At 45.8% G+C, this 60,261-nt stretch overlaps 17 non-coding genes and 3 pseudogenes across 17 annotated transcripts; all 20 read right to left on the reverse strand.

Moving 5' to 3' along the window:
- Positions 1–825: 825 nt before the first annotated feature.
- LOC130316806 (U2 spliceosomal RNA) lies at positions 826–1,016 on the reverse strand. Its single transcript, XR_008864031.1, has one exon. It is a non-coding gene; the product is annotated as a U2 spliceosomal RNA (small nuclear RNA).
- Positions 1,017–3,103: 2,087 nt separating this feature from the next.
- Positions 3,104–3,294, reverse strand: LOC130316793 (U2 spliceosomal RNA). Its single transcript, XR_008864019.1, has one exon. It is a non-coding gene; the product is annotated as a U2 spliceosomal RNA (small nuclear RNA).
- Positions 3,295–5,392: 2,098 nt separating this feature from the next.
- Positions 5,393–5,583, reverse strand: LOC130316805 (U2 spliceosomal RNA). The gene has a single exon (XR_008864030.1). It is a non-coding gene; the product is annotated as a U2 spliceosomal RNA (small nuclear RNA).
- A 2,095-nt stretch (positions 5,584–7,678) lies between these two features.
- On the reverse strand, positions 7,679–7,869 carry LOC130316812 (U2 spliceosomal RNA). The gene has a single exon (XR_008864033.1). It is a non-coding gene; the product is annotated as a U2 spliceosomal RNA (small nuclear RNA).
- A 2,095-nt stretch (positions 7,870–9,964) lies between these two features.
- Positions 9,965–10,155, reverse strand: LOC130316813 (U2 spliceosomal RNA). Its single transcript, XR_008864034.1, has one exon. It is a non-coding gene; the product is annotated as a U2 spliceosomal RNA (small nuclear RNA).
- A 2,103-nt stretch (positions 10,156–12,258) lies between these two features.
- LOC130316814 (U2 spliceosomal RNA) lies at positions 12,259–12,449 on the reverse strand. The gene has a single exon (XR_008864035.1). It is a non-coding gene; the product is annotated as a U2 spliceosomal RNA (small nuclear RNA).
- Positions 12,450–14,541: 2,092 nt separating this feature from the next.
- On the reverse strand, positions 14,542–14,732 carry LOC130316794 (U2 spliceosomal RNA). The gene has a single exon (XR_008864020.1). It is a non-coding gene; the product is annotated as a U2 spliceosomal RNA (small nuclear RNA).
- A 2,084-nt stretch (positions 14,733–16,816) lies between these two features.
- Positions 16,817–17,007, reverse strand: LOC130316795 (U2 spliceosomal RNA). The gene has a single exon (XR_008864021.1). It is a non-coding gene; the product is annotated as a U2 spliceosomal RNA (small nuclear RNA).
- Positions 17,008–19,098: 2,091 nt separating this feature from the next.
- On the reverse strand, positions 19,099–19,271 carry LOC130316807 (U2 spliceosomal RNA; annotated as a pseudogene).
- Positions 19,272–26,663: 7,392 nt separating this feature from the next.
- On the reverse strand, positions 26,664–26,800 carry LOC130316811 (U2 spliceosomal RNA; annotated as a pseudogene).
- Positions 26,801–28,884: 2,084 nt separating this feature from the next.
- Positions 28,885–29,075, reverse strand: LOC130316796 (U2 spliceosomal RNA). Its single transcript, XR_008864022.1, has one exon. It is a non-coding gene; the product is annotated as a U2 spliceosomal RNA (small nuclear RNA).
- A 2,096-nt stretch (positions 29,076–31,171) lies between these two features.
- Positions 31,172–31,362, reverse strand: LOC130316798 (U2 spliceosomal RNA). The gene has a single exon (XR_008864023.1). It is a non-coding gene; the product is annotated as a U2 spliceosomal RNA (small nuclear RNA).
- Positions 31,363–33,447: 2,085 nt separating this feature from the next.
- LOC130316799 (U2 spliceosomal RNA) lies at positions 33,448–33,638 on the reverse strand. The gene has a single exon (XR_008864024.1). It is a non-coding gene; the product is annotated as a U2 spliceosomal RNA (small nuclear RNA).
- A 2,092-nt stretch (positions 33,639–35,730) lies between these two features.
- Positions 35,731–35,921, reverse strand: LOC130316800 (U2 spliceosomal RNA). Its single transcript, XR_008864025.1, has one exon. It is a non-coding gene; the product is annotated as a U2 spliceosomal RNA (small nuclear RNA).
- Positions 35,922–38,011: 2,090 nt separating this feature from the next.
- On the reverse strand, positions 38,012–38,202 carry LOC130316801 (U2 spliceosomal RNA). Its single transcript, XR_008864026.1, has one exon. It is a non-coding gene; the product is annotated as a U2 spliceosomal RNA (small nuclear RNA).
- Positions 38,203–40,287: 2,085 nt separating this feature from the next.
- Positions 40,288–40,489, reverse strand: LOC130316810 (U2 spliceosomal RNA; annotated as a pseudogene).
- Positions 40,490–47,672: 7,183 nt separating this feature from the next.
- Positions 47,673–47,863, reverse strand: LOC130316802 (U2 spliceosomal RNA). The gene has a single exon (XR_008864027.1). It is a non-coding gene; the product is annotated as a U2 spliceosomal RNA (small nuclear RNA).
- Positions 47,864–49,960: 2,097 nt separating this feature from the next.
- Positions 49,961–50,151, reverse strand: LOC130316803 (U2 spliceosomal RNA). Its single transcript, XR_008864028.1, has one exon. It is a non-coding gene; the product is annotated as a U2 spliceosomal RNA (small nuclear RNA).
- Positions 50,152–52,242: 2,091 nt separating this feature from the next.
- LOC130316809 (U2 spliceosomal RNA) lies at positions 52,243–52,431 on the reverse strand. The gene has a single exon (XR_008864032.1). It is a non-coding gene; the product is annotated as a U2 spliceosomal RNA (small nuclear RNA).
- A 6,877-nt stretch (positions 52,432–59,308) lies between these two features.
- LOC130316804 (U2 spliceosomal RNA) lies at positions 59,309–59,499 on the reverse strand. Its single transcript, XR_008864029.1, has one exon. It is a non-coding gene; the product is annotated as a U2 spliceosomal RNA (small nuclear RNA).
- Between the last annotated feature and the right edge of the window lie 762 nt (positions 59,500–60,261).

Raw genomic sequence — 60,261 nt, forward strand, 5'->3', positions numbered from 1 at the left:
AAGCGACTGTTCAGCGACAGACAAGTCGCATCGGCTGAAAGTAGGCCAGAATGTCAGTCCATGTTGGAGCAGGTTTAGATACAGTCTAAAGCATAGATCTCAAAGTCTGTGCACAGAATTTAGCAAGGGCCTCGCACCTTCTGATGCATCAGGTAGGTGCACAATAGCATAGCCTAACCCTCTGTACTTTGGTCTATATTGATGCGGGACATAGACAGCCAGCTGATGACCAATCCATTAGTGCAATGGATGGCTGGAAGCATTTGTCTTTGCCTTTGCAATACCACAGAAGCAATGCATGGTCAATGTACAGCAATGACACACCTGTGTGAACAGCCAGGAGACCCCCCCCCCCCCCCCCCATGTTATGTTACATAGTTACATAGTTAGTACGGTCGAAAAAAGACATATGTCCATCACGTTCAACCAGGGAATTAAGGGGTAGGGGTGTGGCGCGATATTGGGGAAGGGATGAGATTTTATATTTCTTCATAAGCATTAATCTTATTTTGTCAATTAGGAACATTCAGCACCCACCCGCTATCAAGGCAGCTGCCTATCATGTCATGCCCTACCTGCACAGGTGTGCTGGCTACTCAAATGATCCAATTAAGGAGGCCATTTAGTCAGCAGCAGCAGAAGTCCTGTGCCTGGACGCTCCAACAGGGGCCAGACACAAGCAGAAGCAGAAGCAGCAGAAGCAGCAGCAGCACCACCTTTTGTTTTTTGGCTGCAGCAGCAGCAAGGCCCACAGGGCTGGCTAGCTGGCTAGCCAGCAAGCAGGTAGCAATGAAAGTAGGAATCTTTCTTTTTAACCCTGTAAGGGGGTGGTGCACTGTACCCGAAGATACTGCCATATCAGGTCAATGCATAGGGCGACGGAAGCAAGCTTCGAAATCGGCCCCCGTTCTCAAAAATCCATTTAATATATGGTCCCCAGATAGGGGACGTATCAGATATTAAACTGATAAGAACAGATACTACACTTGATCTTAGCCAAAAGGCCGAGAAGCGATAACCGTGAAAGGGGCGGGCCCAACAAGGTCCCCTTCATGGGCACTATCACTGCTTGCTGTCAGGGAGGCTGCCAGACAATTTTCCATGCACACTCTGGGCTGGGGGGCAGTCAACCACCAGTACACACAGCAGAACCTAAACCCATACCATTATTGCTAAGCAGCAAGACAGGGGCCCATTGCACTCCCACGGGGCCTTTTTAAATGCAATCCATAACCCGGATTTGCCAGGAACCCTTCTTACTCCTCCTACTTGCATGTGACACTGGGCTTAGGATCTGCATAGGAAACACACACACAAGCACACACCTACCTTTGTTGCCTGCAGATGCCTCCTTGGCTGTCCCCAAACGGTATCAAACCAACACCCACGGGAAGCTGTAAGCATAGAGGACATGCCTGCACCCCATTGGACTTACCTGTGTGGGTTAAATCCGGGTTATTTGACAACCTATGGCGGTGATGGTTCTGCTCAGGCAGAGCAGTGCTGATGCTCCTCATAAAGCTGTCGCTGCTGTGAAGGTTCTAGGTGACATCACAAATCCCTTTGGTTACATACACAACAAAGCTGGGTTGTTGTTGTTTACACTCTGCAAGGCCTGTGGAAGTGAGTGACATCATAGCACTGTAGTTCTGAGGGTTCAAGATGGATGCAACAATCTCCTGTTGCTTCTATGAAGGCCGTAATAGACGACATCACCAAACAGCTCCATAGTCACATACACAGCAAAGGAGAGATGTTGTTTACACCTAGTGATGTCAGTGGTATTGAGTGACATCACAGCACAGTGCTAAGGCTCCTGGGCCTGGACACAGCAGCGGCTGCAATATCTCAACGGAGAATACGTTTATATCTATGTGTGTGTGTGCGCATATATATATATATATATATATATATATATATATATATATATTTCTCCGCCGAAATCACTTTTAAACCCATTTCCACCTTTTTTTCCCTTCTCTTCCTCTTACTTTTTTTTCAAGTTTTTTTACGTTTTTCTCCTTTTCGCCTCTTTTCTGGGCGTATTATTCTTCTTTTTCTTCTTTTTTTTCGTCTAATGCATACCCCATCAGTGCAGCAATGCTTATTCAATACCGCCAGCAGATGGAGACACTGGGGGATAATTTTCTAAGGATTTATACTGATTTTTCCTGTCTGAATTTGTCGCACAGAAAGTTGCAGGCCAAATATGTGTGACATTTCTGCGACTTTAGCTTCTAGAGCATTTTTACAACATTATACATAGGTGCTGAATACATAAAAAGCGACTGTTCAGCGACAGACAAGTCGCATCGGCTGAAAGTAGGCCAGAATGTCAGTCCATGTTGGAGCAGGTTTAGATACAGTCTAAAGCATAGATCTCAAAGTCTGTGCACAGAATTTAGCAAGGGCCTCGCACCTTCTGATGCATCAGGTAGGTGCACAATAGCATAGCCTAACCCTCTGTACTTTGGTCTATATTGATGCGGGACATAGACAGCCAGCTGATGACCAATCCATTAGTGCAATGGATGGCTGGAAGCATTTGTCTTTGCCTTTGCAATACCACAGAAGCAATGCATGGTCAATGTACAGCAATGACACACCTGTGTGAACAGCCAGGAGACCCCCCCCCCCCCCATGTTATGTTACATAGTTACATAGTTAGTACGGTCGAAAAAAGACATATGTCCATCACGTTCAACCAGGGAATTAAGGGGTAGGGGTGTGGCGCGATATTGGGGAAGGGATGAGATTTTATATTTCTTCATAAGCATTAATCTTATTTTGTCAATTAGGAACATTCAGCACCCACCCGCTATCAAGGCAGCTGCCTATCATGTCATGCCCTACCTGCACAGGTGTGCTGGCTACTCAAATGATCCAATTAAGGAGGCCATTTAGTCAGCAGCAGCAGAAGTCCTGTGCCTGGACGCTCCAACAGGGGCCAGACACAAGCAGAAGCAGAAGCAGCAGAAGCAGCAGCAGCACCACCTTTTGTTTTTTGGCTGCAGCAGCAGCAAGGCCCACAGGGCTGGCTAGCTGGCTAGCCAGCAAGCAGGTAGCAATGAAAGTAGGAATCTTTCTTTTTAACCCTGTAAGGGGGTGGTGCACTGTACCCGAAGATACTGCCATATCGGGTCAATGCATAGGGCGACGGAAGCAAGCTTCGAAATCGGCCCCCGTTCTCAAAAATCCATTTAATATATGGTCCCCAGATAGGGGACGTATCAGATATTAAACTGATAAGAACAGATACTACACTTGATCTTAGCCAAAAGGCCGAGAAGCGATAACCGTGAAAGGGGCGGGCCCAACAAGGTCCCCTTCATGGGCACTATCACTGCTTGCTGTCAGGGAGGCTGCCAGACAATTTTCCATGCACACTCTGGGCTGGGGGGCAGTCAACCACCAGTACACACAGCAGAACCTAAACCCATACCATTATTGCTAAGCAGCAAGACAGGGGCCCATTGCACTCCCACGGGGCCTTTTTAAATGCAATCCATAACCCGGATTTGCCAGGAACCCTTCTTACTCCTCCTACTTGCATGTGACACTGGGCTTAGGATCTGCATAGGAAACACACACACAAGCACACACCTACCTTTGTTGCCTGCAGATGCCTCCTTGGCTGTCCCCAAACGGTATCAAACCAACACCCACGGGAAGCTGTAAGCATAGAGGACATGCCTGCACCCCATTGGACTTACCTGTGTGGGTTAAATCCGGGTTATTTGACAACCTATGGCGGTGATGGTTCTGCTCAGGCAGAGCAGTGCTGATGCTCCTCATAAAGCTGTCGCTGCTGTGAAGGTTCTAGGTGACATCACAAATCCCTATGGTTACATACACAACAAAGCTGGGTTGTTGTTGTTTACACTCTGCAAGGCCTGTGGAAGTGAGTGACATCATAGCACTGTAGTTCTGAGGGTTCAAGATGGATGCAACAATCTCCTGTTGCTTCTATGAAGGCCGTAATAGACGACATCACCAAACAGCTCCATAGTCACATACACAGCAAAGGAGAGATGTTGTTTACACCTAGTGATGTCAGTGGTATTGAGTGACATCACAGCACAGTGCTAAGGCTCCTGGGCCTGGACACAGCAGCGGCTGCAATATCTCAACGGAGAATACGTTTATATCTATGTGTGTGTGTGCGCATATATATATATATATATATATATATATATATATATATATATATATATATTCTCCGCCGAAATCACTTTTAAACCCATTTCCACCTTTTTTTCCCTTCTCTTCCTCTTACTTTTTTTTCACGTTTTTTTACGTTTTTCTCCTTTTCGCCTCTTTTCTGGGCGTATTATTCTTCTTTTTCTTCTTTTTTTTCGTCTAATGCATACCCCATCAGTGCAGCAATGCTTATTCAATACCGCCAGCAGATGGAGACACTGGGGGATAATTTTCTAAGGATTTATACTGATTTTTCCTGTCTGAATTTGTCGCACAGAAAGTTGCAGGCCAAATATGTGTGACATTTCTGCGACTTTAGCTTCTAGAGCATTTTTACAACATTATACATAGGTGCTGAATACATAAAAAGCGACTGTTCAGCGACAGACAAGTCGCATCGGCTGAAAGTAGGCCAGAATGTCAGTCCATGTTGGAGCAGGTTTAGATACAGTCTAAAGCATAGATCTCAAAGTCTGTGCACAGAATTTAGCAAGGGCCTCGCACCTTCTGATGCATCAGGTAGGTGCACAATAGCATAGCCTAACCCTCTGTACTTTGGTCTATATTGATGCGGGACATAGACAGCCAGCTGATGACCAATCCATTAGTGCAATGGATGGCTGGAAGCATTTGTCTTTGCCTTTGCAATACCACAGAAGCAATGCATGGTCAATGTACAGCAATGACACACCTGTGTGAACAGCCAGGAGACCCCCCCCCCCCCCCCCCATGTTATGTTACATAGTTACATAGTTAGTACGGTCGAAAAAAGACATATGTCCATCACGTTCAACCAGGGAATTAAGGGGTAGGGGTGTGGCGCGATATTGGGGAAGGGATGAGATTTTATATTTCTTCATAAGCATTAATCTTATTTTGTCAATTAGGAACATTCAGCACCCACCCGCTATCAAGGCAGCTGCCTATCATGTCATGCCCTACCTGCACAGGTGTGCTGGCTACTCAAATGATCCAATTAAGGAGGCCATTTAGTCAGCAGCAGCAGAAGTCCTGTGCCTGGACGCTCCAACAGGGGCCAGACACAAGCAGAAGCAGAAGCAGCAGAAGCAGCAGCAGCACCACCTTTTGTTTTTTGGCTGCAGCAGCAGCAAGGCCCACAGGGCTGGCTAGCTGGCTAGCCAGCAAGCAGGTAGCAATGAAAGTAGGAATCTTTCTTTTTAACCCTGTAAGGGGGTGGTGCACTGTACCCGAAGATACTGCCATATCGGGTCAATGCATAGGGCGACGGAAGCAAGCTTCGAAATCGGCCCCCGTTCTCAAAAATCCATTTAATATATGGTCCCCAGATAGGGGACGTATCAGATATTAAACTGATAAGAACAGATACTACACTTGATCTTAGCCAAAAGGCCGAGAAGCGATAACCGTGAAAGGGGCGGGCCCAACAAGGTCCCCTTCATGGGCACTATCACTGCTTGCTGTCAGGGAGGCTGCCAGACAATTTTCCATGCACACTCTGGGCTGGGGGGCAGTCAACCACCAGTACACACAGCAGAACCTAAACCCATACCATTATTGCTAAGCAGCAAGACAGGGGCCCATTGCACTCCCACGGGGCCTTTTTAAATGCAATCCATAACCCGGATTTGCCAGGAACCCTTCTTACTCCTCCTACTTGCATGTGACACTGGGCTTAGGATCTGCATAGGAAACACACACACAAGCACACACCTACCTTTGTTGCCTGCAGATGCCTCCTTGGCTGTCCCCAAACGGTATCAAACCAACACCCACGGGAAGCTGTAAGCATAGAGGACATGCCTGCACCCCATTGGACTTACCTGTGTGGGTTAAATCCGGGTTATTTGACAACCTCTGGCGGTGATGGTTCTGCTCAGGCAGAGCAGTGCTGATGCTCCTCATAAAGCTGTCGCTGCTGTGAAGGTTCTAGGTGACATCACAAATCCCTTTGGTTACATACACAACAAAGCTGGGTTGTTGTTGTTTACACTCTGCAAGGCCTGTGGAAGTGAGTGACATCATAGCACTGTAGTTCTGAGGGTTCAAGATGGATGCAACAATCTCCTGTTGCTTCTATGAAGGCCGTAATAGACGACATCACCAAACAGCTCCATAGTCACATACACAGCAAAGGAGAGATGTTGTTTACACCTAGTGATGTCAGTGGTATTGAGTGACATCACAGCACAGTGCTAAGGCTCCTGGGCCTGGACACAGCAGCGGCTGCAATATCTCAACGGAGAATACGTTTATATCTATGTGTGTGTGTGCGCATATATATATATATATATATATATATATATATATATATATATATATTCTCCGCCGAAATCACTTTTAAACCCATTTCCACCTTTTTTTCCCTTCTCTTCCTCTTACTTTTTTTTCACGTTTTTTTACGTTTTTCTCCTTTTCGCCTCTTTTCTGGGCGTATTATTCTTCTTTTTCTTCTTTTTTTTCGTCTAATGCATACCCCATCAGTGCAGCAATGCTTATTCAATACCGCCAGCAGATGGAGACACTGGGGGATAATTTTCTAAGGATTTATACTGATTTTTCCTGTCTGAATTTGTCGCACAGAAAGTTGCAGGCCAAATATGTGTGACATTTCTGCGACTTTAGCTTCTAGAGCATTTTTACAACATTATACATAGGTGCTGAATACATAAAAAGCGACTGTTCAGCGACAGACAAGTCGCATCGGCTGAAAGTAGGCCAGAATGTCAGTCCATGTTGGAGCAGGTTTAGATACAGTCTAAAGCATAGATCTCAAAGTCTGTGCACAGAATTTAGCAAGGGCCTCGCACCTTCTGATGCATCAGGTAGGTGCACAATAGCATAGCCTAACCCTCTGTACTTTGGTCTATATTGATGCGGGACATAGACAGCCAGCTGATGACCAATCCATTAGTGCAATGGATGGCTGGAAGCATTTGTCTTTGCCTTTGCAATACCACAGAAGCAATGCATGGTCAATGTACAGCAATGACACACCTGTGTGAACAGCCAGGAGACCCCCCCCCCCCCCCCCCCATGTTATGTTACATAGTTACATAGTTAGTACGGTCGAAAAAAGACATATGTCCATCACGTTCAACCAGGGAATTAAGGGGTAGGGGTGTGGCGCGATATTGGGGAAGGGATGAGATTTTATATTTCTTCATAAGCATTAATCTTATTTTGTCAATTAGGAACATTCAGCACCCACCCGCTATCAAGGCAGCTGCCTATCATGTCATGCCCTACCTGCACAGGTGTGCTGGCTACTCAAATGATCCAATTAAGGAGGCCATTTAGTCAGCAGCAGCAGAAGTCCTGTGCCTGGACGCTCCAACAGGGGCCAGACACAAGCAGAAGCAGAAGCAGCAGAAGCAGCAGCAGCACCACCTTTTGTTTTTTGGCTGCAGCAGCAGCAAGGCCCACAGGGCTGGCTAGCTGGCTAGCCAGCAAGCAGGTAGCAATGAAAGTAGGAATCTTTCTTTTTAACCCTGTAAGGGGGTGGTGCACTGTACCCGAAGATACTGCCATATCGGGTCAATGCATAGGGCGACGGAAGCAAGCTTCGAAATCGGCCCCCGTTCTCAAAAATCCATTTAATATATGGTCCCCAGATAGGGGACGTATCAGATATTAAACTGATAAGAACAGATACTACACTTGATCTTAGCCAAAAGGCCGAGAAGCGATAACCGTGAAAGGGGCGGGCCCAACAAGGTCCCCTTCATGGGCACTATCACTGCTTGCTGTCAGGGAGGCTGCCAGACAATTTTCCATGCACACTCTGGGCTGGGGGGCAGTCAACCACCAGTACACACAGCAGAACCTAAACCCATACCATTATTGCTAAGCAGCAAGACAGGGGCCCATTGCACTCCCACGGGGCCTTTTTAAATGCAATCCATAACCCGGATTTGCCAGGAACCCTTCTTACTCCTCCTACTTGCATGTGACACTGGGCTTAGGATCTGCATAGGAAACACACACACAAGCACACACCTACCTTTGTTGCCTGCAGATGCCTCCTTGGCTGTCCCCAAACGGTATCAAACCAACACCCACGGGAAGCTGTAAGCATAGAGGACATGCCTGCACCCCATTGGACTTACCTGTGTGGGTTAAATCCGGGTTATTTGACAACCTATGGCGGTGATGGTTCTGCTCAGGCAGAGCAGTGCTGATGCTCCTCATAAAGCTGTCGCTGCTGTGAAGGTTCTAGGTGACATCACAAATCCCTTTGGTTACATACACAACAAAGCTGGGTTGTTGTTGTTTACACTCTGCAAGGCCTGTGGAAGTGAGTGACATCATAGCACTGTAGTTCTGAGGGTTCAAGATGGATGCAACAATCTCCTGTTGCTTCTATGAAGGCCGTAATAGACGACATCACCAAACAGCTCCATAGTCACATACACAGCAAAGGAGAGATGTTGTTTACACCTAGTGATGTCAGTGGTATTGAGTGACATCACAGCACAGTGCTAAGGCTCCTGGGCCTGGACACAGCAGCGGCTGCAATATCTCAACGGAGAATACGTTTATATCTATGTGTGTGTGTGCGCATATATATATATATATATATATATATATATATATATATATATATATTTCTCCGCCGAAATCACTTTTAAACCCATTTCCACCTTTTTTTCCCTTCTCTTCCTCTTACTTTTTTTTCAAGTTTTTTTACATTTTTCTCCTTTTCGCCTCTTTTCTGGGCGTATTATTCTTCTTTTTCTTCTTTTTTTTCGTCTAATGCATACCCCATCAGTGCAGCAATGCTTATTCAATACCGCCAGCAGATGGAGACACTGGGGGATAATTTTCTAAGGATTTATACTGATTTTTCCTGTCTGAATTTGTCGCACAGAAAGTTGCAGGCCAAATATGTGTGACATTTCTGCGACTTTAGCTTCTAGAGCATTTTTACAACATTATACATAGGTGCTGAATACATAAAAAGCGACTGTTCAGCGACAGACAAGTCGCATCGGCTGAAAGTAGGCCAGAATGTCAGTCCATGTTGGAGCAGGTTTAGATACAGTCTAAAGCATAGATCTCAAAGTCTGTGCACAGAATTTAGCAAGGGCCTCGCACCTTCTGATGCATCAGGTAGGTGCACAATAGCATAGCCTAACCCTCTGTACTTTGGTCTATATTGATGCGGGACATAGACAGCCAGCTGATGACCAATCCATTAGTGCAATGGATGGCTGGAAGCATTTGTCTTTGCCTTTGCAATACCACAGAAGCAATGCATGGTCAATGTACAGCAATGACACACCTGTGTGAACAGCCAGGAGACCCCCCCCCCCCCCCCCCATGTTATGTTACATAGTTACATAGTTAGTACGGTCGAAAAAAGACATATGTCCATCACGTTCAACCAGGGAATTAAGGGGTAGGGGTGTGGCGCGATATTGGGGAAGGGATGAGATTTTATATTTCTTCATAAGCATTAATCTTATTTTGTCAATTAGGAACATTCAGCACCCACCCGCTATCAAGGCAGCTGCCTATCATGTCATGCCCTACCTGCACAGGTGTGCTGGCTACTCAAATGATCCAATTAAGGAGGCCATTTAGTCAGCAGCAGCAGAAGTCCTGTGCCTGGACGCTCCAACAGGGGCCAGACACAAGCAGAAGCAGAAGCAGCAGAAGCAGCAGCAGCACCACCTTTTGTTTTTTGGCTGCAGCAGCAGCAAGGCCCACAGGGCTGGCTAGCTGGCTAGCCAGCAAGCAGGTAGCAATGAAAGTAGGAATCTTTCTTTTTAACCCTGTAAGGGGGTGGTGCACTGTACCCGAAGATACTGCCATATCGGGTCAATGCATAGGGCGACGGAAGCAAGCTTCGAAATCGGCCCCCGTTCTCAAAAATCCATTTAATATATGGTCCCCAGATAGGGGACGTATCAGATATTAAACTGATAAGAACAGATACTACACTTGATCTTAGCCAAAAGGCCGAGAAGCGATAACCGTGAAAGGGGCGGGCCCAACAAGGTCCCCTTCATGGGCACTATCACTGCTTGCTGTCAGGGAGGCTGCCAGACAATTTTCCATGCACACTCTGGGCTGGGGGGCAGTCAACCACCAGTACACACAGCAGAACCTAAACCCATACCATTATTGCTAAGCAGCAAGACAGGGGCCCATTGCACTCCCACGGGGCCTTTTTAAATGCAATCCATAACCCGGATTTGCCAGGAACCCTTCTTACTCCTCCTACTTGCATGTGACACTGGGCTTAGGATCTGCATAGGAAACACACACACAAGCACACACCTACCTTTGTTGCCTGCAGATGCCTCCTTGGCTGTCCCCAAACGGTATCAAACCAACACCCACGGGAAGCTGTAAGCATAGAGGACATGCCTGCACCCCATTGGACTTACCTGTGTGGGTTAAATCCGGGTTATTTGACAACCTATGGCGGTGATGGTTCTGCTCAGGCAGAGCAGTGCTGATGCTCCTCATAAAGCTGTCGCTGCTGTGAAGGTTCTAGGTGACATCACAAATCCCTTTGGTTACATACACAACAAAGCTGGGTTGTTGTTGTTTACACTCTGCAAGGCCTGTGGAAGTGAGTGACATCATAGCACTGTAGTTCTGAGGGTTCAAGATGGATGCAACAATCTCCTGTTGCTTCTATGAAGGCCGTAATAGACGACATCACCAAACAGCTCCATAGTCACATACACAGCAAAGGAGAGATGTTGTTTACACCTAGTGATGTCAGTGGTATTGAGTGACATCACAGCACAGTGCTAAGGCTCCTGGGCCTGGACACAGCAGCGGCTGCAATATCTCAACGGAGAATACGTTTATATCTATGTGTGTGTGTGCGCATATATATATATATATATATATATATATATATATATATATATATATATATATATTTCTCCGCCGAAATCACTTTTAAACCCATTTCCACCTTTTTTTCCCTTCTCTTCCTCTTACTTTTTTTTCACGTTTTTTTACGTTTTTCTCCTTTTCGCCTCTTTTCTGGGCGTATTATTCTTCTTTTTCTTCTTTTTTTTCGTCTAATGCATACCCCATCAGTGCAGCAATGCTTATTCAATACCGCCAGCAGATGGAGACACTGGGGGATAATTTTCTAAGGATTTATACTGATTTTTCCTGTCTGAATTTGTCGCACAGAAAGTTGCAGGCCAAATATGTGTGACATTTCTGCGACTTTAGCTTCTAGAGCATTTTTACAACATTATACATAGGTGCTGAATACATAAAAAGCGACTGTTCAGCGACAGACAAGTCGCATCGGCTGAAAGTAGGCCAGAATGTCAGTCCATGTTGGAGCAGGTTTAGATACAGTCTAAAGCATAGATCTCAAAGTCTGTGCACAGAATTTAGCAAGGGCCTCGCACCTTCTGATGCATCAGGTAGGTGCACAATAGCATAGCCTAACCCTCTGTACTTTGGTCTATATTGATGCGGGACATAGACAGCCAGCTGATGACCAATCCATTAGTGCAATGGATGGCTGGAAGCATTTGTCTTTGCCTTTGCAATACCACAGAAGCAATGCATGGTCAATGTACAGCAATGACACACCTGTGTGAACAGCCAGGAGACCCCCCCCCCCCCCCCCCATGTTATGTTACATAGTTACATAGTTAGTACGGTCGAAAAAAGACATATGTCCATCACGTTCAACCAGGGAATTAAGGGGTAGGGGTGTGGCGCGATATTGGGGAAGGGATGAGATTTTATATTTCTTCATAAGCATTAATCTTATTTTGTCAATTAGGAACATTCAGCACCCACCCGCTATCAAGGCAGCTGCCTATCATGTCATGCCCTACCTGCACAGGTGTGCTGGCTACTCAAATGATCCAATTAAGGAGGCCATTTAGTCAGCAGCAGCAGAAGTCCTGTGCCTGGACGCTCCAACAGGGGCCAGACACAAGCAGAAGCAGAAGCAGCAGAAGCAGCAGCAGCACCACCTTTTGTTTTTTGGCTGCAGCAGCAGCAAGGCCCACAGGGCTGGCTAGCTGGCTAGCCAGCAAGCAGGTAGCAATGAAAGTAGGAATCTTTCTTTTTAACCCTGTAAGGGGGTGGTGCACTGTACCCGAAGATACTGCCATATCGGGTCAATGCATAGGGCGACGGAAGCAAGCTTCGAAATCGGCCCCCGTTCTCAAAAATCCATTTAATATATGGTCCCCAGATAGGGGACGTATCAGATATTAAACTGATAAGAACAGATACTACACTTGATCTTAGCCAAAAGGCCGAGAAGCGATAACCGTGAAAGGGGCGGGCCCAACAAGGTCCCCTTCATGGGCACTATCACTGCTTGCTGTCAGGGAGGCTGCCAGACAATTTTCCATGCACACTCTGGGCTGGGGGGCAGTCAACCACCAGTACACACAGCAGAACCTAAACCCATACCATTATTGCTAAGCAGCAAGACAGGGGCCCATTGCACTCCCACGGGGCCTTTTTAAATGCAATCCATAACCCGGATTTGCCAGGAACCCTTCTTACTCCTCCTACTTGCATGTGACACTGGGCTTAGGATCTGCATAGGAAACACACACACAAGCACACACCTACCTTTGTTGCCTGCAGATGCCTCCTTGGCTGTCCCCAAACGGTATCAAACCAACACCCACGGGAAGCTGTAAGCATAGAGGACATGCCTGCACCCCATTGGACTTACCTGTGTGGGTTAAATCCGGGTTATTTGACAACCTATGGCGGTGATGGTTCTGCTCAGGCAGAGCAGTGCTGATGCTCCTCATAAAGCTGTCGCTGCTGTGAAGGTTCTAGGTGACATCACAAATCCCTTTGGTTACATACACAACAAAGCTGGGTTGTTGTTGTTTACACTCTGCAAGGCCTGTGGAAGTGAGTGACATCATAGCACTGTAGTTCTGAGGGTTCAAGATGGATGCAACAATCTCCTGTTGCTTCTATGAAGGCCGTAATAGACGACATCACCAAACAGCTCCATAGTCACATACACAGCAAAGGAGAGATGTTGTTTACACCTAGTGATGTCAGTGGTATTGAGTGACATCACAGCACAGTGCTAAGGCTCCTGGGCCTGGACACAGCAGCGGCTGCAATATCTCAACGGAGAATACGTTTATATCTATGTGTGTGTGTGCGCATATATATATATATATATATATATATATATATATATATATTTCTCCGCCGAAATCACTTTTAAACCCATTTCCACCTTTTTTTCCCTTCTCTTCCTCTTACTTTTTTTTCACGTTTTTTTACGTTTTTCTCCTTTTCGCCTCTTTTCTGGGCGTATTATTCTTCTTTTTCTTCTTTTTTTTCGTCTAATGCATACCCCATCAGTGCAGCAATGCTTATTCAATACCGCCAGCAGATGGAGACACTGGGGGATAATTTTCTAAGGATTTATACTGATTTTTCCTGTCTGAATTTGTCGCACAGAAAGTTGCAGGCCAAATATGTGTGACATTTCTGCGACTTTAGCTTCTAGAGCATTTTTACAACATTATACATAGGTGCTGAATACATAAAAAGCGACTGTTCAGCGACAGACAAGTCGCATCGGCTGAAAGTAGGCCAGAATGTCAGTCCATGTTGGAGCAGGTTTAGATACAGTCTAAAGCATAGATCTCAAAGTCTGTGCACAGAATTTAGCAAGGGCCTCGCACCTTCTGATGCATCAGGTAGGTGCACAATAGCATAGCCTAACCCTCTGTACTTTGGTCTATATTGATGCGGGACATAGACAGCCAGCTGATGACCAATCCATTAGTGCAATGGATGGCTGGAAGCATTTGTCTTTGCCTTTGCAATACCACAGAAGCAATGCATGGTCAATGTACAGCAATGACACACCTGTGTGAACAGCCAGGAGACCCCCCCCCCCCCCCCCCCCCATGTTATGTTACATAGTTACATAGTTAGTACGGTCGAAAAAAGACATATGTCCATCACGTTCAACCAGGGAATTAAGGGGTAGGGGTGTGGCGCGATATTGGGGAAGGGATGAGATTTTATATTTCTTCATAAGCATTAATCTTATTTTGTCAATTAGGAACATTCAGCACCCACGCGCTATCAAGGCAGCTGCCTATCATGTCATGCCCTACCTGCACAGGTGTGCTGGCTACTCAAATGATCCAATTAAGGAGGCCATTTAGTCAGCAGCAGCAGAAGTCCTGTGCCTGGACGCTCCAACAGGGGCCAGACACAAGCAGAAGCAGAAGCAGCAGAAGCAGCAGCAGCACCACCTTTTGTTTTTTGGCTGCAGCAGCAGCAAGGCCCACAGGGCTGGCTAGCTGGCTAGCCAGCAAGCAGGTAGCAATGAAAGTAGGAATCTTTCTTTTTAACCCTGTAAGGGGGTGGTGCACTGTACCCGAAGATACTGCCATATCGGGTCAATGCATAGGGCGACGGAAGCAAGCTTCGAAATCGGCCCCCGTTCTCAAAAATCCATTTAATATATGGTCCCCAGATAGGGGACGTATCAGATATTAAACTGATAAGAACAGATACTACACTTGATCTTAGCCAAAAGGCCGAGAAGCGATAACCGTGAAAGGGGCGGGCCCAACAAGGTCCCCTTCATGGGCACTATCACTGCTTGCTGTCAGGGAGGCTGCCAGACAATTTTCCATGCACACTCTGGGCTGGGGGGCAGTCAACCACCAGTACACACAGCAGAACCTAAACCCATACCATTATTGCTAAGCAGCAAGACAGGGGCCCATTGCACTCCCACGGGGCCTTTTTAAATGCAATCCATAACCCGGATTTGCCAGGAACCCTTCTTACTCCTCCTACTTGCATGTGACACTGGGCTTAGGATCTGCATAGGAAACACACACACAAGCACACACCTACCTTTGTTGCCTGCAGATGCCTCCTTGGCTGTCCCCAAACGGTATCAAACCAACACCCACGGGAAGCTGTAAGCATAGAGGACATGCCTGCACCCCATTGGACTTACCTGTGTGGGTTAAATCCGGGTTATTTGACAACCTATGGCGGTGATGGTTCTGCTCAGGCAGAGCAGTGCTGATGCTCCTCATAAAGCTGTCGCTGCTGTGAAGGTTCTAGGTGACATCACAAATCCCTTTGGTTACATACACAACAAAGCTGGGTTGTTGTTGTTTACACTCTGCAAGGCCTGTGGAAGTGAGTGACATCATAGCACTGTAGTTCTGAGGGTTCAAGATGGATGCAACAATCTCCTGTTGCTTCTATGAAGGCCGTAATAGACGACATCACCAAACAGCTCCATAGTCACATACACAGCAAAGGAGAGATGTTGTTTACACCTAGTGATGTCAGTGGTATTGAGTGACATCACAGCACAGTGCTAAGGCTCCTGGGCCTGGACACAGCAGCGGCTGCAATATCTCAACGGAGAATACGTTTATATCTATGTGTGTGTGTGCGCATATATATATATATATATATATATATATATATATATATATATATATTTCTCCGCCGAAATCACTTTTAAACCCATTTCCACCTTTTTTTCCCTTCTCTTCCTCTTACTTTTTTTTCACGTTTTTTTACGTTTTTCTCCTTTTCGCCTCTTTTCTGGGCGTATTATTCTTCTTTTTCTTCTTTTTTTTCGTCTAATGCATACCCCATCAGTGCAGCAATGCTTATTCAATACCGCCAGCAGATGGAGACACTGGGGGATAATTTTCTAAGGATTTATACTGATTTTTCCTGTCTGAATTTGTCGCACAGAAAGTTGCAGGCCAAATATGTGTGACATTTCTGCGACTTTAGCTTCTAGAGCATTTTTACAACATTATACATAGGTGCTGAATACATAAAAAGCGACTGTTCAGCGACAGACAAGTCGCATCGGCTGAAAGTAGGCCAGAATGTCAGTCCATGTTGGAGCAGGTTTAGATACAGTCTAAAGCATAGATCTCAAAGTCTGTGCACAGAATTTAGCAAGGGCCTCGCACCTTCTGATGCATCAGGTAGGTGCACAATAGCATAGCCTAACCCTCTGTACTTTGGTCTATATTGATGCGGGACATAGACAGCCAGCTGATGACCAATCCATTAGTGCAATGGATGGCTGGAAGCATTTGTCTTTGCCTTTGCAATACCACAGAAGCAATGCATGGTCAATGTACAGCAATGACACACCTGTGTGAACAGCCAGGAGACCCCCCCATGTTATGTTACATAGTTACATAGTTAGTACGGTCGAAAAAAGACATATGTCCATCACGTTCAACCAGGGAATTAAGGGGTAGGGGTGTGGCGCGATATTGGGGAAGGGATGAGATTTTATATTTCTTCATAAGCATTAATCTTATTTTGTCAATTAGGAACATTCAGCACCCACCCGCTATCAAGGCAGCTGCCTATCATGTCATGCCCTACCTGCACAGGTGTGCTGGCTACTCAAATGATCCAATTAAGGAGGCCATTTAGTCAGCAGCAGCAGAAGTCCTGTGCCTGGACGCTCCAACAGGGGCCAGACACAAGCAGAAGCAGAAGCAGCAGAAGCAGCAGCAGCACCACCTTTTGTTTTTTGGCTGCAGCAGCAGCAAGGCCCACAGGGCTGGCTAGCTGGCTAGCCAGCAAGCAGGTAGCAATGAAAGTAGGAATCTTTCTTTTTAACCCTGTAAGGGGGTGGTGCACTGTACCCGAAGATACTGCCATATCGGGTCAATGCATAGGGCGACGGAAGCAAGCTTCGAAATCGGCCCCCGTTCTCAAAAATCCATTTAATATATGGTCCCCAGATAGGGGACGTATCAGATATTAAACTGATAAGAACAGATACTACACTTGATCTTAGCCAAAAGGCCGAGAAGCGATAACCGTGAAAGGGGCGGGCCCAACAAGGTCCCCTTCATGGGCACTATCACTGCTTGCTGTCAGGGAGGCTGCCAGACAATTTTCCATGCACACTCTGGGCTGGGGGGCAGTCAACCACCAGTACACACAGCAGAACCTAAACCCATACCATTATTGCTAAGCAGCAAGACAGGGGCCCATTGCACTCCCACGGGGCCTTTTTAAATGCAATCCATAACCCGGATTTGCCAGGAACCCTTCTTACTCCTCCTACTTGCATGTGACACTGGGCTTAGGATCTGCATAGGAAACACACACACAAGCACACACCTACCTTTGTTGCCTGCAGATGCCTCCTTGGCTGTCCCCAAACGGTATCAAACCAACACCCACGGGAAGCTGTAAGCATAGAGGACATGCCTGCACCCCATTGGACTTACCTGTGTGGGTTAAATCCGGGTTATTTGACAACCTATGGCGGTGATGGTTCTGCTCAGGCAGAGCAGTGCTGATGCTCCTCATAAAGCTGTCGCTGCTGTGAAGGTTCTAGGTGACATCACAAATCCCTTTGGTTACATACACAACAAAGCTGGGTTGTTGTTGTTTACACTCTGCAAGGCCTGTGGAAGTGAGTGACATCATAGCACTGTAGTTCTGAGGGTTCAAGATGGATGCAACAATCTCCTGTTGCTTCTATGAAGGCCGTAATAGACGACATCACCAAACAGCTCCATAGTCACATACACAGCAAAGGAGAGATGTTGTTTACACCTAGTGATGTCAGTGGTATTGAGTGACATCACAGCACAGTGCTAAGGCTCCTGGGCCTGGACACAGCAGCGGCTGCAATATCTCAACGGAGAATACGTTTATATCTATGTGTGTGTGTGCGCATATATATATATATATATATATATATATATATATATATATATATATTTCTCCGCCGAAATCACTTTTAAACCCATTTCCACCTTTTTTTCCCTTCTCTTCCTCTTACTTTTTTTTCACGTTTTTTTACGTTTTTCTCCTTTTCGCCTCTTTTCTGGGCGTATTATTCTTCTTTTTCTTCTTTTTTTTCGTCTAATGCATACCCCATCAGTGCAGCAATGCTTATTCAATACCGCCAGCAGATGGAGACACTGGGGGATAATTTTCTAAGGATTTATACTGATTTTTCCTGTCTGAATTTGTCGCACAGAAAGTTGCAGGCCAAATATGTGTGACATTTCTGCGACTTTAGCTTCTAGAGCATTTTTACAACATTATACATAGGTGCTGAATACATAAAAAGCGACTGTTCAGCGACAGACAAGTCGCATCGGCTGAAAGTAGGCCAGAATGTCAGTCCATGTTGGAGCAGGTTTAGATACAGTCTAAAGCATAGATCTCAAAGTCTGTGCACAGAATTTAGCAAGGGCCTCGCACCTTCTGATGCATCAGGTAGGTGCACAATAGCATAGCCTAACCCTCTGTACTTTGGTCTATATTGATGCGGGACATAGACAGCCAGCTGATGACCAATCCATTAGTGCAATGGATGGCTGGAAGCATTTGTCTTTGCCTTTGCAATACCACAGAAGCAATGCATGGTCAATGTACAGCAATGACACACCTGTGTGAACAGCCAGGAGACCCCCCCCCCCCCCATGTTATGTTACATAGTTACATAGTTAGTACGGTCGAAAAAAGACATATGTCCATCACGTTCAACCAGGGAATTAAGGGGTAGGGGTGTGGCGCGATATTGGGGAAGGGATGAGATTTTATATTTCTTCATAAGCATTAATCTTATTTTGTCAATTAGGAACATTCAGCACCCACCCGCTATCAAGGCAGCTGCCTATCATGTCATGCCCTACCTGCACAGGTGTGCTGGCTACTCAAATGATCCAATTAAGGAGGCCATTTAGTCAGCAGCAGCAGAAGTCCTGTGCCTGGACGCTCCAACAGGGGCCAGACACAAGCAGAAGCAGAAGCAGCAGAAGCAGCAGCAGCACCACCTTTTGTTTTTTGGCTGCAGCAGCAGCAAGGCCCACAGGGCTGGCTAGCTGGCTAGCCAGCAAGCAGGTAGCAATGAAAGTAGGAATCTTTCTTTTTAACCCTGTAAGGGGGTGGTGCACTGTACCCGAAGATACTGCCATATCGGGTCAATGCATAGGGCGACGGAAGCAAGCTTCGAAATCGGCCCCCGTTCTCAAAAATCCATTTAATATATGGTCCCCAGATAGGGGACGTATCAGATATTAAACTGATAAGAACAGATTTTTGATTGAAAGAGCTTTATTTTCCGTTCAGTCATTACAAGTCGTACAATAAATTACAGTCACACAAAGCATGATAGTACAATACACAGCAAAGGTTCCCTAAGCTATACATCGCACACCATGCTACTCTAACATTCAGCTCAATCCTGCAATATAAAGGCACAAGAGATCAAACAAAAACCAAATAATACAATCTGTGATCGGGGTAGGGGTGTGGGCGACTATGTGGGGGTAGGGAGGGGGCGGATCACAGGGCCAAACTGTTGGGCTGTATCTTCAGGGAGACATGGGAGAAGGAGAGGGGTCTTCACTCCTCTTCTTCCTCATCAACGGCCGAGCTGTCCAAGATGGAATAGTCTCTAAGCAGGTTCTTGATGAACCTGCGGCAGTCCCGGACGGACATGTTTTCCCTGTTGATCACGAGGCGGTTCCTGGCAAGCCACACTGCGTCCTTAAAACAGTTCATAAGGCGCCAGGCCTCCTGGATGGCCTCCACGTCGTGGGTCCCAGGGAACAGGCCGTAAAGCACCGAATGGTACGATAGGCAGCTCCTGGGCACTGATTCTCTGAGTTCCTGTTCTAGGGCGTCCAACAGACCCTGTGCAAAGGGGCACTGCCAAAACACGTGGAAAGATGTTTCCTCCACGTAGGGGCAACGGGGGCAGTACCGGGTCTTGCACAGGTTGCGGGCATGCATGAATGACCTGAGAGAGAGACCTCCCATGACGGCCATCCACGACAAGTCCTTGTGTCCATTGGTAAGCCGCTTTGAGGCCACATTGTTCCAAACTGTCTCTGCAGTGGCTGCGGGGAGTCCCGGAACCAGCTCGGTCGAGTCCTTAGCTCGGATGAGCTTGTGGATTGTCTTTGGCTTCCATAGGTCTGGTTTCAGTCCTTCCAGCTGGTGCTCCCTCACAAACCGGACAACATCCCCATAGAACCAGGGAGTGTTCCAGTTGTAAGGGATGGAGCTGTCCCACTTGTCCCAGCCCAGCTGTCTCCAGAGGGGCATGAGAAGCAAGCGAGACATGGACCTGCCCGCTGAGCCAGTCTTTTCTACAAGAGTCCGCTGCACCGTGACACATGCAAAGGAGGCCCTCAGCAGAGCGGGGATGTCGGGTATTCCCTTCCCACCCTTGCGGGGTTCCTTGTACATCACGGTCCTCTTGACTCTGTCCATTTTGCCCCAGACGAAGCCAAACACTGTCCGGGTGATGGCCTTGCAAACGGTGGTATGGGGAGGCCAGGCCTGTGCGGTATATTGGAGCACAGGCAAAACTTCACTCCGCAGGACAAGTGCCTTGCCTTCCATCGTGAGCTTTCTGGAGCTCCACAGTCCGATCTTCGAGTTTATCCTTCCTAGTCGGTCTTGCCAAGACTTAAGGGCCGCTCCTTCCTTCCCGAACCAGACTCCAAGAATTTGAATGAAGTCCGGCTTAACAGCAAAGGGGAAGGGGGCGGAAGAAGCCAGGTGCCATTCCCCGAAGAGCATGGCCTCCGACTTCCCGCAGTTGACTTTTGCCCCCGAAGCTCTGCCGAAGTCCTCGCAGGTCTGGACGAGTGCGGTCACCGAACGCTGGTCAGCGCAGAAGACGGTCACGTCGTCCATGTAGAGCGAGCACTTGACCTCGTGGCGATCTGGTCCTGGTGCGGTGATCCCTCTGATCTCTCCATTCTGCCGGATAGTCTCAGCGAAGAGCTCTATAACACAAACAAAAAGGAGAGGTGAAAGAGGGCAGCCTTGTCTAACCCCTGAAAGAATAGGAAAGGGGTCAGTCTTCCAGCCGTTCACCAACACCGTGCTGTAAATGTCAAAATACATAACGTTAACAAAAGAGCAAAACATCTTCCCCAGACCCAGCCTGTGCAAAACCCTGTCCATGAATGCGTGGGAGACACGGTCGAACGCCTTCTCCTGATCTAAGCTGACCAGGGCGGCGCGGCCCCCGCGGTCCTGGATGTAATGGACCGTGTCTCTCACAAGGGCAAGGCTGTCGGCAATCCTGCGGCCAGGAATGCTGCAGGTCTGGTCCGGATGGACGATCTGCCCCATGACAGGTTTCAGCCTGTTGGCCAGCACCTTGGCGAGGATCTTGTAGTCCACGTTCAGGAGAGAGATGGGACGCCAGTTTTTCAGGTCACATCTCTCCCCCTTCCGCTTATACAAGATCGTGATCATCCCTTCCCTCAACGACGGAGGCATTCTGCCCCCCACCACCATCTCCTCGTACACCTCCAACAGGTCCGGACAGATCAGGTCACCCAGCGCTACGTAGAGCTCGGCCGGGAGACCGTCACTGCCCGGGGTCCTGCCGGGCTTAAAGGATTTAGCGGCAGAGAGCAGCTCCCCCACCGTCAAGGGATCGTCCATAGCCGCCGCACCTGCGGGATCAACAACGTTAGTGACACCTGACAGGAACCTCTCGGCGGCTTCGGGGTCGGATGACTTGGGGGCGTAGAGGTTGCTGTAGAAGTCGTGGACGACCCCCATCACTTCCTCCTTGCCGCTCCTCATGTGTCCGGTCTCATCTCGTAGCTCAGTCAGGGGCGTGTGGCCGGCATGGAGCTTCCTGAAAAAGAAAGAGTTACATTTCTCACCCTTCTCCAGGTTCTCCACCTTGGAACGAAAGACGATTCGCTTGGATTCCTCCTCAAAGTGCCTTTTCAAGCTCTTTTTGGTCTCCTCCAGCTCCTCCCTGACGTCCCAGCCACACTGGAGCAGGTCCTGCAGGGACCGCAGCTCGCGCTGCAGTTTCCTCAAGTCCCACTTCTTCGCACACGCCTGTTGTCTGCCTTTTGCCTGAAAGAAACAACGGAATTCGACTTTAACATATTCCCACCAATCGCTGATGCACTTGAACAGACATTTGTCATTTCGCCATACAAGGTAAGCATCCCTAAGTTCCTCCATGACCTCCCTCTGCTCCAACAGGGCACAATTCAACTTCCAGGAGCCCGGGCCAGGTGGGAATCCATGGCCCAGAGTCCCCCGGAATCGAATGGCCCTGTGGTCAGAGAAGAAGCAGGGGACCATAGAGTACGACACCTTTCTGACTGCTCTCGAAGTGAAGATGAAGTCTATCCGAGAACGGAGCGAGCCATCGGGGCGGCTCCACGTATAGTTTACGGAGCCGTTCCCGATGGACCCGACAACGTCCTGCAAGGATGCCTCCGTCACCATCTCAATCAGCAGTTTAGACGTCACGTCCAGGTTGGCGGATGTGCCAGAACTGCGCCCGTCCACCTCAATGGGGCAGTTGAAGTCACCACCCAACACTACTGCTCTAGTGGTGGCGAGTTCAGCCCGCAGGGCCTGGAGAACCTCCAGTCGGACATCCCTCTCAGGGGAGGCATACACGTTGATGAGCCGCACGGGCTCACCCGCCCAGGAACCGTCTGCGACAAGAAGTCTGCCACAGACGAGCTCCCGGACGGAATCAAGTGCAAAGTTACCTCCCCTGATCAGGATGGCCACCCCCGCAGACCTATTGTCGCCCCCACCAGACCAGTAGGAAGGGCCGTGAGGCCACTGCCTGGCCAGATGGTTGTAAGACCTAGAAGCAGACAAAGCACATTCCTGCAACATGTAAACATCACACCTCTGGGAATCTAAGAACGTAAGAACAGTCTGAAATCTGAACCAAGCTCTAATACTCCTCACATTAATGCAGAAGATGTTGAGATCAGCCATGGGAATAAAAAGAGAGGTTAGTTCTGATACTAGTTACCAGTCTGGTCGGACGGGTCCTCTTCTCTGGCGCCTGTCGGCTCCTGTGGCTTCTCGTAGCGCCCTTCCAAGAACTCGTCGTAGACCGTGTTGGACGGAGTGTCCAGGATTTTCTTAACCTCTGGGTCCTGCAGCAGCTCCTCCATAGATTGAGCTTGGACTGGCTCTGCTTGGACCTGCTCCACTTGGGCCTGCTCCATCACCTCCTCTCCTTCTGAAGCCTCAAGGCTCTCGCAGACCTGCTCCATCTCCTCCTCCTCATCTGAAGCTTGAGGGGTCTCGCAGGTCTCGATTATCTTTCTTTTGTGGGACTCTTCTGATACGTTGTCCCTTCCTTTCCTCTTCCTCTGTATGGTACCTGGGGGAGGAAGCACAGGAAAGTCCTCCGAAGGGCGGGCACCAGCAGCTGGAGGGGGGTTAGGTGCTGCTGGGCCAGGAGAGAAAGGAGGCTGGGTGGGGCGGGGGGCAGGAGAGAGTGCCCGGGCAGGGGAGGACGGGGCAGGGGTGGGCCGGGCAGGGGAGGACGGGGCAGGGGTGGGCCGGGGTGGGGTGGGGGGGGGCCGGGGTGGGGTACGGGGGGCGGGGGTGGGGCGGGATGGGGCAGGGGTGGGACGGGATGGGGCAGGAGGGGCGGGGGTGGGACGGGATGGGGCAGGAGGGGCAGGGGTGGGACGGGATGGGGCAGGGGTGGGACGGGATGGGGCAGGGGTGGGACGGGATGGGGCAGGGGTGGGGCGGGATGGGGCAGGAGATGGGGCGGGAGGGGCAGGGGATGGGGCGGGAGGGGCAGGGGAGGGGCGGGACGGGGCAGGGGTGGTGGCTTTCGCCTTCTTACCCTCCTTGGTCGGCTTGGCCATCCGTGGTGTTGGCTCCGGAGCTGGGGCTGGCTTCGGTGCTCTCGCTGCCACAGATGCCCATGTTCTCTCCCTCTGGGGGCAGTCCTTGTAGCTGTGGGCTGCCAGTCCGCAGAGGTTGCAGGTCTTGCTCTTGGGGCAGTCCTTGGTCGTGTGACCTGTCACACGGCAATACCTGCAGGCATCCTCCGTACAGTCCTTGCCCTCGTGGCCCATCTTGCCACATCTCCTGCAGGTCTGCGGCATGTCCGGGTAGAAGATAAGTCCTGTGGAGTTGCCCAAGGAAAATGTCGTTGGCAGGTGCTGTAGTCCGTCTGGAGAAGCAGGGTTCTTGTTGAGTCTGACGACCACAGACCACTTGCAGGTCCAGTATCCGAGTGAGTTCAGGATGCGGGTGGGCTCCCTCACCACGGTGCAGAAGCGCTTCAGGAAGGTCGAGATGTCCGTGCCTGGGGTGTGTGGGTTCCGCATTGAGACCGTCACCCGCCTCTCCTCTCTTTGAATAAGGCAGTTGCCCACAAAGCGAGAGAAAGGGGATTCGGGACTCGCCGCTTTCACCACCTCCCAGTATCTTCTACAGGTCCCAATGGTGGCAAAGGTGATGTAGAAGATTCCCGAAAAGAAGGTTGCTATTCCCAGGGTGTCAGCCGTGGGGAAGCCCTGATCCGCCAGCATCTTCTTGCAGAACACGTCGTGGGACATGTCCGGCACCCTTCCGTCCACGGGCTTGAGCTTCAAGGCAACAGTCTGCCTCATCCAGGGCTCCAGGGTTGGAGCTTCCAGGTTAGGAATTCTGCCGCCCTTCTGCCTTGCCGTGGTGGAGGTTGAAGCTTGCTGTGGTTGGGGCTGGACCTCCAGGCCTTGCCCTGCAGCCTCCTGGGTGGACTTGCTGGTTGAGGCCATGGCTTCTTCCAGCAGGCTCTTTTCCGCTTCCTTGCTTGCTTGTGGAGAGAGGCTTCGCAAAGTCTTCTTTCCCGGGTGGGAGGAGCTATGCAGATCCGGTCCCGGTGGGAGGAGCTATGCAAATCCTTCTCCAGAGGCAGCGAGTTTCTTCGAAAAGATTCTGCGCCGCCTTCCTCTTCGCCGCTGTTCCGGAATTCACCGCCGATTCCCTTCTTCCAGGTTCTTCGTCAGCTTCTTCCGGAGCTGCAGTCTTCAAGATCTTCTCCTTCTTCAGATGTTCCGAGGCAGGCAGGAGACGATCTTCAGGTGGTATGCTCTAGAGAAATGCGGTTCTAATAAGAACGAAAAGTACTGCAATCGTACTACGCAAAATCTCTACCACAATGCTTGGAGTTCTTCAGACCGTAGCGATCATGGTATCTCCCCTGCCAGGTAATCTGTTCTGATAAGAACAGATTTTTTTTTAAGTTAGCCCTCAGAACTCAATCAGAGCTCCAAGATCTTATATGGACTCGATTGTTTTGTTCATCATCAGGTAACAGTTTTATTTATTCCTAAAATAAAAAAGACAAATTGAAATAAAATATTATAACAACAATAAAAATAATAAACATTCCAAAATTATAACAAATTCATTCCCTTTCTCCGGGCGTAAACTGCCAAGTAATCAATTAAACCATAGCTTAAGCTTCCTTTTTCCATTTCCCTTTTTACTGGGATGGCCAACCAGGCCGGTATTTTATAAGTTACCATAAATCGATCCACGTCAAGGCGAAAAGAATCATAAACTTTGTTTCTTACTGCAGGCAACTGGGCTTTAAAGGTGGATAATAGATTATCCAGGTCCTGTAAGAACAATTCTCTTTCCTCATCTGGAGCTCTCTCCAAAATAGTTTGGAAAGACCCTGAATATCCTCTTAAATTTCTCACCGGCTCTTCATTTTTCTTTTTACTCTTATGCTCTCCAATGTTCTTTTCTTCTACTATCATCTCTTTTCCAACAATTTTTGGCTCTTGGGTTACCACAGATCTTTTAATTTCTGGCTCTTGTTCAGAAACTTCTTCTTCTCTTTTCTTCTTCCTCTTTGGACAGTTCACATACATGTGACCAATTTTGTTACATAAATTACATTTACTTTTTTGGCTACAGGATTCAATTTCATGACCTTCTTTTTGGCATTTTTGGCACCACATTGAGGTGCACTCTTCCTTTAAATGGCCATATTTCTTGCATTTTCTACAGAAATTCTGCATACCTGCAAAAAACATATCTCCATTGATAACCCCTATTTTAAAACGGGCAGGGGGATAAAGAACTCTTCCATCTGCGTCTTCCTTGAACTTTACTTTAAATCTCCACTTTGTTGTCCAGACTCCATACTGATTATAAATTTTGCCAAGTGGCGCAATTTCCTCACAAAATTGGGTCAAAAGAATTATAATATCCTCCTCAGGGACGTAAGGACTATACATCCTCACCGTTAAAATTCTTTCTCTCCTGGGAAAGTGGGGAATGACTTCCACGCCCTCCCACACTGGATCAGACTTGATTGTCTCAAATTTCTTCCAAAATAAATCATAATCCTCTTCGGAAACCAAAATAACATCAAAGCACCCTTTCTTTGGAAATTCCAACATGGAAAGGATTTGTGTCTTTGCAATTTCCAAAACTCCAAAAAGAATTTCCTCCATTACAAAGGAAAGTCCTCTTCTTTTCTTCTCAAGGTCTTTCAGCAGGATCCGGACCCCATTCTTGATCTTCCCAAAAAAAGGAACCTCCTCTCCAGCAGATTGAGAGGTGTCCATGATCTCTTCCATCTTCAATAGGCGTGTCCAGGCAGGGACAGAAAAACACTCCCCCACCAAAGAGTGGGCAGTGAAGGGTGATCGCCTCCCGTTGTCTGGGGACTAAGCCGGCTCCCTAATAGCAGCAGGGGGGTGAAGTCCCTCCGTTAAGAAGGACGATCCCCCCAGGCCAAGGAGCCGGGTACCCCAGACACCCTCTGACCAGACCAAGTGAGCAGATACTACACTTGATCTTAGCCAAAAGGCCGAGAAGCGATAACCGTGAATGGGGCGGGCCCAACAAGGTCCCCTTCATGGGCACTATCACTGCTTGCTGTCAGGGAGGCTGCCAGACAATTTTCCATGCACACTCTGGGCTGGGGGGCAGTCAACCACCAGTACACACAGCAGAACCTAAACCCATACCATTATTGCTAAGCAGCAAGACAGGGGCCCATTGCACTCCCACGGGGCCTTTTTAAATGCAATCCATAACCCGGATTTGCCAGGAACCCTTCTTACTCCTCCTACTTGCATGTGACACTGGGCTTAGGATCTGCATAGGAAACACACACACAAGCACACACCTACCTTTGTTGCCTGCAGATGCCTCCTTGGCTGTCCCCAAACGGTATCAAACCAACACCCACGGGAAGCTGTAAGCATAGAGGACATGCCTGCACCCCATTGGACTTACCTGTGTGGGTTAAACCCGGGTTATTTGACAACCTATGGCGGTGATGGTTCTGCTCAGGCAGAGCAGTGCTGATGCTCCTCATAAAGCTGTCGCTGCTGTGAAGGTTCTAGGTGACATCACAAATCCCTATGGTTACATACACAACAAAGCTGGGTTGTTGTTGTTTACACTCTGCAAGGCCTGTGGAAGTGAGTGACATCATAGCACTGTAGTTCTGAGGGTTCTAGATGGATGCAACAATCTCCTGTTGCTTCTATGAAGGCCATAATAGACGACATCACCAAACAGCTCCATAGTCACATACACAGCAAAGGAGAGATGTTGTTTACACCTAGTGATGTCAGTGGTATTGAGTGACATCACAGCACAGTGCTAAGGCTCCTGGGCCTGGACACAGCAGCGGCTGCAATATCTCAACGGAGAATACGTTTATATATATGTGTGTGTGTGCGCGTATATATATATATATATATATATATATATATATATATATATATATTTCTCCGCCGAAATCACTTTTAAACCCATTTCCACCTTTTTTTCCCTTCTCTTCCTCTTACTTTTTTTTCACGTTTTTTTACGTTTTTCTCCTTTTCGCCTCTTTTCTGGGCGTATTATTCTTCTTTTTCTTCTTTTTTTTCGTCTAATGCATACCCCATCAGTGCAGCAATGCTTATTCAATACCGCCAGCAGATGGAGACACTGGGGGATAATTTTCTAAGGATTTATACTGATTTTTCCTGTCTGAATTTGTCGCACAGAAAGTTGCAGGCCAAATATGTGTGACATTTCTGCGACTTTAGCTTCTAGAGCATTTTTACAACATTATACATAGGTGCTGAATACATAAAAAGCGACTGTTCAGCGACAGACAAGTCGCATCGGCTGAAAGTAGGCCAGAATGTCAGTCCATGTTGGAGCAGGTTTAGATACAGTCTAAAGTATAGATCTCAAAGTCTGTGCACAGAATTTAGCAAGGGCCTCGCACCTTCTGATGCATCAGGTAGGTGCACAATAGCATAGCCTAACCCTCTGTACTTTGGTCTATATTGATGCGGGACATAGACAGCCAGCTGATGACCAATCCATTAGTGCAATGGATGGCTGGAAGCATTTGTCTTTGCCTTTGCAATACCACAGAAGCAATGCATGGTCAATGTACAGCAATGACACACCTGTGTGAACAGCCAGGAGACCCCCCCCCCATGTTATGTTACATAGTTACATAGTTAGTACGGTCGAAAAAAGACATATGTCCATCAAGTTCAACCAGGGAATTAAGGGGTAGGGGTGTGGCGCGATATTGGGGAAGGGATGAGATTTTATATTTCTTCATAAGCATTAATCTTATTTTGTCAATTAGGAACATTCAGCACCCACCCGCTATCAAGGCAGCTGCCTATCATGTCATGCCCTACCTGCACAGGTGTGCTGGCTACTCAAATGATCCAATTAAGGAGGCCATTTAGTCAGCAGCAGCAGAAGTCCTGTGCCTGGACGCTCCAACAGCGGCCAGACACAAGCAGAAGCAGCAGAAGCAGCAGCAGCAGCACCACCTTTTGTTTTTTGGCTGCAGCAGCAGCAAGGCCCACAGGGCTGGCTAGCTGGCTAGCCAGCAAGCAGGTAGCAATGAAAGTAGGAATCTTTCTTTTTAACCCTGTAAGGGGGTGGTGCACTGTACCCGAAGATACTGCCATATCGGGTCAATGCATAGGGCGACGGAAGCAAGCTTCGAAATCGGCCCCCGTTCTCAAAAATCCATTTAATATATGGTCCCCAGATAGGGGACGTATCAGATATTAAACTGATAAGAACAGATACTACACTTGATCTTAGCCAAAAGGCCGAGAAGCGATAACCGTGAAAGGGGCGGGCCCAACAAGGTCCCCTTCATGGGCACTATCACTGCTTGCTGTCAGGGAGGCTGCCAGACAATTTTCCATGCACACTCTGGGCTGGGGGGCAGTCAACCACCAGTACACACAGCAGAACCTAAACCCATACCATTATTGCTAAGCAGCAAGACAGGGGCCCATTGCACTCCCACGGGGCCTTTTTAAATGCAATCCATAACCCGGATTTGCCAGGAACCCTTCTTACTCCTCCTACTTGCATGTGACACTGGGCTTAGGATCTGCATAGGAAACACACACACAAGCACACACCTACCTTTGTTGCCTGCAGATGCCTCCTTGGCTGTCCCCAAACGGTATCAAACCAACACCCACGGGAAGCTGTAAGCATAGAGGACATGCCTGCACCCCATTGGACTTACCTGTGTGGGTTAAATCCGGGTTATTTGACAACCTATGGCGGTGATGGTTCTGCTCAGGCAGAGCAGTGCTGATGCTCCTCATAAAGCTGTCGCTGCTGTGAAGGTTCTAGGTGACATCACAAATCCCTTTGGTTACATACACAACAAAGCTGGGTTGTTGTTGTTTACACTCTGCAAGGCCTGTGGAAGTGAGTGACATCATAGCACTGTAGTTCTGAGGGTTCAAGATGGATGCAACAATCTCCTGTTGCTTCTATGAAGGCCGTAATAGACGACATCACCAAACAGCTCCATAGTCACATACACAGCAAAGGAGAGATGTTGTTTACACCTAGTGATGTCAGTGGTATTGAGTGACATCACAGCACAGTGCTAAGGCTCCTGGGCCTGGACACAGCAGCGGCTGCAATATCTCAACGGAGAATACGTTTATATCTATGTGTGTGTGTGCGCATATATATATATATATATATATATATATATATATATATATATATTTCTCCGCCGAAATCACTTTTAAACCCATTTCCACCTTTTTTTCCCTTCTCTTCCTCTTACTTTTTTTTCACGTTTTTTTACGTTTTTCTCCTTTTCGCCTCTTTTCTGGGCGTATTATTCTTCTTTTTCTTCTTTTTTTTCGTCTAATGCATACCCCATCAGTGCAGCAATGCTTATTCAATACCGCCAGCAGATGGAGACACTGGGGGATAATTTTCTAAGGATTTATACTGATTTTTCCTGTCTGAATTTGTCGCACAGAAAGTTGCAGGCCAAATATGTGTGACATTTCTGCGACTTTAGCTTCTAGAGCATTTTTACAACATTATACATAGGTGCTGAATACATAAAAAGCGACTGTTCAGCGACAGACAAGTCGCATCGGCTGAAAGTAGGCCAGAATGTCAGTCCATGTTGGAGCAGGTTTAGATACAGTCTAAAGCATAGATCTCAAAGTCTGTGCACAGAATTTAGCAAGGGCCTTGCACCTTCTGATGCATCAGGTAGGTGCACAATAGCATAGCCTAACCCTCTGTACTTTGGTCTATATTGATGCGGGACATAGACAGCCAGCTCATGACCAATCCATTAGTGCAATGGATGGCTGGAAGCATTTGTCTTTGCCTTTGCAATACCACAGAAGCAATGCATGGTCAATGTACAGCAATGACACACCTGTGTGAACAGCCAGGAGACCCCCCCCCCCCCCCCCCCCCATGTTATGTTACATAGTTACATAGTTAGTACGGTCGAAAAAAGACATATGTCCATCACGTTCAACCAGGGAATTAAGGGGTAGGGGTGTGGCGCGATATTGGGGAAGGGATGAGATTTTATATTTCTTCATAAGCATTAATCTTATTTTGTCAATTAGGAACATTCAGCACCCACCCGCTATCAAGGCAGCTGCCTATCATGTCATGCCCTACCTGCACAGGTGTGCTGGCTACTCAAATGATCCAATTAAGGAGGCCATTTAGTCAGCAGCAGCAGAAGTCCTGTGCCTGGACGCTCCAACAGGGGCCAGACACAAGCAGAAGCAGAAGCAGCAGAAGCAGCAGCAGCACCACCTTTTGTTTTTTGGCTGCAGCAGCAGCAAGGCCCACAGGGCTGGCTAGCTGGCTAGCCAGCAAGCAGGTAGCAATGAAAGTAGGAATCTTTCTTTTTAACCCTGTAAGGGGGTGGTGCACTGTACCCGAAGATACTGCCATATCGGGTCAATGCATAGGGCGACGGAAGCAAGCTTCGAAATCGGCCCCCGTTCTCAAAAATCCATTTAATATATGGTCCCCAGATAGGGGACGTATCAGATATTAAACTGATAAGAACAGATACTACACTTGATCTTAGCCAAAAGGCCGAGAAGCGATAACCGTGAAAGGGGCGGGCCCAACAAGGTCCCCTTCATGGGCACTATCACTGCTTGCTGTCAGGGAGGCTGCCAGACAATTTTCCATGCACACTCTGGGCTGGGGGGCAGTCAACCACCAGTACACACAGCAGAACCTAAACCCATACCATTATTGCTAAGCAGCAAGACAGGGGCCCATTGCACTCCCACGGGGCCTTTTTAAATGCAATCCATAACCCGGATTTGCCAGGAACCCTTCTTACTCCTCCTACTTGCATGTGACACTGGGCTTAGGATCTGCATAGGAAACACACACACAAGCACACACCTACCTTTGTTGCCTGCAGATGCCTCCTTGGCTGTCCCCAAACGGTATCAAACCAACACCCATGGGAAGCTGTAAGCATAGAGGACATGCCTGCACCCCATTGGACTTACCTGTGTGGGTTAAATCCGGGTTATTTGACAACCTATGGCGGTGATGGTTCTGCTCAGGCAGAGCAGTGCTGATGCTCCTCATAAAGCTGTCGCTGCTGTGAAGGTTCTAGGTGACATCACAAATCCCTTTGGTTACATACACAACAAAGCTGGGTTGTTGTTGTTTACACTCTGCAAGGCCTGTGGAAGTGAGTGACATCATAGCACTGTAGTTCTGAGGGTTCAAGATGGATGCAACAATCTCCTGTTGCTTCTATGAAGGCCGTAATAGACGACATCACCAAACAGCTCCATAGTCACATACACAGCAAAGGAGAGATGTTGTTTACACCTAGTGATGTCAGTGGTATTGAGTGACATCACAGCACAGTGCTAAGGCTCCTGGGCCTGGACACAGCAGCGGCTGCAATATCTCAACGGAGAATACGTTTATATCTATGTGTGTGTGTGCGCATATATATATATATATATATATATATATATATATATTTCTCCGCCGAAATCACTTTTAAACCCATTTCCACCTTTTTTTCCCTTCTCTTCCTCTTACTTTTTTTTCACGTTTTTTTACGTTTTTCTCCTTTTCGCCTCTTTTCTGGGCGTATTATTCTTCTTTTTCTTCTTTTTTTTCGTCTAATGCATACCCCATCAGTGCAGCAATGCTTATTCAATACCGCCAGCAGATGGAGACACTGGGGGATAATTTTCTAAGGATTTATACTGATTTTTCCTGTCTGAATTTGTCGCACAGAAAGTTGCAGGCCAAATATGTGTGACATTTCTGCGACTTTAGCTTCTAGAGCATTTTTACAACATTATACATAGGTGCTGAATACATAAAAAGCGACTGTTCAGCGACAGACAAGTCGCATCGGCTGAAAGTAGGCCAGAATGTCAGTCCATGTTGGAGCAGGTTTAGATACAGTCTAAAGCATAGATCTCAAAGTCTGTGCACAGAATTTAGCAAGGGCCTCGCACCTTCTGATGCATCAGGTAGGTGCACAATAGCATAGCCTAACCCTCTGTACTTTGGTCTATATTGATGCGGGACATAGACAGCCAGCTGATGACCAATCCATTAGTGCAATGGATGGCTGGAAGCATTTGTCTTTGCCTTTGCAATACCACAGAAGCAATGCATGGTCAATGTACAGCAATGACACACCTGTGTGAACAGCCAGGAGACCCCCCCCCCCCCCCCCCATGTTATGTTACATAGTTACATAGTTAGTACGGTCGAAAAAAGACATATGTCCATCACGTTCAACCAGGGAATTAAGGGGTAGGGGTGTGGCGCGATATTGGGGAAGGGATGAGATTTTATATTTCTTCATAAGCATTAATCTTATTTTGTCAATTAGGAACATTCAGCACCCACCCGCTATCAAGGCAGCTGCCTATCATGTCATGCCCTACCTGCACAGGTGTGCTGGCTACTCAAATGATCCAATTAAGGAGGCCATTTAGTCAGCAGCAGCAGAAGTCCTGTGCCTGGACGCTCCAACAGGGGCCAGACACAAGCAGAAGCAGAAGCAGCAGAAGCAGCAGCAGCACCACCTTTTGTTTTTTGGCTGCAGCAGCAGCAAGGCCCACAGGGCTGGCTAGCTGGCTAGCCAGCAAGCAGGTAGCAATGAAAGTAGGAATCTTTCTTTTTAACCCTGTAAGGGGGTGGTGCACTGTACCCGAAGATACTGCCATATCGGGTCAATGCATAGGGCGACGGAAGCAAGCTTCGAAATCGGCCCCCGTTCTCAAAAATCCATTTAATATATGGTCCCCAGATAGGGGACGTATCAGATATTAAACTGATAAGAACAGATACTACACTTGATCTTAGCCAAAAGGCCGAGAAGCGATAACCGTGAAAGGGGCGGGCCCAACAAGGTCCCCTTCATGGGCACTATCACTGCTTGCTGTCAGGGAGGCTGCCAGACAATTTTCCATGCACACTCTGGGCTGGGGGGCAGTCAACCACCAGTACACACAGCAGAACCTAAACCCATACCATTATTGCTAAGCAGCAAGACAGGGGCCCATTGCACTCCCACGGGGCCTTTTTAAATGCAATCCATAACCCGGATTTGCCAGGAACCCTTCTTACTCCTCCTACTTGCATGTGACACTGGGCTTAGGATCTGCATAGGAAACACACACACAAGCACACACCTACCTTTGTTGCCTGCAGATGCCTCCTTGGCTGTCCCCAAACGGTATCAAACCAACACCCACGGGAAGCTGTAAGCATAGAGGACATGCCTGCACCCCATTGGACTTACCTGTGTGGGTTAAATCCGGGTTATTTGACAACCTATGGCGGTGATGGTTCTGCTCAGGCAGAGCAGTGCTGATGCTCCTCATAAAGCTGTCGCTGCTGTGAAGGTTCTAGGTGACATCACAAATCCCTTTGGTTACATACACAACAAAGCTGGGTTGTTGTTGTTTACACTCTGCAAGGCCTGTGGAAGTGAGTGACATCATAGCACTGTAGTTCTGAGGGTTCAAGATGGATGCAACAATCTCCTGTTGCTTCTATGAAGGCCGTAATAGACGACATCACCAAACAGCTCCATAGTCACATACACAGCAAAGGAGAGATGTTGTTTACACCTAGTGATGTCAGTGGTATTGAGTGACATCACAGCACAGTGCTAAGGCTCCTGGGCCTGGACACAGCAGCGGCTGCAATATCTCAACGGAGAATACGTTTATATCTATGTGTGTGTGTGCGCATATATATATATATATATATATATATATATATATATATATTTCTCCGCCGAAATCACTTTTAAACCCATTTCCACCTTTTTTTCCCTTCTCTTCCTCTTACTTTTTTTTCACGTTTTTTTACGTTTTTCTCCTTTTCGCCTCTTTTCTGGGCGTATTATTCTTCTTTTTCTTCTTTTTTTTCGTCTAATGCATACCCCATCAGTGCAGCAATGCTTATTCAATACCGCCAGCAGATGGAGACACTGGGGGATAATTTTCTAAGGATTTATACTGATTTTTCCTGTCTGAATTTGTCGCACAGAAAGTTGCAGGCCAAATATGTGTGACATTTCTGCGACTTTAGCTTCTAGAGCATTTTTACAACATTATACATAGGTGCTGAATACATAAAAAGCGACTGTTCAGCGACAGACAAGTCGCATCGGCTGAAAGTAGGCCAGAATGTCAGTCCATGTTGGAGCAGGTTTAGATACAGTCTAAAGCATAGATCTCAAAGTCTGTGCACAGAATTTAGCAAGGGCCTCGCACCTTCTGATGCATCAGGTAGGTGCACAATAGCATAGCCTAACCCTCTGTACTTTGGTCTATATTGATGCGGGACATAGACAGCCAGCTGATGACCAATCCATTAGTGCAATGGATGGCTGGAAGCATTTGTCTTTGCCTTTGCAATACCACAGAAGCAATGCATGGTCAATGTACAGCAATGACACACCTGTGTGAACAGCCAGGAGACCCCCCCCCCCCCCCCCCATGTTATGTTACATAGTTACATAGTTAGTACGGTCGAAAAAAGACATATGTCCATCACGTTCAACCAGGGAATTAAGGGGTAGGGGTGTGGCGCGATATTGGGGAAGGGATGAGATTTTATATTTCTTCATAAGCATTAATCTTATTTTGTCAATTAGGAACATTCAGCACCCACCCGCTATCAAGGCAGCTGCCTATCATGTCATGCCCTACCTGCACAGGTGTGCTGGCTACTCAAATGATCCAATTAAGGAGGCCATTTAGTCAGCAGCAGCAGAAGTCCTGTGCCTGGACGCTCCAACAGGGGCCAGACACAAGCAGAAGCAGAAGCAGCAGAAGCAGCAGCAGCACCACCTTTTGTTTTTTGGCTGCAGCAGCAGCAGCAAGGCCCACAGGGCTGGCTAGCTGGCTAGCCAGCAAGCAGGTAGCAATGAAAGTAGGAATCTTTCTTTTTAACCCTGTAAGGGGGTGGTGCACTGTACCCGAAGATACTGCCATATCGGGTCAATGCATAGGGCGACGGAAGCAAGCTTCGAAATCGGCCCCCGTTCTCAAAAATCCATTTAATATATGGTCCCCAGATAGGGGACGTATCAGATATTAAACTGATAAGAACAGATACTACACTTGATCTTAGCCAAAAGGCCGAGAAGCGATAACCGTGAAAGGGGCGGGCCCAACAAGGTCCCCTTCATGGGCACTATCACTGCTTGCTGTCAGGGAGGCTGCCAGACAATTTTCCATGCACACTCTGGGCTGGGGGGCAGTCAACCACCAGTACACACAGCAGAACCTAAACCCATACCATTATTGCTAAGCAGCAAGACAGGGGCCCATTGCACTCCCACGGGGCCTTTTTAAATGCAATCCATAACCCGGATTTGCCAGGAACCCTTCTTACTCCTCCTACTTGCATGTGACACTGGGCTTAGGATCTGCATAGGAAACACACACACAAGCACACACCTACCTTTGTTGCCTGCAGATGCCTCCTTGGCTGTCCCCAAACGGTATCAAACCAACACCCACGGGAAGCTGTAAGCATAGAGGACATGCCTGCACCCCATTGGACTTACCTGTGTGGGTTAAATCCGGGTTATTTGACAACCTATGGCGGTGATGGTTCTGCTCAGGCAGAGCAGTGCTGATGCTCCTCATAAAGCTGTCGCTGCTGTGAAGGTTCTAGGTGACATCACAAATCCCTTTGGTTACATACACAACAAAGCTGGGTTGTTGTTGTTTACACTCTGCAAGGCCTGTGGAAGTGAGTGACATCATAGCACTGTAGTTCTGAGGGTTCAAGATGGATGCAACAATCTCCTGTTGCTTCTATGAAGGCCGTAATAGACGACATCACCAAACAGCTCCATAGTCACATACACAGCAAAGGAGAGATGTTGTTTACACCTAGTGATGTCAGTGGTATTGAGTGACATCACAGCACAGTGCTAAGGCTCCTGGGCCTGGACACAGCAGCGGCTGCAATATCTCAACGGAGAATACGTTTATATCTATGTGTGTGTGTGCGCATATATATATATATATATATATATATATATATATATATATATATATTTCTCCGCCGAAATCACTTTTAAACCCATTTCCACCTTTTTTTCCCTTCTCTTCCTCTTACTTTTTTTTCACGTTTTTTTACGTTTTTCTCCTTTTCGCCTCTTTTCTGGGCGTATTATTCTTCTTTTTCTTCTTTTTTTTCGTCTAATGCATACCCCATCAGTGCAGCAATGCTTATTCAATACCGCCAGCAGATGGAGACACTGGGGGATAATTTTCTAAGGATTTATACAGATTTTTCCTGTCTGAATTTGTCGCACAGAAAGTTGCAGGCCAAATATGTGTGACATTTCTGCGACTTTAGCTTCTAGAGCATTTTTACAACATTATACATAGGTGCTGAATACATAAAAAGCGACTGTTCAGCGACAGACAAGTCGCATCGGCTGAAAGTAGGCCAGAATGTCAGTCCATGTTGGAGCAGGTTTAGATACAGTCTAAAGCATAGATCTCAAAGTCTGTGCACAGAATTTAGCAAGGGCCTCGCACCTTCTGATGCATCAGGTAGGTGCACAATAGCATAGCCTAACCCTCTGTACTTTGGTCTATATTGATGCGGGACATAGACAGCCAGCTGATGACCAATCCATTAGTGCAATGGATGGCTGGAAGCATTTGTCTTTGCCTTTGCAATACCACAGAAGCAATGCATGGTCAATGTACAGCAATGACACACCTGTGTGAACAGCCAGGAGACCCCCCCCCCCCCCCCCCCATGTTATGTTACATAGTTACATAGTTAGTACGGTCGAAAAAAGACATATGTCCATCACGTTCAACCAGGGAATTAAGGGGTAGGGGTGTGGCGCGATATTGGGGAAGGGATGAGATTTTATATTTCTTCATAAGCATTAATCTTATTTTGTCAATTAGGAACATTCAGCACCCACCCGCTATCAAGGCAGCTGCCTATCATGTCATGCCCTACCTGCACAGGTGTGCTGGCTACTCAAATGATCCAATTAAGGAGGCCATTTAGTCAGCAGCAGCAGAAGTCCTGTGCCTGGACGCTCCAACAGGGGCCAGACACAAGCAGAAGCAGAAGAAGCAGCAGCAGCACCACCTTTTGTTTTTTGGCTGCAGCAGCAGCAAGGCCCACAGGGCTGGCTAGCTGGCTAGCCAGCAAGCAGGTAGCAATGAAAGTAGGAATCTTTCTTTTTAACCCTGTAAGGGGGTGGTGCACTGTACCCGAAGATACTGCCATATCGGGTCAATGCATAGGGCGACGGAAGCAAGCTTCGAAATCGGCCCCCGTTCTCAAAAATCCATTTAATATATGGTCCCCAGATAGGGGACGTATCAGATATTAAACTGATAAGAACAGATACTACACTTGATCTTAGCCAAAAGGCCGAGAAGCGATAACCGTGAAAGGGGCGGGCCCAACAAGGTCCCCTTCATGGGCACTATCACTGCTTGCTGTCAGGGAGGCTGCCAGACAATTTTCCATGCACACTCTGGGCTGGGGGGCAGTCAACCACCAGTACACACAGCAGAACCTAAACCCATACCATTATTGCTAAGCAGCAAGACAGGGGCCCATTGCACTCCCACGGGGCCTTTTTAAATGCAATCCATAACCCGGATTTGCCAGGAACCCTTCTTACTCCTCCTACTTGCATGTGACACTGGGCTTAGGATCTGCATAGGAAACACACACACAAGCACACACCTACCTTTGTTGCCTGCAGATGCCTCCTTGGCTGTCCCCAAACGGTATCAAACCAACACCCACGGGAAGCTGTAAGCATAGAGGACATGCCTGCACCCCATTGGACTTACCTGTGTGGGTTAAATCCGGGTTATTTGACAACCTATGGCGGTGATGGTTCTGCTCAGGCAGAGCAGTGCTGATGCTCCTCATAAAGCTGTCGCTGCTGTGAAGGTTCTAGGTGACATCACAAATCCCTTTGGTTACATACACAACAAAGCTGGGTTGTTGTTGTTTACACTCTGCAAGGCCTGTGGAAGTGAGTGACATCATAGCACTGTAGTTCTGAGGGTTCAAGATGGATGCAACAATCTCCTGTTGCTTCTATGAAGGCCGTAATAGACGACATCACCAAACAGCTCCATAGTCACATACACAGCAAAGGAGAGATGTTGTTTACACCTAGTGATGTCAGTGGTATTGAGTGACATCACAGCACAGTGCTAAGGCTCCTGGGCCTGGACACAGCAGCGGCTGCAATATCTCAACGGAGAATACGTTTATATCTATGTGTGTGTGTGCGCATATATATATATATATATATATATATATATATATATATATATTTCTCCGCCGAAATCACTTTTAAACCCATTTCCACCTTTTTTTCCCTTCTCTTCCTCTTACTTTTTTTTCACGTTTTTTTACGTTTTTCTCCTTTTCGCCTCTTTTCTGGGCGTATTATTCTTCTTTTTCTTCTTTTTTTTCGTCTAATGCATACCCCATCAGTGCAGCAATGCTTATTCAATACCGCCAGCAGATGGAGACACTGGGGGATAATTTTCTAAGGATTTATACTGATTTTTCCTGTCTGAATTTGTCGCACAGAAAGTTGCAGGCCAAATATGTGTGACATTTCTGCGACTTTAGCTTCTAGAGCATTTTTACAACATTATACATAGGTGCTGAATACATAAAAAGCGACTGTTCAGCGACAGACAAGTCGCATCGGCTGAAAGTAGGCCAGAATGTCAGTCCATGTTGGAGCAGGTTTAGATACAGTCTAAAGCATAGATCTCAAAGTCTGTGCACAGAATTTAGCAAGGGCCTCGCACCTTCTGATGCATCAGGTAGGTGCACAATAGCATAGCCTAACCCTCTGTACTTTGGTCTATATTGATGCGGGACATAGACAGCCAGCTGATGACCAATCCATTAGTGCAATGGATGGCTGGAAGCATTTGTCTTTGCCTTTGCAATACCACAGAAGCAATGCATGGTCAATGTACAGCAATGACACACCTGTGTGAACAGCCAGGAGACCCCCCCCCCCCATGTTATGTTACATAGTTACATAGTTAGTACGGTCGAAAAAAGACATATGTCCATCACGTTCAACCAGGGAATTAAGGGGTAGGGGTGTGGCGCGATATTGGGGAAGGGATGAGATTTTATATTTCTTCATAAGCATTAATCTTATTTTGTCAATTAGGAACATTCAGCACCCACCCGCTATCAAGGCAGCTGCCTATCATGTCATGCCCTACCTGCACAGGTGTGCTGGCTACTCAAATGATCCAATTAAGGAGGCCATTTAGTCAGCAGCAGCAGAAGTCCTGTGCCTGGACGCTCCAACAGGGGCCAGACACAAGCAGAAGCAGAAGCAGCAGAAGCAGCAGCAGCACCACCTTTTGTTTTTTGGCTGCAGCAGCAGCAAGGCCCACAGGGCTGGCTAGCTGGCTAGCCAGCAAGCAGGTAGCAATGAAAGTAGGAATCTTTCTTTTTAACCCTGTAAGGGGGTGGTGCACTGTACCCGAAGATACTGCCATATCGGGTCAATGCATAGGGCGACGGAAGCAAGCTTCGAAATCGGCCCCCGTTCTCAAAAATCCATTTAATATATGGTCCCCAGAGAGGGGACGTATCAGATATTAAACTGATAAGAACAGATTTTTTTTTTTTTTTTTTTTTTTTTTTTTTTTCCTCAGTTACAGACTATTGTTTGGACGATCATCAGGTCACCTACCAAGACTCGTCACTTAAAACAATATCTGAAAAAACATCATACGGAAAAAACTAACTAAGGGAACCGAGTGCCAAGAAAAAGTGACCAAACAACAAAACAAAAAAACATGTCAAAAACAATCACAGAAATTGGTCAAAAACTTACAGCTTTCTCCTTTACGTACTTCTTATAAATTTTTCCATCGTGTATGCATCCAGATTTTCTCCGCTTCTTCTTCACCAATTCTCTTTTTGTCCAGTAGAAAGATAGTAAAAATCCTTCCTAAAAACAATCTTTTCAATTCCCTCGGAGAAATAACAACATTTTTAAAAACAAGCAAATTGCGTGAGTCCCATAAAACCTCTTTAAAAACAGAAAAAAGAATCCAATTAGTACGTGTATCTTCCTTTTTACTAAGATCTTGACCAATAAAAACTTTCTCAAAAGAAAAACTGTTATATCCAGTGAGTTGGATTAAAAACTTCTTTAAAAACATAAAAAATTCTTTTGCATAAAAACAGTCCCAATAAAGGTGCACTAAGTCTTCTCTACCTCCACAACCCTCTCTTGGGCATCTGTCACTTATTCTCAAACCTCTTCCATTTAAAAAAGATCGGGTTGGGAGGCAGCCATGAAAGGACATCCAACTAACGTCTTTTTGTCTGTTTGATAGTCCAATAACTTTAAAAAACTTCCAAATCTTCACAGACTGAGCATTAGTGCAGAATGGTACTTCATATAATCTCTCATTTTTCCTTATTTCTTGTTCTATTTTCTTTTTATCAGGTTCACCTAAAGAGCTCAAACCAAATTGATCATTGAAAGACCTGAGGAGCACATAGAAGGTAGGTATCACATGTGCTATGGGTCTCCTCAAATCCCTCTCACACCAGCCCCATTTGGAAAACAACCATCCTGCAAGGTATTTACTCATGTCTGCCGCCCTATTATTGCACTGTATCAATTTAAAAATTAAAAGAAAATAGTGCACCTTTAAAAACAGATCAATGTTTGGAAAGTTATATCCGCCCAAATTCATACTCTTCATCACTTCTTCTCTTCTCATTTTCTCCATCTTAGACCCCCAGAAGAACACAAAAAGCTTCCTTGTGACTCTCCTAGTCCATAACTTCCCTGGAGGAAGCACCATAGCCGTATACAAGAGAAGCGGTAGGATTACAGACTTAATGATAAGAACTTTCCCTTTAAGTGACAAGTTCCTTAACCTCCAGAAGGATAGCTTCTTCTCAATTTTACTGTCCAAAGTCTCATAACTTTTCTTTCCTTTGAGGTCTTTATCAAATATCACTCCTAGCACTTCAATGTCTTCTTTTTCCTTAACACCATCCACTACTATATTCTCTTGGTTCCCAAAACTGCATAATTGGCACTTCCCCCAGTTCACATTCATCCCAGCCACACAACAAAAAATCCTCACATGCAAATTTACTCTGTTGAGATCTGCTTGGGATGTACAAGTAAAAACCACATCGTCCATATAACTTAAAACCTTTAACTTACTACCATCACTACCTGGAATAAAAACACCACTCACACATTTATCTTTCTGCACATTCTTCAACAGGCCCTCTATAACGCATATAAACAGAATTGGGGAGAGTGGGCATCCCTGTCTGACTCCAGACAAGACATTAAAAGCAGGCCCCACATGCCCATTTACTAAAATCTGACTTGTCACCCCATGATAAAAACTCATAATAACAGATAATAACTTTTCTGGAATACCTAAGTGTTTTAAAGCAATGAACATAAAATCATGTGCAACCTTATCATAAGCCTTTTCGAAATCTATGGACTCAACAAACAGTGCATTCTTGTTAAAGTTACTGTAATAAATAGAGTCTCTTAAAAGCAATAAATTATCTGTTATTTTTCTTTTCGGTACTGCACAAACTTGGTATTCTCCCACAAGGTGGTCCACTACATCACTCAGTCTATTAGCCACAATCTTAGCAATTATCTTGTAGTCACAATTTAATAAAGTTATAGGTCTCCAATTTTTAAGATCTCTGCCATCACCTTTTTTATGAATTAATGTTATGACCCCTTTCTTCATAGATTCAGCTAAAACACCTGAGTTAAAAACATATTGCACCACCCGTGTAAACTCTTTACTTAAAATATTCCAGAACGCGGAATAAAACTCAGCGGGGAGACCATCACAGCCTGGTGTCTTCCCTTTGGCCATCTTATCCAGGGCCTGCTTGATCTCCCCTTCACTAACATCATCAATCAAAAAATCTACTTTTTCAACAGGAACATTATTCTCCAAAATATTACAATAATCATTCATCTCCGTCTCACTGGCTCTGCTCTTATTACTAAAGAGTGTCTCATAAAATCTGCCAATCTCCTTCACCATCTCCTCTCCAAAAACTTCCCCCGTAGGGGTAAAAACAGATTTAAAAACACCTTTAGCATTAAAACATTTTTTAAAGAAATACCGTGTACACTGCTCATTTTCTTCTAGGTGCTGCACTTTAGACTTATATACAATATTCCTTCCCTTTTCCAACAACCTTTTTTTCATCTCCCCCTTCACCTTAACAATCTCATCCTCCACCTCCACACCAACACGTTTAAACTTATAGAGAGTCTCTAACCGGGATACAAGCCTTTCATCACTCCTCCTCTTCTCTTGTGCTCTCTTTATGCAAAACATCTTAAAGAAATTAGAAAACTCTCCTTTAGCCCATTCCCACCACACTAAGACATTACTAAAATCAGGTTGTTTAGAAACACAGGATAAAAACACATGATTAAAACCAGCCATTACTTCCTCATCTTCCAATAGACTTACATTTAATTTCCAGAGCCCCCTCCCAAAATGAAGGGACTCTGTGACACTTATCTCAGCCGACACCATCTTGTGGTCTGAGAAAGTTGACATCATTTGATTGCACCGGACCACCTTAATCCCATCAGAGACCAGGATGTAATCGATCCGGGATTTACAGCGGCCACTATCTGATATGTACGTATATCTTTCATCAGTGCTAACCATCAGTCCAACATCAGTAAAATGCAAGTCTTGAATAATTTGATTTAAAACATTGGAAGTAATATCAGTTCTAACCTCAGCAGAGCTCTCACGATCATTGACGGATCTAATGCAGTTAAAATCGCCAACAATAATAGTATCTTCACGACCAGGGATAAAAAACTTAAGGGACTCTAAAAAAGACAAACGTGCTTGTTTTTCTGCTGGAGCATACACATTAAAAATTCTCATCCTCTGGCCCAAAACCTCAAAAATTAAAACCATACAACGACCAGGTACTAAAGTTTGGCAATTTAAAACTTTAATGTCCCTGTTTCGCAATAAAATCCCAACACCTTCATTTTTGTTTTCTGCACATGTGGACCAGAAGGACTGCCCACACTTCCACTCATTTGCATAAGGTGCTGACTTTATTGCACACTCCTGTAAACATATCACATCACTTCTAACATTCTCAAGAATATCAAAAATTGCAGCTCTCCTAATTTCAGACTCAATACTTCTTACATTAATAGTTGTTACAACCAAAGTCATAATAACTAGGAAAAGAAAACCAAATGCTTTAAAATCCATCTTAACTTAGAAATTAACATTTTGGCCTTCAACTTTCCTATGTAAACTTGCAAAACAATCAGGCGACCCTATGTTAGAGTCCCTGTCTATTTCATTATCACTACCAAGAACAAGGGCTTCCTGATCCTCAGACCAGCTCCCTGTCTTACACCTTTTATTCACAACCTGCACATCCTCATCTTCCTCCTCCTCTTCTTCCTTACTGCGAGAAACTCTCTGACCAGGTGTTAGAGATCTCTGAGATGACCCAACAACTTCCATTCCCTCCTCCTCCCCCACAATTGGGTTTGGACATTCAATATCATCCATAGCCTCTTCACTAGAAAGAACATCACCATACACTGTCTCAATTTTCTCCACCACTTTCACTTTTTTTGCTTTTTTCTTTTTCACCAAGGTAAATTCACCTCCCACACCTGTCTCCTCACCAGTCACAGCAGTGGAAACACCCTCCTCCCCTGACCTCTCCTGAGTGCTAATGTGCTCCACTATCACAGAACTTTCCTCAGCCACCTGTGCCACATTAACACTCACACTCACACTCTCACCAACTCCAGGAACAAACCTCCCTCCCCCTTTTTCTCTTTGTTCTCCTCTATTCCCAGCTGCATCAGCATAACTTCTCTTCTTTTTATACCACATATCACAGCCTCTTGCCAAATGTTCCTCACTTCCACAGATATCACATGTCTTCTTCTCTGTACAGATACTTGCTTCATGACCAGTTTTCCCACAATTTCTGCAACATTCTCCTTTCTCAGAGCAATAATCCTGCACATGGCCATAGGCATGGCACTTTCTACAATATTGCAACTGGCCTTCATAAAAGCAGAAACCTCTCTCTCCTCCGATAGAAAACACCTGTGGTATGCTCTTCCTTCCATCTTGCATTCCTTCATCTTTTTTAAATTTTACAATAAACTTTCTCTTACAATTAAAGTACCCAAACTTGTTCTTAAGTCTTCCTATAAATTTCACTTCCTCGCAATACCGGAACAAAAAGTTTGTAACCATTTCATCAGAAACCTTAGGATTATACATGTGGACAATTACTACCTTTGTTGTATTCATAAATAACGGTTCCACTTTAATCTTCTTCATTATAGCAGGCTCACTTTTCCTCTTCATTTCTTCAAGATCCATATAGACTCTCTGGCAAATCTCAGAACCACAAAAAGTAATATCATAAATTCCTTGCCTAGGAAAATCCTGTATAGCCAATACATTCCATACCTGTAGGTAATCAAGCTTGCGAAGAATCTCCACAACGATTTGGTCAAGTCCGATCGTCCCCCGGTGCTCGCCAGGAACGTAGATCCGCACCGTGTCCTCAAGTCCACGCGCCTTCTCGCTCATTTTTGCAGGTAAAACCCACGATCGCAGCTCAGCAACAATCCAGGGCCCCCCGTAAAGAGGGCCCCGATCACCACTCCTTTCAACCCAAACCACGCACAGAAATCCACACGTGATCTTAGCCAAAAGGCCGAGAAGCGATAACCGTGAAAGGGGCGGGCCCAACAAGGTCCCCTTCATGGGCACTATCACTGCTTGCTGTCAGGGAGGCTGCCAGACAATTTTCCATGCACACTCTGGGCTGGGGGGCAGTCAACCACCAGTACACACAGCAGAACCTAAACCCATACCATTATTGCTAAGCAGCAAGACAGGGGCCCATTGCACTCCCACGGGGCCTTTTTAAATGCAATCCATAACCCGGATTTGCCAGGAACCCTTCTTACTCCTCCTACTTGCATGTGACACTGGGCTTAGGATCTGCATAGGAAACACACACACAAGCACACACCTACCTTTGTTGCCTGCAGATGCCTCCTTGGCTGTCCCCAAACGGTATCAAACCAACACCCACGGGAAGCTGTAAGCATAGAGGACATGCCTGCACCCCATTGGACTTACCTGTGTGGGTTAAATCCGGGTTATTTGACAACCTATGGCGGTGATGGTTCTGCTCAGGCAGAGCAGTGCTGATGCTCCTCATAAAGCTGTCGCTGCTGTGAAGGTTCTAGGTGACATCACAAATCCCTTTGGTTACATACACAACAAAGCTGGGTTGTTGTTGTTTACACTCTGCAAGGCCTGTGGAAGTGAGTGACATCATAGCACTGTAGTTCTGAGGGTTCAAGATGGATGCAACAATCTCCTGTTGCTTCTATGAAGGCCGTAATAGACGACATCACCAAACAGCTCCATAGTCACATACACAGCAAAGGAGAGATGTTGTTTACACCTAGTGATGTCAGTGGTATTGAGTGACATCACAGCACAGTGCTAAGGCTCCTGGGCCTGGACACAGCAGCGGCTGCAATATCTCAACGGAGAATACGTTTATATCTATGTGTGTGTGTGCGCATATATATATATATATATATATATATATATATATATATATTTCTCCGCCGAAATCACTTTTAAACCCATTTCCACCTTTTTTTCCCTTCTCTTCCTCTTACTTTTTTTTCACGTTTTTTTACGTTTTTCTCCTTTTCGCCTCTTTTCTGGGCGTATTATTCTTCTTTTTCTTCTTTTTTTTCGTCTAATGCATACCCCATCAGTGCAGCAATGCTTATTCAATACCGCCAGCAGATGGAGACACTGGGGGATAATTTTCTAAGGATTTATACTGATTTTTCCTGTCTGAATTTGTCGCACAGAAAGTTGCAGGCCAAATATGTGTGACATTTCTGCGACTTTAGCTTCTAGAGCATTTTTACAACATTATACATAGGTGCTGAATACATAAAAAGCGACTGTTCAGCGACAGACAAGTCGCATCGGCTGAAAGTAGGCCAGAATGTCAGTCCATGTTGGAGCAGGTTTAGATACAGTCTAAAGCATAGATCTCAAAGTCTGTGCACAGAATTTAGCAAGGGCCTCGCACCTTCTGATGCATCAGGTAGGTGCACAATAGCATAGCCTAACCCTCTGTACTTTGGTCTATATTGATGCGGGACATAGACAGCCAGCTGATGACCAATCCATTAGTGCAATGGATGGCTGGAAGCATTTGTCTTTGCCTTTGCAATACCACAGAAGCAATGCATGGTCAATGTACAGCAATGACACACCTGTGTGAACAGCCAGGAGACCCCCCCCCCCCCCCCATGTTATGTTACATAGTTACATAGTTAGTACGGTCGAAAAAAGACATATGTCCATCACGTTCAACCAGGGAATTAAGGGGTAGGGGTGTGGCGCGATATTGGGGAAGGGATGAGATTTTATATTTCTTCATAAGCATTAATCTTATTTTGTCAATTAGGAACATTCAGCACCCACCCGCTATCAAGGCAGCTGCCTATCATGTCATGCCCTACCTGCACAGGTGTGCTGGCTACTCAAATGATCCAATTAAGGAGGCCATTTAGTCAGCAGCAGCAGAAGTCCTGTGCCTGGACGCTCCAACAGGGGCCAGACACAAGCAGAAGCAGAAGCAGCAGAAGCAGCAGCAGCACCACCTTTTGTTTTTTGGCTGCAGCAGCAGCAAGGCCCACAGGGCTGGCTAGCTGGCTAGCCAGCAAGCAGGTAGCAATGAAAGTAGGAATCTTTCTTTTTAACCCTGTAAGGGGGTGGTGCACTGTACCCGAAGATACTGCCATATCGGGTCAATGCATAGGGCGACGGAAGCAAGCTTCGAAATCGGCCCCCGTTCTCAAAAATCCATTTAATATATGGTCCCCAGATAGGGGACGTATCAGATATTAAACTGATAAGAACAGATACTACACTTGATCTTAGCCAAAAGGCCGAGAAGCGATAACCGTGAAAGGGGCGGGCCCAACAAGGTCCCCTTCATGGGCACTATCACTGCTTGCTGTCAGGGAGGCTGCCAGACAATTTTCCATGCACACTCTGGGCTGGGGGGCAGTCAACCACCAGTACACACAGCAGAACCTAAACCCATACCATTATTGCTAAGCAGCAAGACAGGGGCCCATTGCACTCCCACGGGGCCTTTTTAAATGCAATCCATAACCCGGATTTGCCAGGAACCCTTCTTACTCCTCCTACTTGCATGTGACACTGGGCTTAGGATCTGCATAGGAAACACACACACAAGCACACACCTACCTTTGTTGCCTGCAGATGCCTCCTTGGCTGTCCCCAAACGGTATCAAACCAACACCCACGGGAAGCTGTAAGCATAGAGGACATGCCTGCACCCCATTGGACTTACCTGTGTGGGTTAAATCCGGGTTATTTGACAACCTATGGCGGTGATGGTTCTGCTCAGGCAGAGCAGTGCTGATGCTCCTCATAAAGCTGTCGCTGCTGTGAAGGTTCTAGGTGACATCACAAATCCCTTTGGTTACATACACAACAAAGCTGGGTTGTTGTTGTTTACACTCTGCAAGGCCTGTGGAAGTGAGTGACATCATAGCACTGTAGTTCTGAGGGTTCAAGATGGATGCAACAATCTCCTGTTGCTTCTATGAAGGCCGTAATAGACGACATCACCAAACAGCTCCATAGTCACATACACAGCAAAGGAGAGATGTTGTTTACACCTAGTGATGTCAGTGGTATTGAGTGACATCACAGCACAGTGCTAAGGCTCCTGGGCCTGGACACAGCAGCGGCTGCAATATCTCAACGGAGAATACGTTTATATCTATGTGTGTGTGTGCGCATATATATATATATATATATATATATATATATATATATATATATATATTCTCCGCCGAAATCACTTTTAAACCCATTTCCACCTTTTTTTCCCTTCTCTTCCTCTTACTTTTTTTTCACGTTTTTTTACGTTTTTCTCCTTTTCGCCTCTTTTCTGGGCGTATTATTCTTCTTTTTCTTCTTTTTTTTCGTCTAATGCATACCCCATCAGTGCAGCAATGCTTATTCAATACCGCCAGCAGATGGAGACACTGGGGGATAATTTTCTAAGGATTTATACTGATTTTTCCTGTCTGAATTTGTCGCACAGAAAGTTGCAGGCCAAATATGTGTGACATTTCTGCGACTTTAGCTTCTAGAGCATTTTTACAACATTATACATAGGTGCTGAATACATAAAAAGCGACTGTTCAGCGACAGACAAGTCGCATCGGCTGAAAGTAGGCCAGAATGTCAGTCCATGTTGGAGCAGGTTTAGATACAGTCTAAAGCATAGATCTCAAAGTCTGTGCACAGAATTTAGCAAGGGCCTCGCACCTTCTGATGCATCAGGTAGGTGCACAATAGCATAGCCTAACCCTCTGTACTTTGGTCTATATTGATGCGGGACATAGACAGCCAGCTGATGACCAATCCATTAGTGCAATGGATGGCTGGAAGCATTTGTCTTTGCCTTTGCAATACCACAGAAGCAATGCATGGTCAATGTACAGCAATGACACACCTGTGTGAACAGCCAGGAGACCCCCCCCCCCCCCCCCCCATGTTATGTTACATAGTTACATAGTTAGTACGGTCGAAAAAAGACATATGTCCATCACGTTCAACCAGGGAATTAAGGGGTAGGGGTGTGGCGCGATATTGGGGAAGGGATGAGATTTTATATTTCTTCATAAGCATTAATCTTATTTTGTCAATTAGGAACATTCAGCACCCACCCGCTATCAAGGCAGCTGCCTATCATGTCATGCCCTACCTGCACAGGTGTGCTGGCTACTCAAATGATCCAATTAAGGAGGCCATTTAGTCAGCAGCAGCAGAAGTCCTGTGCCTGGACGCTCCAACAGGGGCCAGACACAAGCAGAAGCAGAAGCAGCAGAAGCAGCAGCAGCACCACCTTTTGTTTTTTGGCTGCAGCAGCAGCAAGGCCCACAGGGCTGGCTAGCTGGCTAGCCAGCAAGCAGGTAGCAATGAAAGTAGGAATCTTTCTTTTTAACCCTGTAAGGGGGTGGTGCACTGTACCCGAAGATACTGCCATATCGGGTCAATGCATAGGGCGACGGAAGCAAGCTTCGAAATCGGCCCCCGTTCTCAAAAATCCATTTAATATATGGTCCCCAGATAGGGGACGTATCAGATATTAAACTGATAAGAACAGATACTACACTTGATCTTAGCCAAAAGGCCGAGAAGCGATAACCGTGAAAGGGGCGGGCCCAACAAGGTCCCCTTCATGGGCACTATCACTGCTTGCTGTCAGGGAGGCTGCCAGACAATTTTCCATGCACACTCTGGGCTGGGGGGCAGTCAACCACCAGTACACACAGCAGAACCTAAACCCATACCATTATTGCTAAGCAGCAAGACAGGGGCCCATTGCACTCCCACGGGGCCTTTTTAAATGCAATCCATAACCCGGATTTGCCAGGAACCCTTCTTACTCCTCCTACTTGCATGTGACACTGGGCTTAGGATCTGCATAGGAAACACACACACAAGCACACACCTACCTTTGTTGCCTGCAGATGCCTCCTTGGCTGTCCCCAAACGGTATCAAACCAACACCCACGGGAAGCTGTAAGCATAGAGGACATGCCTGCACCCCATTGGACTTACCTGTGTGGGTTAAATCCGGGTTATTTGACAACCTATGGCGGTGATGGTTCTGCTCAGGCAGAGCAGTGCTGATGCTCCTCATAAAGCTGTCGCTGCTGTGAAGGTTCTAGGTGACATCACAAATCCCTTTGGTTACATACACAACAAAGCTGGGTTGTTGTTGTTTACACTCTGCAAGGCCTGTGGAAGTGAGTGACATCATAGCACTGTAGTTCTGAGGGTTCAAGATGGATGCAACAATCTCCTGTTGCTTCTATGAAGGCCGTAATAGACGACATCACCAAACAGCTCCATAGTCACATACACAGCAAAGGAGAGATGTTGTTTACACCTAGTGATGTCAGTGGTATTGAGTGACATCACAGCACAGTGCTAAGGCTCCTGGGCCTGGACACAGCAGCGGCTGCAATATCTCAACGGAGAATATGTTTATATCTATGTGTGTGTGTGCGCATATATATATATATATATATATATATATATATATATATATATATTTCTCCGCCGAAATCACTTTTAAACCCATTTCCACCTTTTTTTCCCTTCTCTTCCTCTTACTTTTTTTTCACGTTTTTTTACGTTTTTCTCCTTTTCGCCTCTTTTCTGGGCGTATTATTCTTCTTTTTCTTCTTTTTTTTCGTCTAATGCATACCCCATCAGTGCAGCAATGCTTATTCAATACCGCCAGCAGATGGAGACACTGGGGGATAATTTTCTAAGGATTTATACTGATTTTTCCTGTCTGAATTTGTCGCACAGAAAGTTGCAGGCCAAATATGTGTGACATTTCTGCGACTTTAGCTTCTAGAGCATTTTTACAACATTATACATAGGTGCTGAATACATAAAAAGCGACTGTTCAGCGACAGACAAGTCGCATCGGCTGAAAGTAGGCCAGAATGTCAGTCCATGTTGGAGCAGGTTTAGATACAGTCTAAAGCATAGATCTCAAAGTCTGTGCACAGAATTTAGCAAGGGCCTCGCACCTTCTGATGCATCAGGTAGGTGCACAATAGCATAGCCTAACCCTCTGTACTTTGGTCTATATTGATGCGGGACATAGACAGCCAGCTGATGACCAATCCATTAGTGCAATGGATGGCTGGAAGCATTTGTCTTTGCCTTTGCAATACCACAGAAGCAATGCATGGTCAATGTACAGCAATGACACACCTGTGTGAACAGCCAGGAGACCCCCCCCCCCCCCCCATGTTATGTTACATAGTTACATAGTTAGTACGGTCGAAAAAAGACATATGTCCATCACGTTCAACCAGGGAATTAAGGGGTAGGGGTGTGGCGCGATATTGGGGAAGGGATGAGATTTTATATTTCTTCATAAGCATTAATCTTATTTTGTCAATTAGGAACATTCAGCACCCACCCGCTATCAAGGCAGCTGCCTATCATGTCATGCCCTACCTGCACAGGTGTGCTGGCTACTCAAATGATCCAATTAAGGAGGCCATTTAGTCAGCAGCAGCAGAAGTCCTGTGCCTGGACGCTCCAACAGGGGCCAGACACAAGCAGAAGCAGAAGCAGCAGAAGCAGCAGCAGCACCACCTTTTGTTTTTTGGCTGCAGCAGCAGCAAGGCCCACAGGGCTGGCTAGCTGGCTAGCCAGCAAGCAGGTAGCAATGAAAGTAGGAATCTTTCTTTTTAACCCTGTAAGGGGGTGGTGCACTGTACCCGAAGATACTGCCATATCGGGTCAATGCATAGGGCGACGGAAGCAAGCTTCGAAATCGGCCCCCGTTCTCAAAAATCCATTTAATATATGGTCCCCAGATAGGGGACGTATCAGATATTAAACTGATAAGAACAGATTTTTTTTTTTTTTACATTTTTATTGAAAAAACTCAAAAACTTAAATACATCACAAGAAAATTTTTACAATACTTCAAATACTGTTTTCCATAAATGTAAATTCCACATAGCTAATGCTTTTTTCTGCCCAAATCTCTTTTTATCAATTAAATAGTACAAGTAAACTTCACTGTATATCATCTTCAAACATTCTTTTTCACAAATAAAATCTCTTTTGAAGACAAGGATATTACGAACTTTCCATAATACATTTTTTGTACAGTTGATAAAAATCCACAAAATTCTCTCTTTTTCTTTCGTAACTCCATCACTTTTGCCATATAAAACAACTTCATGATTTAAAACTTTTAGACCTGTTAGGAATTTCAATAAAGAACCAATTAGTCTAAAAACCTTTTGTGCAAAATAACAATTCCAGAAAAGGTGCAAAACAGTTTCATCTATATTGCAATTTTCCCGGGGACAGACACATACAGCATTTAGACCTCTTCTATATTGGAAAAATCTTACCGGAAGACACTCATGGATAATCATCCATGCTAAATCCTTGTGCTCATTAAAAAGATATGGCTCGTTTACCTTTTTCCATATTTGTACACACCTATTATAAGAAAAATTAGAGACCATACATATTTCTTCTTGCAAATTTAACTGTACTTCTATCTTGCGAGCATCCCTCAAGGTTAACAAGTCAAAGTCTTTAAGGTTATACATACGTATAATTTTTTCTAAGATGGCATAATGTTTAGGCGGAGTTAAAAGTACAGGAGAAGATAATGATAAAAACACCCATTTTCTTCTTCTAAAAATATGTCCCGCAGAGTACTTTAAAAAACAGGACCATACACTTTTCATAAAAAGTCCCCTAAAACACCAACTAAAAAACCTTAAGTATAAAAATTTTCTAATACAGGGAACCTGTTTTCCTCCATTTTTTTGTGACTTATACATAATATCTCTTTTTAATTTTTCTGCTTTAGAACTCCATAGAAACTCAAAGAGAATCCTCTGAAGTTGCCTAGACATAAGTTCATTAGGAGGATAAATCATATTTAAATAGAGCATAATGGGTATTAGCATAGCCTTAATCACCAAAATTTTACCTTCTAAAGATAATTTCCTAAGGGACCAAAAGTCTACTTTCTTCTTTACCTTTTCTTTTACCATTAGCCAACTTTCCTCACCATTGTTATTTTTATCAAAGATGACTCCAAGGATTTTTATTTTTTCTGACTGTAATTTTAGGTTTGGTATTTGCACGTTTTCCCATTTACCTATATAAAAACAGTCACATTTAGATAAATTAAGTTTAAAAGCAGAAGCTTTACAAAAGAAATCAGTAACATCAACAACTCTTTGTAAAGAGAAGGCACTTTCACAAAAAACATTAATATCATCCATATAGCCACACACTTTAAGGGTGGCATTATTACCTCCAGGAACTGGCACTCCTTTTATTATTTTATCATTCCTTATTAAGTTTAACAGAGGTTCTATTGCACATATAAACAGTATAGGAGACAGAGGGCAGCCTTGCTTTACCCCTGATGATAAATTAATAAAATCTGTAAGGAAACCATTTATTAAAATCCTGCTAAAAGAACCTTTATATAAGAGAGCAATTTGCTTAATAAGTATGTTAGGAAAACCCATGCGTTGTAAAACCATCCATAAAAAACAATGTGATACTCTATCGAACGCTTTATGAAAATCTAGAGATAGAATGGCTATATTTTGATTCCGCTCTTGCTGATACCATATGACGTCCCTAATAGCATTTAAAGGTTCAGCTACACTCCTTCCTGGGACACCACATACCTGATCCACATGGATGACCTTGTGCAAAAATGGCTTCATTCTGTTAACAAAAATTTTTGACATAATCTTATAATCAACATTAAGAAGCGTAATTGGTCTCCAATTTTCTAAGCTGTTCCTATCCCCCTTTTTGGGGATCAGAGACACTATACCACTCCTCCAAGATAAAGGTAGAACATCAGAATTAAAAGCCTCCTTAAAAATATTAAGCAAATCATCTTTAAAAATTTCCCAAAAGGTTTTATAAAACTCTACAGGAAGTCCATCAGAACCTGGTGTTTTACCTGTGGATAAACTTTTAGCAGCAATTTCTAATTCTTGGCATCTTACTTCTGTGCAAAGTGCATCTTGGTCCTCCTTACTTAAACCACAATCTAAAGTGCTTAGGAGAAAATTAGCAGCAGATATATCAATGGGTTTCTCATTAAACAGATCTTGATAAAAGGATTTAGCTTTGGATAACATTCCTACATTAGTAGTTTCATCCTCAATGTTAATCATTAACTTTTTTGTTTCCATTACCTTTTTAAAAAAGAATCTTGTACACTTTTCATCCTTCTCTTTACATTCAACTTTGGAGTTAAAAATTATTTCTTTCCCTTTGTTAGTTATAGCCTTCTGAATATCACTTTTAACACTTAAAATCAGATCGTCTACATATACACCCAGCTCTTTGAGTTGATAATAGGTTTGTAGTTTTGTGTTAAGATCTCTATACCATTTCAATTTCTCTTTTGTTTTTTTAACACCCATCTTAATAAAATACTCTTTAAATTTTACCTTGCAGAATTCCCACCATGCTAAAAGAGAATTAAAATTAGTCCTTGAGTTCTGCAATTTTTTAAAAAGATAGATAAAATTACATTTAATTTCTTCATCTTCAAGCAAAGAGACATTCAGACGCCAGACTCCTTTGGCTCTGCAAACCCCATCAAACTTACATGTAGCAGATAAAATCTTATGATCTGAAAAAAAGGTAGAAGTCAATTGCATATTCCCATAAAATGCAAATCCAGAAGCAAAAATATAATCAATCCTTGACATATAAAGGCTATTCCCCCAGGTATACCCAGGGTCATTAGGGAAAGAGGTTCTCCACAAATCTTTTAAATTAAAATCAACTATAAAATCCTTTAGTTGTTTTTCAGTCTTATCTTTCCTTTGTTCAGATCCTCCAGCCCGCTCCTCTCCTGCCATTATACAATTAAAATCACCAGCGATGATAAGCGGGGATGAACCCGGTAAATAAAACTGAATTTTCTCTAATAAATCAGATCTTTCATCCTTATCTGGAGAGGCATATACATTTAAAAGTCTCATATTCATGTCATTATAAATAATATGAACGAGCAGGGCTCTACCGGGTACAATGTCTGTGAAGGAGGTAACTTTATACTCACTGCTCTTGAACAGTATGCCAACACCAGTCACTTTCCTCTCATTATCCCCTGACCACACAGACGGGCCAAGAGTCCATTCAGATCTCAAAGATGAATAATTGATATCATAATCAATGGCACATTCCTGTAAAAATAAAATGTCTGTAGGCAAAGAAGACAAGAAAGAAAATAAAGTAGCCCTCCTCTCTGGGCTCTTCAAACTCCTCACATTGAAGGAGGAGATATTAACACTTGGTAGCTCCTGGGTCATTCATTATCCTCAGACAAAGAACCCCAATCTGTAGGTGGTGACACAAATTCCTCAATATTAACAGGGTCGGATGCTGTTATAACCTTTTGGCAGACAATCTCCACGTTCCCCTCGTCCGCACTAACTCGACCACTCCTTTTGATGTTAAGGCCCTTTTCCTCTTTCCGGTCTCTGCTTTTCCTCTTTCGCCGTTCTTCTACATCCATCTCCTCTGTATCCCTTCTGGGCGGTCCAGGACCCTCAACTTCCATGAGAGGAGAACCCCTCACTTCTGTCTCAGGTCCCACGACCTTCCCCGGGGACACAATGCTTTTGGAGACATGAGCCACAGCAGGTATCACAGGAATTCCGGTAGCAGAAGACTCAGGCATCACTTTCAGGGTGTGGGTCTTAGGCACAGGCACAGCATCCATGGAGCTCTTCCTCATCGAGGGACCAGCCGACGTAGCCACAATATTGGCCCAGGAGCGTTGAGGACAATCCTTAAAAGCGTGTCCTTTCTGCTTACACACATTACACAGAATCTCATTTTGACAGTCCAAAGTGGTGTGGCCTTTTTGGCCACATCTTTTGCAAATAACCACTTCCTCTTTGCAAGATTCTTGTGTATGACCATATTCATGGCATTTCCTGCAATAATACGGCATCCCAGGGTAGAATAAATAGCCACGTTTACGCCCAATTAAAAAATTTGCAGGTGGGCGACACAGACCTCCAATTCCTCTCACATCTTCTCTGAACTTAACAGCAAACTTATGCTTTCCAGTCCAAAAGTCCATTGCATTCATTATTTTATGAGAGTATTTGACTTCCGCACAATATTGGTTTAAAAATAAGACAATGTCTCTTATATCCACGTATGGATCGTGCATAGTAACCACCAGTGGAACATCGCCATTAGAATATAGAGCAATGAAAACAAGTCCTTTCATATCCTCCTCATAGGCAAGCTCCCGAACTTTCTCAAACATATGGTCACATGCAGATGCGGAAGTCAAGGTAAGAATGAAAAGTCCTTTACCTGGGTCTTTTAGGCAAAACACATCTTCTCTCTGAATGTGCAATAAATCCAGCATAATTCTCTTGACAAAAAATTCCAAAGTCATCTTCTCCTTTTTCTCCTCATCCACTTCAATACGGAAGGTGTTCTTAATCCGAGTTTCAGTATGCGCAGCAAACCTAAGGGTCGCCATGGGGGATCGCCTTCCCGTTCTTTGTAAGTCCTCCTCCTATAGCAGCATGAGGCTTAAGACGGCTAAAAAAACCGCCGATGCCTCAAGGCCGAAGGTTCGACGAACTCAGAGCCCCTTGACAAGATACAAGATCTTAGCCAAAAGGCCGAGAAGCGATAACCGTGAAAGGGGCGGGCCCAACAAGGTCCCCTTCATGGGCACAATCACTGCTTGCTGTCAGGGAGGCTGCCAGACAATTTTCCATGCACACTCTGGGCTGGGGGGCAGTCAACCACCAGTACACACAGCAGAACCTAAACCCATACCATTATTGCTAAGCAGCAAGACAGGGGCCCATTGCACTCCCACGGGGCCTTTTTAAATGCAATCCATAACCCGGATTTGCCAGGAACCCTTCTTACTCCTCCTACTTGCATGTGACACTGGGCTTAGGATCTGCATAGGAAACACACACACAAGCACACACCTACCTTTGTTGCCTGCAGATGCCTCCTTGGCTGTCCCCAAACGGTATCAAACCAACACCCACGGGAAGCTGTAAGCATAGAGGACATGCCTGCACCCCATTGGACTTACCTGTGTGGGTTAAATCCGGGTTATTTGACAACCTATGGCGGTGATGGTTCTGCTCAGGCAGAGCAGTGCTGATGCTCCTCATAAAGCTGTCGCTGCTGTGAAGGTTCTAGGTGACATCACAAATCCCTTTGGTTACATACACAACAAAGCTGGGTTGTTGTTGTTTACACTCTGCAAGGCCTGTGGAAGTGAGTGACATCATAGCACTGTAGTTCTGAGGGTTCAAGATGGATGCAACAATCTCCTGTTGCTTCTATGAAGGCCGTAATAGACGACATCACCAAACAGCTCCATAGTCACATACACAGCAAAGGAGAGATGTTGTTTACACCTAGTGATGTCAGTGGTATTGAGTGACATCACAGCATAGTGCTAAGGCTCCTGGGCCTGGACACAGCAGCGGCTGCAATATCTCAACGGAGAATACGTTTATATCTATGTGTGTGTGTGCGCATATATATATATATATATATATATATATATATATATATATATTTCTCCGCCGAAATCACTTTTAAACCCATTTCCACCTTTTTTTCCCTTCTCTTCCTCTTACTTTTTTTTCACGTTTTTTTACGTTTTTCTCCTTTTCGCCTCTTTTCTGGGCGTATTATTCTTCTTTTTCTTCTTTTGTTTCGTCTAATGCATACCCCATCAGTGCAGCAATGCTTATTCAATACCGCCAGCAGATGGAGACACTGGGGGATAATTTTCTAAGGATTTATACTGATTTTTCCTGTCTGAATTTGTCGCACAGAAAGTTGCAGGCCAAATATGTGTGACATTTCTGCGACTTTAGCTTCTAGAGCATTTTTACAACATTATACATAGGTGCTGAATACATAAAAAGCGACTGTTCAGCGACAGACAAGTCGCATCGGCTGAAAGTAGGCCAGAATGTCAGTCCATGTTGGAGCAGGTTTAGATACAGTCTAAAGCATAGATCTCAAAGTCTGTGCACAGAATTTAGCAAGGGCCTCGCACCTTCTGATGCATCAGGTAGGTGCACAATAGCATAGCCTAACCCTCTGTACTTTGGTCTATATTGATGCGGGACATAGACAGCCAGCTGATGACCAATCCATTAGTGCAATGGATGGCTGGAAGCATTTGTCTTTGCCTTTGCAATACCACAGAAGCAATGCATGGTCAATGTACAGCAATGACACACCTGTGTGAACAGCCAGGAGACCCCCCCCCCCCCCCCCCCCCATGTTATGTTACATAGTTACATAGTTAGTACGGTCGAAAAAAGACATATGTCCATCACGTTCAACCAGGGAATTAAGGGGTAGGGGTGTGGCGCGATATTGGGGAAGGGATGAGATTTTATATTTCTTCATAAGCATTAATCTTATTTTGTCAATTAGGAACATTCAGCACCCACCCGCTATCAAGGCAGCTGCCTATCATGTCATGCCCTACCTGCACAGGTGTGCTGGCTACTCAAATGATCCAATTAAGGAGGCCATTTAGTCAGCAGCAGCAGAAGTCCTGTGCCTGGACGCTCCAACAGGGGCCAGACACAAGCAGAAGCAGAAGCAGCAGAAGCAGCAGCAGCACCACCTTTTGTTTTTTGGCTGCAGCAGCAGCAAGGCCCACAGGGCTGGCTAGCTGGCTAGCCAGCAAGCAGGTAGCAATGAAAGTAGGAATCTTTCTTTTTAACCCTGTAAGGGGGTGGTGCACTGTACCCGAAGATACTGCCATATCGGGTCAATGCATAGGGCGACGGAAGCAAGCTTCGAAATCGGCCCCCGTTCTCAAAAATCCATTTAATATATGGTCCCCAGATAGGGGACGTATCAGATATTAAACTGATAAGAACAGATACTACACTTGATCTTAGCCAAAAGGCCGAGAAGCGATAACCGTGAAAGGGGCGGGCCCAACAAGGTCCCCTTCATGGGCACTATCACTGCTTGCTGTCAGGGAGGCTGCCAGACAATTTTCCATGCACACTCTGGGCTGGGGGGCAGTCAACCACCAGTACACACAGCAGAACCTAAACCCATACCATTATTGCTAAGCAGCAAGACAGGGGCCCATTGCACTCCCACGGGGCCTTTTTAAATGCAATCCATAACCCGGATTTGCCAGGAACCCTTCTTACTCCTCCTACTTGCATGTGACACTGGGCTTAGGATCTGCATAGGAAACACACACACAAGCACACACCTACCTTTGTTGCCTGCAGATGCCTCCTTGGCTGTCCCCAAACGGTATCAAACCAACACCCACGGGAAGCTGTAAGCATAGAGGACATGCCTGCACCCCATTGGACTTACCTGTGTGGGTTAAATCCGGGTTATTTGACAACCTATGGCGGTGATGGTTCTGCTCAGGCAGAGCAGTGCTGATGCTCCTCATAAAGCTGTCGCTGCTGTGAAGGTTCTAGGTGACATCACAAATCCCTTTGGTTACATACACAACAAAGCTGGGTTGTTGTTGTTTACACTCTGCAAGGCCTGTGGAAGTGAGTGACATCATAGCACTGTAGTTCTGAGGGTTCAAGATGGATGCAACAATCTCCTGTTGCTTCTATGAAGGCCGTAATAGACGACATCACCAAACAGCTCCATAGTCACATACACAGCAAAGGAGAGATGTTGTTTACACCTAGTGATGTCA

This window comes from Hyla sarda, unplaced genomic scaffold (genome assembly GCF_029499605.1).
Source record: "Hyla sarda isolate aHylSar1 unplaced genomic scaffold, aHylSar1.hap1 scaffold_1960, whole genome shotgun sequence".
NCBI lineage: Eukaryota > Metazoa > Chordata > Amphibia > Anura > Hylidae > Hyla > Hyla sarda.